Here is a 60,948-nt window from a genome sequence, read left to right on the forward strand (position 1 = left end):
ACAAGAACATACCACATTTGCAATACCCCTAGACAGAGCAAACTGCTTTAAATGGAGTTAAGGTTTCCAGACACCTAAATTCCAGTAAGTATACATTGCTAAACTCTTTTGAGGGACTATAAAGAGCTTATCAATTAAAAGCACTGTGTATAGCAACATACAATCAACAACAATAGTCTCCCTATTTAAGAAGGATAAAAAGGATTACAACAAAGTAAATGGAATATGCTTTTAGTATTCAGAGATGTGTGTATGTGGACAGCGTGTCAAACATTCAAATATAATGTAAATAAACATTACTGGGAAAGTATCTAGAGTTTACTATTATGTTTACTACGAAAACCAAACACAAATTGATGCATTACATAAAAACCTTGCTTAATATAATCAATGCCATCACGCACATTATTTTTTCTTTAAAAAACTGCCGAGTCCATGAGCTATAAATATTCAACTTGGACTAAAATGCAATGCAGAGTGAAACATGACATTTGCAAAGTACAAAGACTAAACCCAACAAACAAGCCCTTATTCGAAACCAATTCCATAAAACTGCTTTTAGCTGATGAACAGAACCCACCCCCACTCTCCCTCAAGACTCACTTAGAGCTAGGGCTTTAATAAGGGGTACATTTTGACCTCTAAAGCTTTGGAACTCATTACTGAAGGAAGGTTCAAACCTTCAATGGTACTCATTTGCATAACTTACTGGCGACGCCACCATAGCTACCAGTTTAATATTTGACTGAATATCCTACCTTACAGGTACGCTATACAAATGGAATAAAAAAAAATAAGCTTTATTTAACAGTTCCAATTAGTCAGTCACATTTTAATAATAGGAACTTGCTCTTGTCAAGTGACCACTGACATCAGTTGTGCCTCCATGACACATCAACAGTCACTTGCAGTTATCATTCAATTTTTTTTTTTTTGGTTGTCTGGGGCATTTAACAAAAAAAATCCCAAAAACAGCAGAGGGGTTGAGACACCTTCCTTTCAGTATGAAATAAATTATGAAATTAAAGATTTGCCTCTGGATATCACGAGCTGGAGGAGGGAGGGGCAGACAGTGCTCATTTTTTAAAATTAAAATGATTAGTGTTGGCGTATATTATGTATGTTTCAAACACATTCTACCATAACACTTCTGTTCCACTGTCTAGTACCTATTTTACTGAAGCATAACAACCGCTATAGGTACCCCCCTCAGTGCTTTGGATACTATCCCCTGCTTCATACATGGCAGCGGCGCCATATAGAGATGCTCAGTATAATGACTTGGTAGAGGATTTTAACACAGCAACTTTTAAGTAATATGCATTATACAAATCAAAACATCAAACTTTGCATGCGACTGACATTTAATGTGTGATTTACAGTTCAGTATTCACACATTATCAAACGGTTTCTGTTAACAGGAAAAAAAAAAAAAAAAACACCGTACAGTGCGTGAATGTCGCCTGACAAACCTATGAAGGGTTAAAACTAAATTCCTGGCTAGCGAACGAACCTTCGAACACAGTCCTACTTAGCTTTGCATCTGCATTACAGGCAGTTATATTCAATCCTACAAATGAATAGTCTGTCTGTGTGCTTTCTGGTAATTTACCACAGGCACAAAACTTGAGGCACCTATAGAATTCCTTTGAAAGATGCTCTGTTATTATTGTAATACATTTTATCACAAACTATACATCACTTACTTTAAATGTTTTGTACTTCATTTAACTCAATGTATTTTTTTAGCTATGTATATATTTTGTCATTTATGTACATTGTTTTATATAAAGTGCTCTTAGACACCTTTATTGATGTGAAGTGCGCTACAGTATAAAGATTGACTGACTGATTGATTTACTTGGCTTTTAAAAAAAAAACAGTAGTTTGACTGCATGTTTGGAGAAATGGAAATCTAACATTACCCAAGATGAGAAACATATGACGTTTAAATTGCGAGCTAGCACTTGCCTGATGGAGGGGTACATTGAACATTCAGCTTAAATTATTATTATTATTATTTTTTTTTTTTTTTTTTTTTTTTTTTTTTTGTTTTTTTTTAAATATAAAAAACACTAACCAAGTTTCTAATAGCGCAAGTAAACCATAAGAAAGCTCAACATCAGAATCTCACTTAAAGTTTGTTGGTGGTTTCAGTTGGTATGCATGAACACTGTTCAAATTCTTTAACACAGGACTGTGAAAGCCCTGGAAAAATCCTATTGCTCACTAGCACTGAGCTTAATAAAGCAAGTCAGACAGATTAAAGCAACACCAAATCTATAACATGACACCCTGACCTAAGGCTGCCTAAACAAAACAATGCTCCTGTACTAACTTCACAAAAAAATAAAAAATAAAAAGGATAGGCTTTCCCACACCCAGGATGAGGCATAAACCTTAAGCCAAGAGAGTATTTATTATTTGACAGGAAATAAACTATTGACATTTGTCTAAACTAGGGATGGGGCATTTAAAACAGATTCCTATTCGAATACACAGGGTCCAAACTGTGCACTTGATTGATTACCTTCACTCTAGTCCCTGTTCTTACGCTCCCAAGAACAAAAAGGCAAATGTGTGTGTGTACTGCAAGCAGACAGCATAACAGTGTAAAACGGTAAAGAAATTTTCACAAAAGGTTCACGCAATGTACAAACAATAATCAAGACGAGACTTCATTCAATACTCTTTTTCCTTTTGTTTACTGAATTAAAATACAGAACTCAATGAGCAGCATCATCACAGCACATAGCTCTTCCAATTAAAGCTACAGTAGCATAATGCTAATTCTAGCAAATAACATTCATAAAATAATGTGAATAGTGCAAATATTGTAACCTGGCCAAAACAGAGAATTCCAACATTACAATAGTTTATCATTACTACCAATTACAACTAGCCGTTACAGTACTGACCTCGGATGAATAACTTGCTTTGTTTATTCACTAACTTGTAAATAATTCAAACTAAGGAATATACATGGTTGAACTTTTCATGGTCCGTCTAAAATGTTGACGTTGTTATCAATTGACAAAGGCAGGCAACAATACATGTTTTACACTGAACTGCAATCCAGATTAAAAGAAAAACAAACCCTTTTCCAGCTCTTGCTTATTAGTCACTGTTGTTCTGCTTAGCATTTAGTAGGTCTTTACATACATCAGAACATTAAATCACCTTTCTAATTTCAATGTGACCCAGGTTTAGTACTTGCTATATTTATTTCAGTTCACACATTCAAAATCCACCGGTGCCATGCGCCCAGAAGCTGTTTCACTGCCTAGCAACAGCAGAAGCTGCTGTATATAGTCATTACAGAAGAACTCAAAACAGGGTTAACATTAGCTGAAAACAAGGCAACACAATTGGCAACAATTACAAACTGAACACATTTACTGTAGAATTTTGCTGTTAGAACACTGCAGAATTAACTCGGACCCTTATGTTTAATATATTAAATCTCACATATCACACAGAGCTCTGTCATTTTGTAAACTGTCGCGCAACTTCTGGTGAAGCAGTAAATAAGTGCAAGCTATTTTTGTAATTTCTAGCGAATACAAACATTTGATTTTTGTATCCGATTACATGTCAAAAAATATTTGTTTGAATATTTGGATATTTGTCCCTGCACAAATTATAATATACAATTACATTGGAATTGTTTGATAAAATTGGAATTACAATACTAAGTTGCTGAATTACAACTATGGTGCAGTAATTCTAATTACAAATATACTTAAACAACTGCCTACATTGACATGTTTAAACAACCAATAATCAGACACAAATACAGAAACATAATAGGTAACTTTTTTCAAACAAATGGGGTCACAAAGTTGAAAATACAATGATCATGACAAATAAATGCATAACTGAACTATAATTCATTGATTACATAATTACAATCAGAGGTATGCCAAGGTTCAACTACAATTACATTGTATTTGTAATTCAAGGTTTGCTAAGGGATTCATATTTAAAGTGACATTTGTTCCTATATGTTCCAATTTCTGTTTTATTTCTGACATCAACGTAAATACAGATACCTGTTGATCTGACCTGTATGCTTTTGTCTGCACTATATCAGCACAGCATTTCACCTCTGATCTCCCTTTGTTTACTGGCTTAATAACCTGGCCAAAAAAAAAGATCAAAGTCAATTCAAACTGCCACACTGTATTATCAACAGTAAATAGCCGTCAGTTTGATTTTAGAGAGGGGGGGAAACCCCCACCCCCCAAAAGAAAAAAGAAAAAAAACATTGCTGTGCTGGGGGCTTTTCTTTTGTGAAGTGTTATGGGGTGTTACTCTAACATTACACGGATCACAAGAATTGCAGACCTACTGTAAAATTAATTTATGCAAAACATCATATCATTTTAGCAAACCGAAATAACCTGCCTCTTTCATACCGCATTTCTTAATCACAGCCGAATCAAGCTAATTAGACAGGTTTGTACATTGCAGTCTGAGGAGATACACATCTGCCTGCTTCCACCGAAACGGATTTAGCCTTGACTATTCCCTGCACTTACTCATATACTCCAACACAAAACTAGACTGGAAGAAAAATAAAACATTATACAATGACTAGAGAGCTCTCCATTACAATACTAAAAGTCATCTGATTTACTGTGAAGCACCCCCAAAAAAAAATCTAGGCTATACCAATTAAGCCAGACGTCACTCCAGCAAGAGAGAGGTTTATAGCAGACTACAAGGAGAAACAGATTTGAGTCTAAAGGACTTTTGTTATGCAGGAAATAGCAACAGGAGACCAGTCAATTCATGTCCCTATAAAGATAACCACATATTTTGTAGGACGTCAACATGGCATTCACAGTTCATTATAACACCCAGATGCCGGGTTTAAGCAGATAAGGATTGCTAGCTCTGCTCCCCGACTGAAGGCTGTTAACCCCCTGAAACCATTTAAAAAGAAGACAAACACACATTAAATGCAAAAAAAATAAATAAGTCAGTTATACATACGCTCTACAAAGCTAAGAGACTTTCTGAAAATACTTTAATCTTTTTGTGAAAATAACCTGGTCAATTAAACCTTCTTTTAGGGCGACAACTGCCTTACAAATTACTTCCATTGTATTTATAATAAGTAACATTGATAAAAAAACTAATTTAAAAATGCCCTTTCATCCCATCTGTGATGTGCACCTACCTGTAGTACCGCGACTGCAAATATGTGGAGCAGACTACTTTGGAAACGTGGCTGGCAGATCCAAAGTCTATTACTTTCACCCTGTAAGGCTGCCGGACAGGGTCCACTAGCATGATATTTTCCGGTTTAAGGTCCGCGTGGATGAGTCCAAGGCTTTTCAGTTTTTTCAGTGCGGTGGCCACCTGTTGCAGGATAGGCCTGATTACCTTCAGCGGCAGAGGGCTGAACTTGTTCTGCTTTAAGAAGTCATACAGGTTTTGCTCCAGCATCTCAAACACCAGGCAGGTGTGATTACGGTGCTGGAAGCACTCAAAGGCCCTCACGAGGTTATTTTCGTCTGCATTCTCGCTGCTCAGACGGGCCAGGATACTCACTTCGATTTGCCCTTGTCGTGCATATGAGGGGTGATTCTTGAGGATTTTGATGGCCACAATGTCGTTCGTGCCCCTCTTCCAGCACTTCACCACCTGACCGAAGGTCCCTCGACCCAGGAAGTCCAGGACCTCGTAAGTATTCTTCATGGAGCACAGCACCTCGTGCTGCACCAGGTGGTAATCCCCATCCCCACCAGCGACACTCTGCTTTGAGGCGCCCACTACTGCGGCCGAGTTGCCAGCGTTCGTTTGCAACATTGCAGGCAACATGGACAGTTCCTCCACAATCTGCATGGCACTTCCTCTGTTCTCTAACTCCTCACTCTTACGTTTCAGCCCGCATTGCTGCACGCTGTCCACCAAGTTCAAATCTCCTCCTCCTGCTCCACCACTACCACCAGCGTCCTGCAGGGGTGCCCGGTCTGACGGGTGCTGCTTTACCTCTGCTGTTCCTGGGTCCTCCTTCACACCTCTTAAGGCAACTGCTTGCAATGCAAAGTTCTGCCCACGGGGCTTGCTGTACACAGAGTCTTTTATGTGGAAAGAAGAGTGAGCGACGTTTGTAGGGCGAGCAATGTCAAGGGTTCTACTGTTCAAATAGGTCCGTGGGTTGGCTCTCTCATGATACACGCAACTGCTAGGCTCTACTTTGAGTTTCTTCACACTACAGAAGGCACTTGTCTGGGTTTGATAAACATGTGGTGGGTAGACCAAGACTTGTGAGGCCATACCTGTAAGTGATGTAGAAACAAAAATATATTGAAATCAGGGGGGTAAATGCAAGTAAATCCACTTTCCAGAATTTTCAACTACCAGCATCAGCATGCATTGGGACACAACAGAAAAAAAAATTACACCACACTCAGAAATGTAAACAATGCAGAAAGCTGGTTAGTTTTCAAAGCAAATGGTAAAAAAAAAAAAAAAAATACATGTTTGGATTCATTCCTTTCACATATTTACTGTATATAGTGCTTACAAAATATGCATATATATGCAAAAACATAGTGCTGGCAAAATATGAAGATGCATAAGGGTGTGTGTATCTCTAATGTAGTCTCAGCCCCTGGGCTAAATACCATGGCCTGTGTGGACAGTTTCCCAAAACTTAAACGGCTTAGTAAGGAAACTGGGAAACATACAGTTGCAGTCTGATACTGGGGGAGCGACATGTACATTATGGAAGGACACTTACTGAATGACTTACTGATAGAACACAAAAATTATACCTCACGAATGTTTATATTGGTCAATCATTTTAACACAATGCACTTTACAGCATATGCATTATATCTGATCTTTCAACATATGGTTGTAAGTCGCTGCCTATTAGGATATGTTATTGGGCAAAGCTATTTTTCTTTCAAACAAGAAGAAAGCAAGCATACTTGCCAGTGTCCTCCTAGCTTTTCATGAAATAACTCAGCTCTGGTAATTTTGGGCAAGATCAGATCATTTTTTTTCTAATAATTATAAGTTAATTTATTGTAGTCCAATACCAGACAACACACACACTCAGATAGTAGACTGTTTGATGTGATAATGTTAGTACAGCAAGAGTGGTTAACAATGAACTGCTGCCATCCTAGAGTGAATGGAAAAAATGAACCACTTCAAAAAAACTGCATCCAAGCCCCAAAAACAGCATCACAAGGCTCACTTAACCTTTTAGACAAGGTTGCTTGGCAACTCCTTTGGGGTCTCTTAGCAACTAATGTTTCTATTAAATATTTTACGGGAAGAACAAAAAAATAAATAAAAAATAAATGTAGGTTGGAAAGGCTGGCTTATAATAAAAAATCTCAGCCAGTCAGTTAAGGTTAAAAACGTCATATTCCAGTTTTTGATTCTTAGACGTACAGCGGGTGTTTCCAGGATGTAAATGGCAAGCGCCTACAGAAGTAATTGTATCTGAAGCAGAACATTGAAAATACAATCAGTGTGGTCTTATTTGTTGATGGTTAAATATATAAAAGTTGTTGCTATTAAACATGTACTCTTTTTTGCAGATTTGAGAGCATATTAAACACACACACACATATATATATATATATATATATATATATATATATATATATATATATATATATATATACACACACACACACACCCACCCACCTCTTGGATTCTTACTGTTTACACTTACAAACAGTTATTACATAGGACACTCAATGTAACCTTCAGTTAACTACATTTAATGCATTTGTACCCAAGCCTGATCTAGTACTCTCAGCTGGCTTGGTGCCTAGTTTAAAAAGCCTAACCTACTTTTCTTGCAGGACACAATCCAGTGATCCAATTGGGTTAACATAGTAGACAGATAAATCAGCAAATGTCCATACTGCATTGCTGAATGCTACCGCACAAGATTAATGTTGCTGGACTACACACACACACACAACGGGGGTTAGTAAATAAATTAAAATCATCATTAAAAAAAATTCTTTAACAATTAAAAAAAAAAAAAAAAAAACGTGTACCTATTCTCGATAAGGAAAACATTTCAGATTTGTCTACAAACATACAGAACATTAATTAAGTACCTATAACTACTTTTAGATAACAACTGTGGTACTAACCACCAACATTCAGAAAGGTTCTCATATAGACAGTCAGTAAAAGCTGTTTATGCAAAGTTAATGTTACAGGCTGAAGTAAAGGCAAATGATAAAGAAAACCTACCTTCCTGTACTGCGAGTCCCTTCCATTTTAGTCTTGTTAAATAAGTCTTTTTGCTGTACTGCTGCAACCCCAAGACGCACACAGTAATACCTCGAAATCTCACTATCGCAAACTACAATCAGATCACTCCCCATATACACTTGGTATCATAAAGCTACAACTCTCCACACAGCATCAGAGCAGCAGGTAGTGCATTTGAAACTACAGTACAGGGAAATGCCAGAACACATGACACTGCACTATTCAACAAGTAAACACGTGACCCCTAACCACAATGAAATGAGATAGCCAACTTCCCCTTTACAGGGCTTACTTATTATGAAATATGTAGCAATTCATATTCAAAAACACACCTTTAAAATTAGTATCTATTTTAGTATATATCTGAATCCAGACCCAAGCTAAACAATGAAAGCAGTTTTGTTTTTTTAAACAAACACTTCTGCAACCATGATACAAATGTCCCACTGCTTAACTTGGGGAACAAGTAATCCTTTACATACTGCAAAACATTAACAATGTGCATTACCAAAATGTTACTATAATGCAGACATTCAAATGCAAATCTGGGTTAATGCAGAGCAAAAAATTATAACTGTCAGACGGAACGGTTTCTTAATAAAGCTAGAAATAATCGACTCTGGAGGTGGTAACAAATAAGGTATCCCTTCAGTTTTTTCTGTTGCACGTAAGATCACTGAGTTGGACTTTGCATTGGTGTGAATATCAACTATAGAAAAAGCCAAACTGTTAGCCAAAGGACAAACCACTTCCCTCCTTTATTTTATACATTTCGCAAATATACTAAAATGCCAACCTATATGGGCCACAAGGGTTAAGGCTTCCTGAATTTGAGAATTTTACTCGCACCAACATTTCACAACTGGTTGTCCTGGGTACAAAGCAAATGATATAACCATCGACTGCCTCATCGCTTACTGTAACTGCCAAGAAGAGCTGGCACTAGTAAAAAAAAAAGTATTTTAAATCCAGCTTTATGGGAATAGTGATTTATTTATATTTATTGTATAAGTCGAATTTCTGGTCATTTTTAGGGGGGAGCGACTAATACACTGGTGTGTTTAATGATAAACTGGTAATGTGTCAGTGAAATACAGTACTCCATTTGTCACTAGTGACATTGTTTTTAAAATTGTATACTTTGATTTGAAAAAACAGACAGAGTGCTAATGGGCATAAGTGCCGTGCTAATATTTATTATGATTATTACTTCCCTCAGTACTTGATTTGAATAATTCCAGATCATGTTTTTAAAAACACGACCCTATTCAGTTTAAATGGCATTCAGGACATAAGGTAGGCTACTTGTATTATTTTTTGTTTAACCTTTGCATACTTGACATTACAAACGCTGAAATTTACTTTAAATACAAGTAGGTGTTTTGCTTCAATGTTTTTATTGATGGTATGTCATAGTGCTATTTGTTTTTACTGCTATGCAAACTGCCCCTCTTTACCACGGTTTGCATTTAATACAGCGCATTCACAGGTGTAAAGAAATTTATTTATTTTAAAATTCAACGTAGCGTTAAATAATTTCAATTCTGACATTTTCCCTTTTCTGTTTGTATTGCATATCGAATATATATTGTGCTGCTTAAAGAAATGCAGTGCTAGAATCAAACGTTCCAATGGACATTTGAAGAGAAAAATGTGCGAATACAAAAAACGCTGGCATTAAAAACTCAGCAAATAAACGCTGCAGTGTGTTTAGCCCTTTATACAACTGTTTTTACAGTAACTCTTATTGTTCACTAATCAATGGTACAAGGGTCAGAGAAGAAAAACAAGCAGCCTTACTTAATAAAATCAAGACAGATTTCAGTGTGTTGTCTTATTAACGGCTTGCCTAATGGCCCATAGAGTACAAATTAACAACTAGCTAAAGGCTCCTCCTATTATGGTGCAGGGTGATTCAAACAGTCAAAGCTAAAGTAGTACAAATTAGCATAACCTATTTATACAGACATATATAATGGTTGTTTCAAATGACCTTGAGTAGAGGGTTTTTTCGGTTTTGTTTAGGTTTGTCACATCAATATTGCAGCTAGCTGGAAACAAAATAAAGCACGTCAACATTCATTAGCATGCACCTTGACTGGAGCCATCTTCTCACCAATGTAAGCGCTTTACAAAAAATACCTTAGTCCTAAGAGCCGAGATACTGAAAAAGGAATGTACCCTATACATCCATTTTACAGTGTCTTGGACAACATTCAAAACTAACAGTTTTTTTTTTTCTTGTTTTCACTCATACATTAACCTTCTCTTTAGTTTGATTTACAAAATGTTGACCTTTGATGTCATGTAAATAAGACAAACTTACTTCCATTGCTACCAATTCCAACCAGAAAAGCAAAAGTGGCGCTTCTAGGCATTATAAACTGTTCTGCCATCAGGGCTGTACAGAAAAGCTCTACTTTCAAGAGAGCTGCTGAGTGATTTGTAGTGAGTTTCTTTCTTTCCTTATTTATTTAAATCACGTGCATGGTTGTGAAATATGATTGGTTGTTACACCCTCCTGACTTTTTCCTGCGATACACAGGCAGTGAATTTAAATATGTCAGCTATATGTCCTGCTTCTTACAACACCTCAGCCAAGGTCTATTCCAGCATTTACGTGGCTTCGCTTCTGCTTTTAAAATAACTACAAATGAGACGACTACTGCAATTCTTCATCGGTCATTAGCAAAGCCGTTGTTTACTAAAGATAATGACAGATGACGAAAAGAACTGACACCACCACCAGGGTCAGCGTAATCGCCAGAAATTAGTTAATTCTATAGGGTGATGCAAAACTTTTGGCCATAGCTGTATACTGTATATAAAAGGCTAATAAGCTACAAAGAATATTAAACATTCACAAAATAAATACCTAATCTCATACCGTCGGAAGCTGCTGAAGTGGCAGGTTATAGTGGACATGACCATGCGCTCGTCACATTCACGTATGGCCTTGGTCATAAAATATTTACCCCTGTTCTATTTTAAGAGTGTTTTTTTGTTGTTTGTAAAATAAAAATCCAACTATGAACCTGTATGTAATGTGATGAAACGTAAGATGTACAGGTACATTAATAAGACCTTGTTCGTCTTGTTATTGTGCCATTGATAACGTGGTACGCCATGACTGTACACAACCGGTGCAAACTGTACAAGACGGAAAAAGTCCTGAGGGGAATGAGAGAGGCCTCCAAATGGTCAGTCATGTGGAAAGTTTTTACTTTGCAATGCACAGTTGGTGCACCCAGGCTGTGCAAATATTGGCATAGCCAATAGTCTTAATTGAAATTAAATAAAATGCACTTTAAAGAATTGCTTGAGTAAAGAAGTAAAATTCAGGGCCTCTAAACATGAAGTATTTTCAATCTGCTTCAGAATTAATACACAACATTTTCTAGCAATGCAGGACTGACTCTGGTAGCAAGAACCAGGGTCAGGTCCCGGGTAGCAGCGTCAGTGTGAAAGGGTCTTAAGAAAAGCACCAATCAGCACAAATCCCAGCAGCTGTTTCTTCACTAGTTTCAGCCTAACAACACCAATGACCCACACTTGATTGTCAGCACCTGATTTCTGAGAGGAATCAATCAAAAAACTGGTTAGTGCAGCACTAGTTAGCACAGATGGGGAGGATGTAACATTAATAGAACTGGTGTTTCTTTCCTATTCTATGTGTGTTGCAAGAATACAAGGCCGTAGCAGAGAAACAATTCTAAAAATACAGAACTTGGGCCGTAGAGAAGATAGATAGATAGATATATATATCACACACACACACACCAATTACATTTGTTAGGTGAAAAAAAAATACTGTGGATGCCGTGTTTCTTAACAAGCAATATAAAACATCTGCCATTAAAACAGTCCCAACTACAGGCACAGCACTTTTGAAATAATGTGCTTTAGAAATTAATTGGGGTCATACTTGAACAGCAGCATAAAACAAAAAACATTTGTTACTTTTGTTATATAGTCCAATTACATCAAACGAATAATACAAGGTGTCTCTCACCCTGGTCCAAATACAAGCATGATGGTTGTGTTACATTGCAGTAAAGAAAAGTACATAATTCTGCAGTTAATGAATATCATTTAATGTCTTGTTAAAAATGGAGCACATAACCACTGTACAGAACAATTACAATGTGCACAGGAAGCGGCTGGGCAGCGAAGCAGTTGCACTACCTGCCCCAAGAACCGAACGGCAGGAAACAGTTAACTCCAAAGCCAGACTGGTCACGATTGATTCCTTATAAAACACAGGATAATAAGGGATTAAAAAGAGACACTAAGCATGAACCGGAGCTAGTGTTGCTTTCTCCGTAGTCCTTAAAACCCTGCGTCAGGCATACTTGTTTGCTATGCGGTTTTGCAGAGGCATTGAACTGTTACGGCCTTATTCTTCACCATAGTTACTAATGAGATGGCAAACAGAAAAGGCTCTGTCTTCGTGCTTTCTGTACTTAGACGGCAAGCACATAACCGTGTGACTTCACTATGACTCCCATCATCCCTAAATAGGATAATTAGTACACAGCGCATTTTTTTTGGGGGGGGGGGGGGGGGGGGGTGATAGCCAAGGGTGGTTTGAAGGCTGGCCTGCAATCAAGATATAATGAATTTGTATCGGATCCACCGAGACCACAAATTTAAGTTTTGTTAGCTCCATCACAAGTCAGGCGGAACAATCTGGCTTCCACTAGCGCACGAAGCTTACTTTGAGTAGATGAGGCTTATTTTCAAAGTTGCACTACTCCCTTTTAAAAGTAAACACAATCATACAGAAGCATTTAAACAATGTATACTTAATCAAAACTAACATAATTAAGTATGTTTTATTCTGACAAGCACGGTGTTTATCACTGTGCAGACTTAAATATTAAAATGTTAACTCAGTGTTCCAAACAAACCAGCGTCAACACGAGTTGTGAAATTACTTCACAATAACTACTAAGAACAAACCTGTAAAACATTAATTATACACCCCTAAATTTATTGGATAGCATAAGTTTATTAATAACCAAACATTTATTTTGTTTATAAACGTTTAATAAAATAAAAAACACAAATGTATTTAAAAATCGTCAATGTATTTCAAAATCAAAGTATAGGAATACCTTTTTTTTTTTTTAAATTTACACAATTCTTCAAAAACACAATACTAGTGATTTAACAAGACAAAACTACATGTTCGATGTCGATATCTTCTTCAGTCGCTACCGACCTATGCTGTGGTACCAGTTCTTTCCAAACTACTCAACTTCGCTTAAAAAAAAAAAAAAGTAAAACAATTTTAGGAAACGTACACAAGACAGAAAAAATATCTGTTGTAGATATTAAGTCATGCCTACAACATAATATTGTTAAATATTAGTATAAAAACCAGCTTTTAAAAAAAAATAAAAGTTAGGGGTGTTTACCTTATTCAATGCAGCGGTGCAATCATTTTGTTTTTAAGAAACGCGACCCAAAACAAACCACTTACCTTCACAGATAGTAACAATTGACAGAATCCACAGCTTTTCTGAACATGTTACGGAGTTATAATGTGCCCACACCATGCCCAACTTGCTTATGCTGCTGCCATCTTGTCCTGTCCAACACGAGAAACCTCTGTCGACAAAACCACCACCTCCCTAATTTCCAACTTCAAAAAAACTCACGTATAAAAACACTCAGCGGGGCCAGGCCAAGTCCAGCGGGTAGCTAACGAGTTCTGCTTTCGAGAAATGTGTCTTTGCTCTTGGTTACGTGGGCCTGAAAGCCCATGTTTTGATTTTAAGGAGGGACTGACTGTCCCGTAAACACCCCTGTTCCTACCTTCTCTTTCCGTTTCTCAAAATCTATCTGCTGCGTGCGGAATGTTTGTGCAACTGTGGAGTGAGACCCGAGCAGTCGATCGCAGAGCACATCCAAGATGCAGCGCCACCAAAGAACAACATGCGGATTTACAGTCATGCGTGTTGCCTCGTCCTGCATGTATGCGTTTAAAATTGCTTTTGTTCTGCTCAGTTGAATTTTTTTTTTTTCAAGAATTTTAAAGACTACAGAAAGAGCGGTAATAAATTCCCATCGCGTGCTTTTTTTTCGTACTCTTAAATCCTCACATCAATCTGTAGACTTTCAAACAATGCCAAAAAATGTATTGACTGCATCTATTAACCCAAAATATTCCAGCAGAGACAAATACATATGATTTTATTTCAAATAACTATCTCATACGGGTAACTTCAAGAAAGCTGATTCACACGCATATTTTGCATCAATTACTTTTGAGTTTCATATTCCTGTTAAAAACATAAATACAATTAAAAAAAGGTAAACTAATACTTATTGAAATGACTTATAAATGAAACTAACTTCGTGTTTGCATGGTACTTTTTCTTTAAATACAGTGGGTTACATGTTTAGCAGTGTACCTTTTATCACACTAGTGAGGATGGCATTAGAAAGTTAACACAAGAGGCCAAACCACAAGTTTGTCTTTCCAGGAAATCTTTGGTGTGATAATCAAATAAACAAATTATTACTTTGGCAAAAAGCCTTGTTTATATAACTTCTTGTTTGTGATACCACAGTGGTAAACCTAACCTCCACTGGGTTTAACTGATAAAATGTAAGCCTTCTGTTATGATTGAAATGGGACAAATCATTAAATAGGTCCAGTTCTGTCCCTTTCGGGTGATTTTCCCATGAAGCAATTCATGACATTCCCAAACATTCTTTTAGGTCTCCTTAAAATAAACATTATTCAGTAAATCTTATTTTGCCATGACTTTTATTTCTATATTGCTTACCAAAAAAAAAAACTGGCATAGATTGAAGAAAGAGGCTGAAAAGAAATTGAATTTAACAAACATGTTATCAGAGGAGAAAGCTGGCATGAATTTCAGTAACCAGGTGCAGTGACTCACACAGAGCTACCAACTTTTGTAAATCACTGTGATTTAATTCAAACTGAATGCAGCCAGTAATGTGTGTTACAGCCAGGGCTACTTCCCATTTCAATGTCGTTCCTCTCTCTTGCCTTCTGCTTGAACCTGAATATCTATTAAGTACAAAGCTATGGCTCACAGTGACTAGCAATGATAATTATATTTCCAAAGATTTATCAGTTTATGATTTAAAGGGTTACATTACAACAGGCCTAACGAAGAGCTATTGGGTGACTCGTTTAATATAGCACCAAGACAAGCTTTTAATATATAATGTGTTCTCCTTACATCAAGATGATATGCAGTAACACCAGTATAAGCTCATCGAGAAGTATATTACAAAGGCTGATTTAACATATTTTCATAGAAACTCTAGAACAAAAGTAATTATTCCTTTTTAATGAACTAATAAATTAACCCAAATTGGATAATTGTTTATTGCTTCAGAAAAGGTATCCCTGTACACTATATATTAATATTGCTGTTGCCATGGGGACTGCATGATTGTTATCAAGAAATCGTCCAATGATATCAATGATGTAACCCATTAAAGAGCTCTTGAGCAATACATGTGCCAAAATCAAAAGGTACAAAAACCGTCATTACACTTTGTCAGCAAGCACAACAGTTGTAGTTTGAGTGTGCGTCTCAATGATGGGAAGCATGCAAAACACTTGCTATCTCAATCCACGTTTCTATCACTTGTGGTATTTATAGAAAACATACTGTGGTCTGAGATGTAAACAACTTATGCTCAACAATCAGCAATGTTATGCGCAGCTTGTTTTCCCTAATGCATTATTCAGTGGTATTGCTATGTATACCTAGATGACATTATTTGGTGAATGGCGCGGTGGTTAACAAGGAGCCCTTGTCATTAAAGTTGTTTGTTAGATCACCGACTACAAAGGAAAATGACAAATGGAACCAAAAATACTTTGCAATTACTGTAGGGCATGTTGATGTCATGTGCTTCTGTTTTCCCTGCAAACATTATCCAGAAATTCAGCCATCTATAGTGTTAAACCTCTACTTTTAAGCACCTCAAGCTCTCAGTACAATTTACAGCAGACAGCTGTCACCTGGCCCAGCCCATCAGCCACCAAAAACTGAATGACAAAACCATCTTGAATAAGCAGGTGTCTTCAGCAACAAAAAAAAGATGACTTGCTAGTTCAGGTTTCATTGCACTTTTTTCTTTCCCATTCACTTGAACCTAAGTTTTAAACATCATTGTGTGTGTGTGTGTATATATATATATATGCTTAATTGCACTATGTTAAGAGTCCTGTCTATGCATCTGTTTAATAATGCATATGTATTTTGTTTTCTAAGTTTCAATAGACAACTTCTCAAACTCCATAGAGTTTACAGAAAGTATTTTACATTTTCTAAAAATGTAAATAAAAAAATCATGACCAAAGTGCGCGCACACACACACACACACACACATATATATATATGTTTGCTTACAGACCTGGATGAAATACCATAGCTACATTTAAAAAACAATAATCATATGGATTATTTCCAAGCTTATGATTTGGATTTTTATTTGGAAGGCTTATTAAGCTTACACATCTGCAGTGACAACACAATTTGACACATTCATGTCATAACAACCCTAGTAATGTTTTCATTACAAAATCTAAAACATAACCAAAAATGAAAACACATCTTACTGCCATAGCAACTGGAAATTGTCCTTCGTACAACACACCATTGAAACAAACTACCATATGCCTGGCTGTCAATTGAAGGCAATAAGTAAAAACCCTTCATAGCTGGATGACATGCCTAATAATCCTTTCTCCCTGAAATCTTTTGGCCTATTAGAAACAGCTGGTGATGACGATGTATCTGTTTAAACATAGAAAGAGCATACACACATTACTGCAGGATAACGAGCCTCACAGGCAACCCTGCTTAAGATCTTACTAAGCAAAATCTGCATTGCTTTTGGGCTGAAACTCACAATCTCATTTCTCCATCAGAAATTATACAGCATAAACAACAAATAAATCATGCTATTAACATATAAAGGAATGTGTGTGTGTGTGTGTGTGTGTGTGTGTGTGTGTGTGTTCTCGAGCAACAATAAAGCAATAACCCTCCATGTTTCCTAGAAAAGCAATCTGCTTAATGAAGTTTAGTTCTTCGAAAACAATAAACTGAGTATTACAGCCCAAGGGTGGGGCTCAACCTTCAGGACTGCCGACCTGCAGCAACAAAGAACAGAGACTCCACAGTAAAAAAGCTGTCAAGGGGAACACCCACATCCCAATCATATTTGATGTGTAAGGCTTGTTAAGATTTAAACCACACCCGACATGACTGTTGTAAATCCTGGTTGGAAAATCCCAGTGGACTGGAATAGTCACACCTCTGGATCACACTTTTAAAAAAGTTCAAATTAAGTCTATGTTATTTAAAAACCCATTTATGTTTGAATGTCATGTGTTGTAAAGTTCTACGCCCACCTTAAAATAAATAAGTATTTTCAGCTTAGAAGGGAAAGAGGGGACTTAACTGATGTTTATGAAATCCTAAATGGGACAGATAAAGTTAACTCCAGTCACTACTTCAAATTAAAAAATTACTGGCAAATAAAAAAAAATTAAAAAATCCCAAAATATTCTTATGTTCTATGTTCTTATACATTGTTTGCTTTCACCAGAGCCTCCATATCAGGAAATAGTCAAAGAACTTGGTACAGTACCAAGGTCATTTCAAACGAAGCACTGATAAAAAGCAATGGAAGCGCAATACATGTGTACAGACATCAATAATGCTGAGAACAGTTTAGCAGAACTGCTGTAGAGTACAGCTGGAATTGAGATTGACTCTTCTGTTTCGTATAGAATATGTAGCCTTCATTACTAGTCAACAATGGACAATTGGTGCCTGGGTCACACTGCATTTCTGTCCGTTCATCCCCCAGATGGCCTTTCTCCCCTTCTCTACTGTGTTTGTTGAATTACATTATTTTCACAAGATATCTCCATTAGTTTAAGAGAGGTAATTATGGTTAATCATGGCAAGGGAGTGTCTCAGTCACTTCAGCCATCTCAGTTACGCCCCCCACTCCCCACCCCTCTGAAGATTTTGGAAGTTTACAATTTACTCCCTGCCTAAATACCCCATCTCCCCCCCAAACCAGGGAATGTTCGACCACCACCCTGGGACCACCAATCACTTCCATCTGCTATCTTGATGAATGGGAGTTACATATGTATTCATACAGATAACAGATCAACCACCTTTAAACCCTTACAATGCTGTCCTCCCTGGGATTATGCATATTCACAGCAATGCAATAAAGAGATTTGCACAGACTATCAGACAAAGTACCTCATTTTATTATCTAAACAGCAGCAGTACTTAGCTGCCTCTGTTTCGCTTCATTGTTATTTGATCTGTCTGGAACTTCAGCACTAAATACTGCCTAACTAAAATAGGATGCATAAGAGAAGAAGAATGCCAGCTAATAAGAGAGATAGAGAGCGAAGGAGATTGATCTAATTAATAAGAGAATGAAAGCCGGCCGGTCTGTTTGTTTGTTCATCCCATATGCACTCATTGAATAATCTAAGGTGCATCTTATTGAAATCTCCAATTCTTTATTACAAACCCTCAACAAAGTGGTTAATTGTGACAAAATGACTGGGCAAATCTTAGTCTTCCAAATCTGCTAAGCTTAATTGAAGAAAAGTAATTATCTGAGATCTGCTGTTAAATGCAGTATTAAACATGTTTTATTTTCCAAACATTGTACTTGTTATGTAAACAGAATACTCCATGAATGTTCCTGGAGTCCTGTGCTGATTTCACGCATCAGCATAGCCATAAACAATCCACTTGACCCCTTTATTCACCTATTCTCGTGGAATAACTACAGTACAGTACATCTAGTGCTCATGAAAGATATCACACAAGCTTCTTCTTTTCTAAACTGTAAACCTCCTGAATTGTTACAGATTCTACAAAATTTGATGTCATGTCACCAAAAGTGAAAATCATCAAAGGCTAGCTCTTCCCAACTTTTGTATCCTCATTCAGTCAACTAGTGAACATGTCAGAATGTTCATTTAGACCTAATTTGTTTAAAAAAATAACAAACTGCAAACCTATCAAAAAAAAAAAAAAGCAACATTAAGTTCTTCATAAGCTAATGCTTGCCCGGGGCCAACTGCAGGCCGAGTAATTTAATCCAAACGACAACTGTCAGTTCCAACGGGATATAAACAAGGGCTGACTTCAAGCCAGGGAGTGAACAGGTGCGACCCAATACTGACCCTCGTCTGGGAGCTTCTTGTCTGCGCAGCAGCTTTTTATTAGGCCAGCACATGAGCACCTTGTCTCTATATGACACTTTCTGTTTTCAGACCCAAATAACACGAGCAAAAGATTATAGTTCTCAATATTGCTTGTGCTTTATTGTAGATATTGTATTATTTTAGTTGAAATGCTTTTTTTTTTTTTTTTTCACCAACTCCAAGGAGACAGTTCAAAACACTAGAAATATTTGTGGAAACAACTTATTCAGTCTGAACGAGAACTAACCCTCCACACCAATGAATTTTGCACAAATGAGGAGAGCTATGCACCTTACCAGGGATTTTATATACCTGCTGGATGGCAAATAAGAGATCAATAAATATGTTCCAAGAATTGTAAGAGGTCAGTAACTATGTTTCAGAATTAGTTCTGTGGGATAGTCTTGTGTTTTTCATGTTTTCAACCAGTCTAAACTGATCCTGGATCGGGCGTCATGATTACAATCTACCTGGAGCATGACAAGCCAACTGATGAGCTCAGCAAATAACATGACCCGTCAAGACATGTGCCGTTGTGAGCTCTGGGCTCTGCTAGCTTAGACTGTTTGTCTAATACCAAGCACGCCTAAAGAGAGATCACCCTCTACCTGCCTGAAAGCAAACGACAATCCACTTAAATTAATTGACCTGAATCACGATTGTGTTATTATTATTATTATTATTTTTTTTTTTTTACTATACGGCACAAGCAGGTCACCCAGCCTACTTACGTATGAATTGCAGAGCTGAATGCAACGATATTTCAATTTCGCAAGATTAGTGTATTTCGTGAGGCAGACAGAGACACAGGAACAAAAGTTCCGGGTTTATGTTGTTAAGGGGCACGCCATTAACGCTGTGCAACTCCTAATAGTCTTTTGTTTTTATCTGGGAAGGTGGCCAGCGTGCATTTCCATTGGGATAGTATGTTTTATGCCGTGCAGGCACATACGCATCCTCACGATCCCTTAGTGCAAGGTTATGGATGAATGCATTCTGAAACTTCAATAGGAGTGTGAAATAAACTGGTAAAGATTGGTGCAAAATCAATAGTACTTCATAGAACACCGATTCTATCCACGTAACTGTTTAAATGTAGATGGGTGACAGGCGTGGACCTCGTGGGTATTTCAGTAAGCGGTGCAAAATATATTATAGAAAATGCTGTTTAATAAGAGTCAAAAGAAATGTTTTGTTTGTTCTGAAATGTATTTTAACAGAACGCAGAATAAACAAATTAATTAATTAATTAATTAATACCCCACTGCATTGCCACTCGCTGGTGCTGCAAACGCTTCGCGTCACGGATTTACTGTAAGACCAGGGTCACGAAATGTGCCTTGGAGTTTGGGCAATTATCGGCTACATCACGATATAACACAGTGTATTGAAATTGAAACCTACCATGAAGAATAACATAATATTTGAAACGAAGCAGACAAGACATTCACAATATCGATGCGAATGATGAGTTTCACCTTTATTTTAGAAACATTAATTACATTTTTTTGTACATGGTTTCAAATATGGTCATAACAATGACGTCAGTCGATTATTCTCACTCATCTGTTATATTTAACGTTGCAATCGTATTTAGCATTGTTTAAGAACGAAAGGGTAACATTGATCAAATCTGAATGCAGGTTGTTTTGGTTTTACATGTTGGAAACGACAATCAACAGGTTAGAAATGTGTATATAAAACTAAGAGTTTATCGGATCATAGCCAAATGCAGTACGAAAGCTTGTGGGAGGCTAGAAGTGACGGACAAGTTAGACAGACACGATCAGCGTATAGGCACCCAATTTTTTGAACGAAGAGGATTAAAAATACCCCGTTGGTTTCAACAAGGCGGCAGGTTTACAAGTACTGGTACTGGTGGCGGTATCATGATCAGAATTAAAGGTTGCTTGCCTGCTCAGTTTTGCTTGTAGAGTAAACACGCTAAATCTAAATGCATTGTTTTATTTTTTAATATTATGTTGATTCAGCAATTTACACTATTTAGAAAGTTGGAGCAATAATAATAATAATAATAATAATAATAATAATAATAATAATAAAAAGCCAGTTATTTTCAGGCGCAACATTTTCACTCGTGGCGAAGAAAAGGGTAGATCAACAATCTCAATTCAGAGGCAAAGAATATGCGACGATAAACAGAGAAACTCAGGCGTTCGCCATCCAATGAAAAAGCTATAAAATCAGTGATTGTGGCAGGGCTTTTGTAATTCTGTAATTGTATGTAGACTTTCACTATATAAAGCACTTTTATAACTATAACTTTGTACAGGCATATTTTTTTTTCTAAATGTAGTTTGTCGGTATTGGAATGTGCGTTGGGTTAGGGTTTACCTGCCAGCAATTTACCTGCCTGCAGTTCATATTAACTGCCCATTGGTGGCGCTCATATGCACCAGGCGCTGCTACAAGGAGGCTGTTCGTGACGCCATTTTAGCTGATGTGCATTGGGGTGCAGCCTGGGAGGGAGAGAGAGAGAAGAAAATTAGGCACGCAAAATTAGTTTTTTATTTTTTATTTTTTTATTTTAAAAATAACACATTACGGAACAACTTTCTTGCTGTTAAGCTGTTTAAAATTAAGTAACCATGTCAGCAGAAGCAACAGTAGACCAGGTAAGTCTTTTTTAAAATCTGTTCGCTACACACGGGCTGCAGTTTTTCAGCGAGGGTGAGGCCTATACACCCAGTTCATCGATGGCAAATATGTCTATATTCTTTAAACTGGTATTCATTAATCAAATTTGTTAAGAAGCAACAGGCAATTTTATACATTGTGTTGGTTGTTTTTAGTGGTTTATTCGGTTTTGTGTTTGAAAGAAAAGAATGGCCGGGTGTGCTGGAGCTAGGTTGTGTTATATTCAAACGTCGCGCATAGTACACACAAAGATTGGATTTCAGGTTGCAGGAAAATGTTTGCGATGTGGTTTGTTCCTTTCAACCTTCTCCCCTCCGCAGGATTTTAGTAGTTATGTTTTGTTTTATTTTTATTGCGGTAAAATATTGGCGTTGGTGGATTGTGAATGAAACGCTGCATCATGGTTTACCAACCATGTTCCACACACAAAGAACCAATTAATGGGGAACTTGTGAGGGCTAGTAGTGTTTGTTGAAGGTGACAAGATTATACACAACTATAACGACAACGTTAAGATGTCTTGCACACGCTCGCTTTATAAAGGAACTTGTAATCCCTTGTTTTGACTGCGCTGCCTGGGCACTGTGCTGTGTTGTGTTGTTTGCACGCATCACATGCGTAATTCATGCTCAGAATTGGAAATTAACTCCCTACTGTATCTCTGCAGTTACAGAACTGTGTTTTGTCACCAGTATATTTTGTTTGGGGTTGTGTTTTACTGATACCAAAGTCGCGTTTTACTTATGTAGTCCAAGTCACATTAACCTACAGGTTGTAAATTAGTAAAAACTCGAATGATGCAATAACTTATGTGCGATAATGCTACTAGTTGTAATGTGTGTTTGGTGGTCTTTTCTTTACACATGGATTTTCATGTGAATTGCCATTCTACAGACAGATGGTCTTTAGCACAGATTGACAATAATTTAAAGAACCGTATTTGTCAACTTTGGACAAGAATGAAATATATTTGCAGGGGTCAGTACTTGTCTGTTTAGTGAAAGCTTGTATATCACGATTCATACATTGTAGTTCAACACAATGTATGTGTGTTAAGTACTGCGGGCACATAACTAGCACACCACTTAACCCCATAGCCCCTGTATCCTAACTGTGGCCGGAGTCTAAAACTCCTTAAATCCTTCTAAATTGGGACTGATGAATTGTGAGTAAATTGCAACAAGAAAATGTTTTGCTATGAAAAGGGGAACATTATCAATGGGAATTTGTTGTGATACATATTGCATGCAAAAAAACTAACATGTAGAACAATATGCTAAATGCATTTATTTAACCAGTTTTCCTATAACCTGAGCACCCACTAGTGGAGAAGAAATTGATGGTAGCGCAGCTTTTGTACATAGTTAGGAAATTTGAGTAGAAAGAACTTGTATGCATAGATGAATGGGGTTACTGAAATTTTTTTTATAAATTCACATTAATTGTTTTATAACTTCCAGGCAGTGGAGTATGTTCCAGAGAAGGTGAAGAAAGCCGAAAAGAAGCTGGAAGAAAATCCATATGATCTTGACGCTTGGAGCATTCTGATACGAGAGGCACAGGTTTAGTGACACAGGATTCCATTTCCTTATAATGGGGGGTGGGGTTCTATCCGGTTTTGGTGGTTCTACACCAATATGTACAAATTGCATGTTACTATTTGACATTTTTGTTAATGTAAATGTTTAAATGGTTTCTACTTTTTTAGAACCAACCTATAGACAAAGCAAGGAAGACCTATGAGCGACTTGTTGCCCAGTTCCCAAGTTCTGGCAGATTCTGGAAACTATTCATTGAAGCAGAGGTTAATATGTTTATATTCTTTCACATATATATGTGTGCGTGTGTATCTGTGAATTTCACACCGTGAAGGTACTCTTAAAATAACCACCTTTTAGGTTTCCCTTTTTCATACAGTATAATCAGGGAATATTAACTGCCTTTCTTTTTTGCAGCATCACACTGTAAATGTGGTCCAAAGGATATATTTTTACTATTGGTTCAATTGCACATTGTTGCATGTTGGATCTGCAACAGTATTAAAACTATTTTAATGGTATTGGAGTGCTTTAGCCTTATTTACTTGTTGTGTCAATTTATTGCCTCCTGTGTGATTTCTTTGAGCTCTTAATTTATATTATGTTCATATGAATGGTACTAAATTTGATTAGTTTCTCCTGTAGAGGGAAATTAAATTCATTAATACTGTTTTAAGTATGTGTACTTAATGTAGAAACAAAGTATTTCCGATTCTGCCTAAAGAAAGTTTAAACAAGCGGTTAGAAAAAAAATGTAGTGTGTGTGTTTTGGAGAATTCAGTTTGTTACATTGAGTCCTAAAAGGGGGGAGGGGATCAAGGTGCATTTTATAAGTTAGATTTGTCTATTTTATTATGTTGCTCTTTAAAGATTATACAGTCATCTCCTGTAATAAACAGCACAAGCATGAGTATAATGGTCACCACAACTTGCTTACCCATTTTAAATATGCATTCAGCCTAATGCAAATGAAAATAAATCACATTGGTTACACTTGCAGTGAATGTGTAGTTAACGCACAAGCATGTCAGTGACTACATTACTCCCTTTATTTCACTATAGTGACTTGCATATAAACAATGTGAAATATTGTTGCTAATTGTTTCCTTGCACAGTGAAGTATAGAGCAAATGTCTAACTGTCATTGTGGCCTAACTGTGAATGATCAAATCATGAAACTAAAAGGGAACACTGTCCATGAAAACTTTGATATAACTGGTAGTAAGTAAATAATTCCCTGACGGGTAGGAAAACTTCTGAGTTCAGTTTGTGGCTCTTCCAGTTGATCTGCACTTTACTATGCAAGGAAACAATTCATTCAAGTCCGTTCATGGAATGTAATCTGCATTTGCAGATAATTGACAGACCTAGTGGCGTCTAAGTCCCTTGATGGACTATTCCATAATTATATATAAATGTGTGTGTGTTTTTTAAAACAAATAAAATATTTTGCCAGCTAGTTGTCCAAAGCAAAATGCTGCCATTTATTGAACTTTAAGAAGAGTATGGTCCGTCCCAGAACATTTAAGAGGAAAACCAAGAATGATTGAACAGATAAGGGCCCCCCTGCCCCTTTTTACATTTTTTTTTTTTTTTTTTTTTTTTTTCTGTTGTCAAAACTGTGACCCTGTATAGCTGGGTCTGATTTGTTCCTCATGCATCACTTATAGTCAATGTGTGTTTTTGCACACGAAATTGTACCGATACTAATAGTCGGCTTAAAGTGAGAAGTACAAATGGTAAATCTTAAACGTACTGAAGTAGTTATGGGTGGCTTTTCATCCAAATTACCAGTTGCAAGTGATATATATAGGGCTTCTGATTTTCAGTGTTTTACCCAGACCTTTCAATGCTAATTTTTTAAAATTAAATTTATCTCTCTTAAGCCATTCGTGAATCTCAATCACAACTGCGAAAAGTTGTAATAGTAAAATGAATAGTAACTAACATGTTGCGATCTTTTATGTGTGTTCTGCTTGTAAATAAAAAATGAAGATGTGGCCCATTTACAAACCCACTTTTAAACCCCTTTCACACTGGCAATCCTATCTGGTTACCTGGGTCATAATTCTCCATAGTATGAAACTACTTATGTGGGTCGTGCCCAAGTCCCAGTGACCCATCTCGGAATGTGGGTCGACGTGATTTGACCTGGGCTGAGGGAGACAAAGTGCACGATGGCCGTTTGTGAGCCGACGCAGTAACAAACAGCCACGTCAGCATGACGGTTTCACTTCCGCAATGAATGTTTCTGTTTATTGATCGAGTCACAGCACAAGCTAGAATGCAGAGGGGAGGTAGAAACATTTGCTCTAATCAACGTTTGGGCCGACTGTTCAGTCCAGACACTTGGATGGAAGCGTCAGTAACAAGCTGCTTCCAGGGCATTGATCCGCACATTGTGCGTGTCCATCTGTCACCCAGGTCAACCTTACTTTATCAAAAGCAGTATGAAATTGTGTACCTGACCCGCATGGCACCAGTTTCTGACCCAGGAAGAGCGTGCCAGTGAGAAAGGGGTTTAAGTTGTTTCACACTTTTTTTCTTCTCCCTTGTCAATGTTACTATTAACACGTAGGTCAGTTGTGATTTGAGATACATATCTGCTACATATGTACACATTTTCTTGTGATATTGTAAGCGTCTAGAATAATTACAAAGTATGTTAAACACAACAGATTTCTGAAGGTTGATAAATTTGCATGCTTAAAAAAAATAATTACAAGCTATAAGAACCAAATGTATGCATATACTATATGTTGTTTCTTGCTCGATCTAAAGGCTTTTTTAAATTTATTTTTTTGACAATAAAGCAAGGGAACTATTTAAAAAAAAAAAAAAAAAAAAAAAAAAAAAAAAATCTTCCAAGCTTGACCAGAGTATAAGCAATGCTTTCCAGCACTAAACTGATTGTGACTGCATGCTAATGCCAGAAGAAAATATGATCGTACATAAAACATACACTTTGGGCTAATGTAGAAATATGTTTGTAGCAGACCACAACTGAAAAATGGAACACAAGTTTTCAAGTTCCCACTTAATGGTAAGTACAGTATAGACCACTGCTGTATATTTGTGTGCACATTACTTGTGAGCTTAACAGCAGAGTTATATGTAGTAGTAACTTGTATTTAACGTTCACTGTAATTGTCCCCGCCAAATAAACCATATTTAATTTGGTTATGTGTAGAAGAGAATTGGTTGACTGTTTTGTCCTGTTCAAAAGTAAAAAGCATCATAACCTTGATACATTCAAGTGTCACTATCCATTTACAGCAGATCTACAAATCAGTAAATTGTGTATCTGCTGTAAATGGCTATAAAACTTGTAAGAAGCAAAGTTGAGTTTGCACTGAGGGCGCTTGCTGAAATATGTGTCAACTTGACTTAATTTCTAACTTTTTTTTATTGAATGTTTTCAAAGTTATGAATGAGATCTTGTAAAAAGAGGTAAATTTAAAACTTCAATTAGACTGCAGTATATGATAGTAAAGTTGAATGTTGTTTTTTTTGTAGCCCTAGTCATTTTCACATGTGTTCTGATAAAGATGAATAACATTTGTCTTGATTTGGTGTGAATTCTGATGCATTTGGATGTTTCAAGGATATTTTAAATGAAACGTTGAAATAAATCGTATGTCAGGGAATAGAATATTCCACTCTACTGTGTTGGCATAAAATTGCAGACTTATTAAAACATTCTTATAGACTTTGGCATTTTACACCCAAATTAAAATGCACATCTTTTCTACAAATGTGTTTTTTGTATTAAGTTAGCAAACTGCATTAATTAGTATTGCAAGATAATAGATGTAAGTATTCATATTACATTAGTTATTTTACAAATACTGATGGCTAATGTAAATGACAAAATCTCTTGATCACTGCTATATCCCATGTGATGCAAGCTTTCTTTGGTATTTTTAAACAAGAAAATCAATTTTGTAATTGGTACACGGCAATGCAGTGATTAGTCGGTTGAATGTGTGCTGTGATGTGTGTGTCGCATGTAAAATGTTGTACATTATACATGTCCCCAGTGATGGGTGTATAGTGAATGTCCTGCACACAAATGTAGAGCACTTCGCAATTTAACATATCAGAACGACTTGCCCAGTTGTCATCAAACTTGGTAATAATTGACAATTTGTTATTAAGTATTGGCCTTTCCATCTGCTTGTCACAAGTATATTGTGGATGTCACAATTTAGACATTTGCATAAACCTAGAGAACCACTTAATACAATTTTGATCATTCATGTCGTATATTGACTTACCTAAGGTAACCTCTAAATAGTGAGATGGAGAAAGTAATTACAGTCCAATTTATAGTATATAAATCATATGTGTTAAGTTTCTGGTTAGCTCTTCCTGTTTGTTATTTCCGCCCCTGCAATGGTACAGTAATGGTTGTATTTTAACTCTAATGGTGTGTGTTTATTCTCCTTGCTCCTCCTGCCTCCGAACATGTTTCTCTTTAATGGCACAGGCCTGTAAGACAAATATCAAATCATAGTACAGCATCTTGGACTGTGATTGCAGTGTTTGATTACTGGTGCTTTAGGAAAATTGATTTCCGTTGTTTCATATACACAGTTGTTCCAGTGTTGTAATCGATTTGACTTGATTTTTGTTTTACTGCACAAGTACCAATATCTAAATGTAGCTTATCAGTTCCATTGCTGGTATAAACGGTGTGTATGTGTTTTGAAATTAAAGTAGATTTGGGTTTGTAAAATAAAGTGCTTGGCAGAACTCTACTGTGTGTTTTTTATATATTTGTCTGTTTGTTGCACCCCAGCATTTCCATTATGATGAAATCTTGTAGCCGTAGTCACTACAGTTTTCTAACCAATAACACATTTGAAATCTTCCAAAAATGTGAAAAAGGCCCTTGAGTGACTTATTTTACTGCTACATCTGTGCTGCTTTTGGAATAGCTTACATTGATACTGGCATGTCAGCACTGTAATGTAGGATAATATGATTGACTGAGTGGAACGAGAAGCCCTTTTTTAGATTGGTTTTGTAGCTTGTAGAAAATGCTGACACCTGCTTAGTTAGATTTTACACATTTACCGGTATACATATTGACTTACCCTGTGATTTGTTTGAAATGGTATGGAATTCTAAAATATATGCCTGAACTGGAATACGATGAGTGTTCCAGAGTGTGTTTATAGTGAACATTAGATGCTGGTGACCTTCCAACTGTTGGAATTTCAGCTGACATTTTTGCCAGATCTGACAAGTCCCAGTGAAAGTTGAATAGTCTATTTAATTGTTTTCAAATATGTCAGGTATCCTATCATAGAGATCAGAATTCTTCCTTTTATTGTACAACTTTAGCTACATTTTTATACCCAGTTTGAAATGCCTTATTCAAGTGTTGCCTCACTGCTGCCACCTACTTGCTAATCATGAGGACTGACCGCAGCTGGAACAGAGGTCCCCTACTGATCTATAATCGCTTGGTTTTTTACCTGCCAATCCTAAGCAAGGCCCAGCATGTCCCATCCTGGCGAGTGCCTGTCTGGCCTCTTTGGGTATCTGACGAGTATGGGTCACTGAAGTGTTATAAGATTAACTACCCCCATCCAATTTTCCTCCCTAACCCTGCAGGAGCTTGATGGGCAATACCGCACACCCTGTAGGCCCTCGTCCAAGTATGGCAACTTGCTGCGAATGGGATTCAAGCCAGCGGTCTCCTGTATGCATGACCTACCCTGTACTACATGCACTAGTGCTTTTAATAAGCCAAGCCGCTTGGAGACCCTCATATCTTCACACTGACCAGCTAAGTAGGGGATGGAAGTCATTGTGGCACAAGGAGACAAATGTGTAAAGTAGGGGACTATGAAGGAAGACCTCCCAAGCTGGATCAAATTTTATACAATTATACAGTTGGGTACAAGCTTGATTCCTATTGGTTTTCAAGGTTATGGCTGCCATCTTTTCCAAGGCCTTGTTCTAAGCTGTTATTTCACTCAAGACGACTATGTATGTATATATAAATATGCATCATAGGATGGCTCCACTAATGGGCAGGCCGCCTTAAAAAAACAAACAAAAAAAAAAGCAGAGAAGAGTATATTTAGTAGAAGTAATATTGCAGGTAGGTACTATAGGTGTTTGTTTTTTTTACCTGGTATGGAGGATAATTGGGTGTAGAGGTGTATCGATGAATGCTGTAGTAAAGGTTTGTATCGCCATACCAGACCAATAGCACAACATAGCTTGTACTGTAGTTCACCAAATGGTTTTTAAATGAAGGTGTGTGTTACATTTGGTATGAATACATTCTGTTGTTTTCCATTTTCTCTTAACAAAATGATTCATCCTTAAATGATTTATGCTTCATAGAAGTAGTTAATGCGGACCATTGCATGAACTGGGATTCAAATCATGACCTGCATATTGTGATACGCATTGCATCGTTTCATTTCTAATTGGATATTCAGGTCTATACCATGAATGTGCTTTCACCTCCTCCATCATCTTTACTGCATTTAAGTGCCTTCACACTGGACGCCTTTGCTTATCAGCACAGTGGATGCATGTAATACATCGGCACTTGTTATCCTTTGTCAGAGTTATGTGCTATATTCGAGGCAGTCCAACCGAATTCATCCTAATATACTCAGAATCTTGCCTTTTAAAGCTATAACTTGTAATAGTTTCACATTCTGATTGTTTAATTAACTCTAGCCCCATTTTTATGTATTAGTTTTTCTTGGGATAAGGGAAAACGTAAAACAAACTAATTAAAGAAGACAAACGTGGTTAGTGACACTATAAAGACGTTCTGTATCAATATACGCTTTTAGTACAGATATTTAATCACCACTGAGCTTTTTTTTTTTCTTGTAAACCCACTGCTGCCAATATTTCAACTGCTACGATCTCATAAACCGTATGGCCTGGGACTTAATATTTTCAATGTTGTGGAAACTCTGGGCAATCTATTGGTATCCTTTTACCTGTGACATAATTGCTGTTGTACTGTGAAGATGTCAACATCTGGCCTCATCAGTGGTTCAGATCACACATATCCATTAAACATTTGAAATGGGTTTACATTATGTTATGCCCCAGTGGATTCTTTATTTTGATTTAAAAAAAAAAAAAAAATCTGGTTCTGTTAACATTTCATAAGTTTTTAGACTCATTATTATATTGTGTTTCTTGAACCCCTTGAATTCTCTAGATTTTATACCATATTGCATTATATGCACCTTGTTTTTGAGCATTTGTTTTTTTAACACAGGTATTCTACATACGTAATACAGTAGTTATACTATCTTTCGATTACACTGGTATTTGTATACATTCTTATCTTTCATCAAATGGGATATAGAAGTACATTTCTTTTATGTAATAAAATGTACAGAGTTCCCTGGTAATAAGGCAGCCCTTTATACTGTTAGAAGGCAGTCTGCTGTATTATAAAGAGAACACTGAAAGTTTAACCCTGAGATATAATTGTAATACTTCATTGCGCAGTGCTATGTAAACATTTAGACCACCAAAGGAGAAACTCATGTGTGTAATGTATCATACACTACACTGTAAATTAGTTTACATTTTTGTAATTGTAGCTGGCCTCAGTAAAGAATGTGGCCATTGCATTCCCTTTGGCAGGAACCCCATTCAATGCAGTACGCAAATCCAAGATCTTTCTAGAAATAGTCCAATTTGACTGAAAAAGAAGAATAGAAAAATGCACAGAGAGAGAGATGCTGATTTACAGAAAGGCGATTTAAACAGCCTACCAGTAGGAAATGTCACACTGGGGCATCTAAATCACTGGGATGGTGCAGTACACTAATCTATTTTATGAATTCATTGTGCTGGAATGAGTAAAACCATTGGAGCAAACTAAACACGAGGCTCTGATAACCATGCAATAACAGAATTCTCAATTATACACCCCCACCCCCACCACCCCCCCTACATTTGGTGGTGTTATGTGTCACAAAATTTGTTTGCATAATTTATGAGAACGTGAAACAGGCATAACAAAAAATAAATTTAAAAATGTGCTAAGCACTTCCATAAGTAGCACACTGCTCTGTTTAAAGTGAAATCGTTTTTAAAGTCTTGCGTAGCCAAGTTTGGAATAGACGTTGATGATTGATTCCAAGATTATCTTGAAAGCCCATTCAAGCAGATTTTAAAGTGTCTGTTTAATGCAAGGTAGTTGGCAATACCTAATACATATATGTGTGTGTGTTTTCCACAACTGAGTTCAAATTAGTAGTGGAAGTTTAAGATGAACTAAAGTACCTGTTTTGGTGTGAAATTCACATGATTAATCTGTGTTTTATCATTTTTTCATTTTATATATATAAAATGGAAGGGTAGATTTGAAATTAACATTGTATATGTTTGTATTTTTTTCAGATTAAGGCAAAAAACTATGACAAGGTTGAAAAGGTGAGTGATAAATCTAAGTGACTCCAGAGGGCCTGCTTTGGAGTTGCAAACGAATGAACTCCGACCCTTTTACATGCTTGATGGGACCTGTTCTGAGCAGGTGTTAAAGGCATCAGTACGCTGCAAAGGATCTGCTGGAGCAGACCTGCAGATAATCTAACAAATCGTACACCTCTAGAAGTAAATCGGACTGAAACCAAAGCTTGCTGTGTGTCGAGTAGAGAGTTGCTTCTTAGTACCTGTGTAGTCAGATCACATAGGTAGGATTAATTCAGGATTACAGTTTTAATATTGCCACACTGGTGTCTTTTATGATGAATGATGGGCCTTTGCTAGAATTCTAGACTCCATACATTCAGAAATGTAAGTCAGATGTTCTTAACAGTTATGTTTATTTCCGTTTTCTTCTAGCTGTTTCAGAGATGTCTCATGAAAGTGTTGCATATTGATCTGTGGAAATGCTACCTGTCATATGTTCGAGAAACCAAAGGCAAACTTCCTACTTACAAGTAAGTATTTCCAAAAACACACATTTCAGATTTGAATAAGAAGCAGAACAGGGTGCTTTAAGTTAGGTAGTACAGTGCTCCCCTTCTTTAAAAGGTGGCCCAGGATACTGCGGAACAGGTTATAAGGCAGGCTCCCATTTCCCCCACAATGCTATTACACTGACACTATTATTTTTGTTATAAGGTGGAACACAAATAACGTGATCTCTTAACTATGGCTCCCAATTACAGCGTTATAAAGGGGGGGGCACTGTATTTTGTTTTCGTCTTTCTATGTAATGGATTTTTAAAAAATCTGCAACTGTTTGTTTCAGAGAAAAAATGGCACAGGCATATGATTTTGCCTTGGATAAAATTGGCATGGAGATCATGTCCTATCAGGTAATTAAAGCAAAGTATTTTTGTCTTCATTTTAACAGTATTATAAGTATATATTTGCATTAAATGCCTCTCTCTGTTTTTCAGATATGGGTTGATTACATTAATTTTTTAAAAGGAGTGTAAGTATTGAAACACTTTAAATGATCATTTTGTATTTCTCTTCATTGTTGGTTTATCAGACTGAATCGTATATATATTATAGTAATAATATAGTATTTTTTTTTTTTAGGGAAGCTGTAGGATCCTACGCAGAGAATCAGAGAATTACAGCAGTTCGTAGAGTGTACCAGAGAGGCTGTGTAAATCCCATGATTAACATTGAACAGCTGTGGAGAGATTACAACAAATATGAAGAGGTAAAGAACTATTTATACATGACAGCAAATGTTTGCTAATCATTCTGCCTCTGTTTTTGCAGTCATTACACAAATGACCAGTAATTGGTCTGTCTTATTGGAAATACATGGGGAAAAGACAACTTGTGTGTTTGTGTACTGCAGTGCAACTTTGTTTGTTTGTTTCATAGGGCATTAATGTTCACTTGGCTAAGAAAATGATTGAAGACCGCAGTCGTGACTACATGAATGCCAGAAGAGTAGCAAAGGTAAGGACCATTTTATCAAACCTGTGAATGCAATTTGAAACCTACAAATGTGTGTGAATGTTCCTGGCCACAATTTTTTCTTCTCTTTAAATATGCATGCAGTAATGGTATTAGATTTGGATCAATTAATTCTTTATGGATTCAACAATTCTAAATCCAGTTTTTTTCCAGTGAGTGTGTCTTCAAAATAGTCACTTAAAACTATTTATGGATCAAAATACATTGCTATCATCCACATCTTGTTAAGTATTTCAGAAAAAGGGAGTTTTTCTTCCCAGATTGACAGACATGTTGTTTAGGAAGATGCAGGTGATGCAAGATGGTATTGGATTTTAATTTCTTGCAGGAATATGAAACAGTTATGAAGGGCCTGGATCGAAACGCACCATCTGTGCCTCCTCAGAATTCCCCACAAGAGGCTCAGCAGGTTGAGATGTGGAAGAAGTACATTCAGTGGGAGAAGAGCAATCCTCTTCGGACTGAGGACCAAACACTCATCACAAAAAGAGGTGCGAACAAACACAGGACTGGTCAAGCTGTAAGACTGGGGAATTTTAAACAGTTTACAGCAGGGCTTCTCAAACCCTGTCCTAGGGAACTGATAATTTGCTTAATTTGACCTTTTTAATTATTTCCAGCTCTCAAACAGTTGCAGAGTTCAAGTTACTTTTATAAAATGTTTAGCTAACTTAAAAACTGTTTTAAGAGCTGAGAACAAGTAAAAAGGTCTAATTTAAGCAAACTATCAGTTTAATTAAGGGTATAGATTAGTAACTGATAGCTCAGTTGGAATGAAAACCAGCAGACACAAGGGGACCCCAGGACTGAGTTTGAGAACCTCTGGTTTACAGTAGTGTACTCTCTGAAATGAACAGGCAGTCTCTGAATGAAATTAGGGATCCTTGTAGAAATATGACATGTTCATTATGCTGTTTTATTGTCTTGCAGTAATGTTTGCCTATGAACAGTGCCTGCTGGTGTTGGGGCATCATCCTGATATTTGGTACGAAGCAGCTCAGTACCTGGAGCAGTCCAGCAAGCTGCTAGCAGAAAAGGGAGTATGTGGATTGAATTGAACTTTTTCATGGTCTAATAGTTGGAATTGCAAAACCTTGTCTGAAGCCACTTCTAGTGCACACGTGAAAAATAAAATGAAACTGTTCAATGATTTGTTTATGTTTGTTTATTTTGTATGTTCATATTTGTATCTCTTCACAGGATATGAACAATGCTAAGCTGTTCAGCGACGAAGCTGCAAACATTTATGAGCGAGCTATCAGCACTTTGTTAAAGAAAAACATGTTGCTCTACTTTTCCTTTGCAGACTATGAAGAGGTAAGTATCACTGTACACTGGAGATAACTGTGGAACCCACTTGCCCCCTCTGTGGTAATCTTTATTCATGGTTCTTTACAAGATGCATAATGTTGTCAGCTCTGGAGGTTGATTCTTCTTATCCTTTTCATTCAGAGTCGCATGAAATATGAAAAGGTGCACAGCATATACAACCGCCTTGTGGCAGTAGAAGACATCGATCCAACGTTGGTAAGATTTGATTTTGCACGTACCGCTGGAATTTGGTACAAACTCTAATCTCATTATGTGCCACTGATTCAGAATCTTGTAGTGATCAGAAGTGCAGCATTTAGACAAGTTTGAAAGGCGCTCTGGTAAATTTGATTTAATGCATAGTGCAGAGACTTATCTTGATCATTAACTTAGTGTCTAATTTGAGGACAATTGCTATACCACACTTATTTATTTTTTTAAATGAAATGGCACAAAACATTGCTCAGTGTGATGAGCTTCATATAATCCCTCCCCTCCTGCTTTTTTTTTATTTTATAAGGTCTACATCCAGTATATGAAGTTTGCAAGGCGAGCAGAAGGTATCAAGTCTGGTAGAATAATATTCAAGAAAGCAAGAGAGGATCTTCGAACACGTCATCATGTCTATGTGTCTGCTGCATTGATGGAGTACTACTGTAGTAAGGTAAATTCACGTGAAGATTTTACACTTATAAAAAATAAGGCAGATGATTTATGCTGCCTGTAAACTTGTTTTAAAAAGTGTGAGCGGATTTCAAATTGAAAGGGAGCTGAGAATGTTAGCTAGCTCTTGTTTTAGGTTGCGTGGTTTTATTTATTTATTTTTTATTCGCTAGGACAAATCGGTGGCTTTCAAGATCTTTGAGTTAGGTTTGAAGAAGTATGGAGACATTCCAGAGTATATATTGGCATATATTGAGTATCTGTCTCACCTCAATGGTAAGTGTACAACCGTTTTATGAGACTGTATCATTTTAACAGTTGTGATTTGTATCATTTTCAGCATTGCCACACAAGGGTACATTCCAATAACAAAAATGTTACTGGAGCAAACTGTAATTGAGAAAAGTGATGCATAGCTTTCATTACAGGCTGTAAATGTACAGTAGAAAATCTGACATGGACAAGATCCGCCTACATGAAGGTGGTCAGCTGGCTGTATTTATAAAAATAAATAAAAACTATGTAGTTAACATACTAATTTGATTTCTTTTTTGGCTTGCTTTGTTTTTTTTAGAGGACAATAATACCAGAGTTTTGTTTGAGCGTGTTTTAACATCTGGAAACTTGTCACCTGAGAAATCTGGGTAAGTGTTTTGAATTGCATTTATTGATTGTTATATATTGAAAGAAGGCAGAGGTGATGTTTCGCAGCTCCACATGCTTGACATTGAACCTTTTTGTTTGATCTGCAGGGAAATCTGGGCTCGCTTTTTGGCGTTTGAGAGCAACATTGGAGATCTAGCCAGTATCTTGAAGGTGGAAAGGAGGAGGTTTACAGCTTTTAAGGAGGAATATGAAGGAAAAGAAACGGCATTGCTGGTCGACAGATACAAGTTCATGGACCTCTACCCCTGCTCTTCCAGTGAACTGAAAGCACTTGGTTACAAGGTGTGTTCTCTGCGTATTTGATTCAGCTTCTAGCTCTTATTCTCATTGTCAAACAAGGAAATGTATGTTTTCACTACTACTGGTATTTCTTTTTGTTAAAGGATTCAAGTCAAATCTTTTTCTATACTGATCTAGCATTTAGCTTACTGTATGGCATGGTTTGTATAAGCACGTTGGAATTCTCATTGACGTTTTTGGTGGATTTTGATTCATTTTGGGTTCTTGCAACTGGTGTTAGAAACCCAGATACCAGGCTAAATGCTGCAAACGAATATCTCCAAATGAAGACTTCTGATTCATTACAGGATGCCTCTCGTGCCAAACTAGCCAGTATGATTCAAGAAACTGTAGTGGCTCCTTCTGTCACGCCAGCACTCAAGGATGAAGCGGATAGAAAGCCTGAATATCCAAAGCCAGACACAAATCAGATGATACCATTCCAGCCAAGGCATTTGGCACGTAAGTTTCATTTCAAAATGTCTTGTAATTTTACTGGTGCTTGTCGGTTCTCGTATATGTGGCCCGCCTTTATCATTTTTTTTTTTTTTTATATTTTTTAGATCGTGAGTATCTGATGGTGTATTTGAAAGCAAAAATGATCATGCTTGCAATTTTTCCTGTAATGTCAACATTCATAAATGACTTAAATCAAAAAGATACATCATACAAGGGAAGCCATTGCAAAAACAATGGCTGATGTAAATTACACACAAGCTGCTGTACAGAAGAGTATCTGTCACCCTTTAATGCCATTTGAGAAGTGCACAATGTGTTTTTTTTTTTCTTTCCCTAGCTCCAGGGCTTCATCCTGTGCCAGGCGGTGTGTTCCCGGTGCCTCCTGCCACTGTGTTTCTCATGAAGCTACTGCCACCTCCACCATGCTTCATGGTCAGTTCTATATCCAGTGAGCTTGAAAAACACTTGCTAATATTTGGACCAAATCAAGAAGGCTCATGGGGGACTGGCATGTTATAGGAGGCATCGTGGTACAACAGGTTCTGGACCAGCCTCTGTATGATCCTGTGCCATCAATTGAGTCTTTAACTTTATCCACTTGTAAGACCCTGTGTACATTTTGGGCTATCATGAAAACAAAGGATTACTATTGAAGTATAACACTGACTTAAGAAGAAAAGCTATAAAATATTGTAGAAAATTAACGAAGCCGTGCTTTTGTTTTTGCCTTCAGGGCCCTTTCGTGCAGGTTGAAGAGCTCATGGAGAGCTTTAGAAGATGGAAACTACCAGAAAGTAAGCCATTCAACTGTCAAAGCAAATTTAAATGTGGGATATTAACACAGTCTTGTTTTTTAAATATTTGTCTTAAGTAGTTTCTGATGAATGAACAGATTTTCAGTCTGACTTGAAGATACTTTGTGCAGTTCTGTTAAAAATTAAACCTGCCACCCAGGCTAGTTGAATATTTATTTAAACATTTGATTTAGTCAAGTTATTTATTTATTTTACTGTTTATTCTGCTTGAACCATCTCAACAGAAATGCTCAACTGTTCTAAACAATTTGTCTAAACGTTTCCCTTTGCTTTAGCTGTGGATGCAGCAGTGGAAATCATCACTGGCAGGCAGCCTGAATTGGCTACAGAGGGAAACGGACCTGTAGAGAACAATGCCATGGTTAACAAAGCTATGAAGAGGCCAAACACTGACTCTGATGATGAAGAGGAAAAGGGGGCTATAGCTCCTCCCATACACGACATCTACAGAGCCCGGCAACAGAAGAGAATCCGATGAACCCCGCAGCTGGGAACCTTTACTGTGAAAGACTCCTGTCTGCTGAGGCATCATCCTCTCGCATGGTGTGCTGAAAGACTGGTTCATCCTGGGGTTTCAAAAAAACATGATTGTGGTTCCACCGAGGAAGAGATGCACAAGATGCATTTTGTGTAAAAATATACATTTCCAATTTTTTTTTTTTTTTTTTTTTTAAAAAGCAACAGGTAAGAACACAAATTCAGCTTCATTCTTGTATGCGGTTTGATGAAGTCTTGTGTTTTTTGTTTCATCGGTTTTATTTTAAAAACTGGGTGGCTTATATTGTACAAAGTTTTTAATTACATACCGTAATTCAACACAATGTTCTGAGTTTGCCATGTCTAGTTTCAATATGTATGGCAAAATTGATTTAATTCTGTTTTGTAGTCCAAAGGAGTAAACAAATCCTTCAAATAAAAAAAAAAAAAACAAAAAAAAAAACAAATATGTTTGGTAGTATTTTATTTGTTTTAAAGCTGCGTTCCCCCCCCCCCCCACACAATTACACAAAGCCACATTAGGAGTTATTTATGCAAGAAGTTAAAATCATACACTCCACCTACATTGTAGATGAGCAATCTATCAAAAACTTTCTCAGCACCTTGGGTCAACCATGGTATGTGCAAATGAAGACAAAATGGCACACAGTGCCCCTGTTAAGACATAGTTTCTCTTTTCAAAATAAATTTGAAAAGCGATGCTACACCTTTTGAAAATACTATAATTTAAAACATATTTAATTCTTAAGACATATTAAATAAATTTTCTGAACAAAACACAATTGCAATTTTAACTAATTTGTGATAAAAGAAAATTAGAATAAGTAACACTTCAAATAAACTAATTTATTTTTAATATTGGTTCATATGAATCCAAACTTGAATAATGCAGCAACAGTGAGTTATCACTGACTCTGGAACGCGTTAACAAATGAACACAATTTAATACGAATGAAAATCGGCCAGAAAAACAAAATGCAGTAGCAAAAAAATACTGTTTTCATATTACCACGAGGCACTGTTTCTTGATGAGGGAGAGTCTGAGCTTTAAATGCATGAAGGAATACATTAAAAAAAAAAAGTGACACTAGAGAAATGTCACTGTAGGTGGAAACAAGCTGAAGGCTCACAGTTGCAATCTACATAGTCTAAATCTTATTGCAAGCCATATGTGATAATCCAATTAAAGGTTGCTCTAGCTTTTTCCTAGGTGGTTGGATTAACCTTTGAGTGCATCGCCTTAAATCTGTTCTTTTCAAAACAAACAGCACTGCACTAATGTGTGGAGGCACAGCAAAGAAACCCATACGATAACTAAGCTGGCATACCAAAATAACAAATGGGTGGCTTACTCACACAACATTCTTATATGATTAAATCATAACCCTCGTTGGTGCTGTGTAAAATTGTGTGGATACCCACAGAATTGATATTTAACCTGGTTCAATCAAAGACATTCTGATTTGTGCTAAATTAAGTTACTAAAGCAAAGTCATTAAGCACACAGTGACAGGTTGGCATTGCTTTTCATGCCAACCTGATTGCCTTATATTTGTAGGCAATGCATGTAAAAAAAAAAAAAAAAGCATTATACCTAGGGGTTTTGATTTATGGTTTTAACTGACAGAAACCATTAAAACACCAGATATAAAATTAAAGCTGTGTAGCGCCAATAAACACCAGAAAACACTGCAATTGGTTACTCAATTCCCTTGACTTCACTCCTTTCCTGTTTAAAATAACAAAAACAAACTACCTTTCCCAGTGCAGTTGGGCAGTATTCTTCCTGTCTGACTTGTATCGATCATTGATTCCATCTGAATACTTTAAACCCGCCCCCAACTACTGAGTGACAGCACATTCTTGCATTTCTACTGGAGACTCTGCTCGCGAGAGTAAAACGAGATTAAAATTAGAAGGCTTGTTTGTGATTTATAGCTATATTAGTTAGGTAGAATAAAACAGAATTGCTAATTGTGGTAAAATGTAAAAAAAAAAAAAAAAAAGTCTAAACACACAAAAACCCCAGAAGAACATAACATGACCATTTCGTTGAGGAAGAGAGCAAAGGAAATAAGGTACTGTCAAGTTACTATACATATTGTGACAGAAAAAAAACGGCCAAGCATTTTGGAAAGTAACTGAAAACAATTTCATGCAGTATGTAATAAGCGAAAGCCCTGAAAAAAATAGATTTACATAAAACTCAAATAGCTAAAAATAACCACTGAAAACCAAAAAACAGAAATCCGAATTATACCCTTTCAGCTATTCTACAGTATAATGCACAGTACTTTTAATTCTGCAAAGAAAACCAAACCACATCATAATGTTTAATACCCAGAGAGATGTTAAGCACTTTTTACAGTTCAGTCTAAGTTTATGGTTGTTTAGGATAACTAGTTCAAATGATCTCTGGCACAGACAATAACTTAAAGTACAATCTAACTATTGTTGGTAAAATGTTTCATTCTCAGGGTTTTCAAACTGAAAATGCACAAGAGTACAGAAACAAAAATGAACCAAAAACATTGTTTCAACAGGAAGGTTTTGTTGTAACAAGAAGTAATTTGACAAAGACTTCTTGTTGAAACATTTGCCTAATTTGCTTTTTAGTCCTGCTGTGAAATTGAAAATTCCCCAAACTGTTAGATTGGCAGGCCGAGTGACCCAGTTTTACTATTCATCCTTGTCCTGCAGATTTTCCCGTTGAATGAGACTCGTCCTTACTGAGGATCTCTTTAAGAATTTTCTCATATTGAGGTGCGAAGACCATCTTATTGTAGTTCACAAGGCGGCTGAATTTGACAGCTATTTCCTCCAGTTCTTTCTGAATTGGCACAAGACCACCTGGGATAACTGGACTTGACTTGTGATGGCTTGAGTCAAGGTAAGACAAGAGGAAGGTCTGTATGCGAGAATCTGACAAAAGAAAAATCCATTCATTATCAACAACTAACTGACAGGTATGATACAGTACACACACCATACCAACTATTCCTATACAAACTTTTGAAAGTTGATTTTTCTATTGAATAGGAGTGGGTAACCTTAGCAATGATTCATACATGCTGCAATTCAAAAACCATAACACATAAATGGGGTTTTGCATCATCTTAGCTGTATGAAGATTGGCAGCAGACTAATCATTCTCATTAGTAATCAAACCACATGTCAATCTACAGGAATAAAGTACAGTGATGCAGCAGTAACTTGTAAAATACTGTTTGGCATTTTGCGGCTAACACTTTCAAACCTGACTTGGGGAATTCAAACAAACGCTTGAGAAAAGTTTCAGTTACATCTTAATGACTTTAGATAGAGAGTTTACCTATGAGTTTGCGTATTGAGTTATCTGGTTTTGTCACAGCTTGGGTCTGCCCTTTCAGAACAGAAGCTTTGTCAGCAGAAAGTTGAGTGAATCCATGCTGGGACAGGCAGCTGTTAACCTCAACACAGAGTTTTTCACCAATAGTAGCCAAGGTTTCATTCATATTGAAGGAGCTTTAAGAAAAAAAAAAAAAAAAAAAAACAACAACACAGAATTTAAATATATATGAATTGATCAAATAGTGAAAATGTGTGTCACCTGAGTGTGAAAGGAAAATGTGCAATTCTTTTTGTATCCACTAAGGAGCACTGTAGCATCTGTACACTGAGCTAGCTGTTGCAAAATAGGAAGATGTTTACAAATACAGCCTGATGCCAAGCAAAGAGACATTAATTCTCAAAAGCTTATTCAGTCTAACCTACACGTGCAATTAAAAAAATCAAAGCTGCTCGACCACTTACGGAAGGTGCATGCCTGCCAGCAGCACGTTCACAATCCCCTTCAGTTTGTCTGCAAACCCTGGAAGACCTGATAATGCAGCCCCGGTGACGTTGTACGCGATCAGCAGCACTGCTGCAACTATGGTCAGCTGTTCCAGTGCCATCTGCATTTCTTCAAAGCGGCTCTGATCCATTAACATAGTCTGAAAGAGAGCCAAGTGTCCTCTGGTAGTTTGTTTTATTTTACTAAACAGAGCACTTTTCTAAAAATCGGAGTATCTCACCTACCTGCCTCTATTGTTTTAAGTACCTGTAATGCCAAATAATGACTCTGTTGTTTTTAAGCCATCATGCCAATATTAAGTTACTTCTGCTATTGTGACAGAACACTTTATTATGTAGAACTGGTTCAGCATGAACTTCCTTCTACAAAAAAGCATTGTCATTCCAACCAGTGTGCAGTTTCTGACAAGCTTTTAAATAAACTATAACATTGCCTGTTCAACAGCAGTGATCGACACCCCTAATATCTCAACTTGCTGTCCAGTTTTTGTTTTAGGTTCACAAGGATTTAAATCTGCATTGCATAAAAGTACAGCTAGCAGACACACTTAATATTTTCATTTCACATTAATTGCAGACTTTGGAAGAGAATGACGGCAATGCGAGGTACCTACTTCAGGGAAAGGTGTGTGTTTGTGGTTCCATCTAAGCAGACTCATGTAGGCATGGTTGTGTACCGTGAGAGGACATAATGCAGGACCAGCAGAGGCCGCTGCACCAGGGGGGGCAAGCGTGGCTTCTGTTCCTGAGTTTACAAGACTGTTTGCTGCTGCTTCTAACCATCTTTGGGTAAAATCCAAGGCATCTGCAGAGAAATGAATTTATTAGCTTAGACCTTCTAGTAACTATCACTGCAATGCCTCTCTACAGTGTGCAGTGTGAGAGCCTGCAGCTCTGCAGGCCAGCACTGCAGAAGTCTTTCATTGTCGGACACCTAAACTAATTCATACAGAACAAGTTGTATTGCTCAAATTACACAGGCTTCCCTTAAAACAAATGTGATGTTTATTAATATTGCTATTCGTATTTGAGGACACTTGTATACATCTGCATGAAAGGCTTTTCAGCTGTTTAGTTGTTATCTGCAGCACTACCAAGGGGGGAAGATCTATTAAACCGTCACGTGGGAAGTGCTGTTAGCAGGATATAAGAAAATGAAATGTGTGCATGAAAGCAAATATCCCTGTGGTGTGGAGCAGACTTGGTAATAATATTATGCTAAACCCGTCTGTCTTGTACATTTGTAACCCCCCTCACCCCTCTGATGGGCACATCAAAATATATTACTTACTATGTTGTTTTTCAATGAATTCCTGGAATTTTGTTCTCTCATATTCAACAGACTGCTGCATCAGATGTGGTCTAATGCTGCTTACAGCAAAATTAGCCATATCAATCTTCATTAAATCCAGCACTGAAAATATGGCCCTGGAAGATACAGAATAAAACATGACAGCGTTGTTAAATCACGAGGTTGACAGCTTTCCACAATCAAGTTCAACTTTACATTAAAATTTGAATTGTGGAGTTGGATAGGCACTGTGGTCAAAGTAGGCATTACCCTGCAAACGCAGCACGAAGAGGATATAATTGGCATATACAATTCTTAAGAACTCATTTAAAAGCTTTTTAAATTGAGCGTACTTGAACAGTGGAACGATTGCTGTGATGTCCCGGAGCTTCCTAATTTCTTCGTCCCGCGCCGGGGCGCACAGCGTTCCCATCATGCCAATAATAAATTCCACTACTTTGTTAATATCCAGCGCTCCGTTCTCTGCCTCCTGTTTTATCAGATCCAGATCCACAACCTCATTAATCTGATTTCTCAGTCTGCTGTGGCCAGGCAGCAGGAACGACAGAAGAGTCTAGGAAGAAGAGGGAATCTTTGACATGAACCCGATCTGACAGCTGTCTGTCTGGACCTAAATACCAGCTCTGGTTAAATCATTCATAAAGGGCCCGAGGTTACAAAAAACAAACTCAGGAGGGCTCATAATTTAATGATTAGAATGACTGCAGTAATTAAATCTGCTTCTGTTCAACTTAATTGAAAATACTCCATTAACAGCAGTGAATGTCCAGTGACTTTAACATACATTTCTCATATCCTGTTTTCATAATGTACTGCCTTTGGAGCTATCTGTTCATCAATCAGGGTTTCAAGGCTTGAAATATTGTACAAAATAAATAAGAACGTACCTCTTTAATTTCTCCCAGCAGTTTAATCGCATGGTCATATGCCGGAGGATCTTCCCCCAGCTGGACTTCTAAGCAATCCCAGAATGCCTTGTGCACAATGTCTTGTACTCTTTTTTCTAAACTATGAATCAAAATGTTGAAAGAGCTAAATACAGGAATGTTAAAATATTACAATGAAATATTAAAGTATCATCACATCATATCAAAAAGAAGCACGTAAAGACAGGCAAACACTAAACTGAATGTTCTTTGTGCTGCCATCAGTGCGGTGTGATTTGCAAGGTCGAGACACCATTCAGGAGTGGAAGGTTTCACACATGCACGTCGCTTGTAGTTGGAAGAGCTTCTAGATTAGACTGATGAAAGGCTCAGATAACTGCCTGATAATTCGCTATCAATAATTCATCTTCCACTCCGTCTCTTAAAAGGGGGTATAATCAAGAAGGTACAGTATTTGGGTCAAGTGCTGTTCTCTTGTGGATGTCAGGCTCATTGTGTGCTGTGTGTTTCTACTGAAGGGTGTCAGGCTGACTATTCTTTCGTAATGACTCACCTGCCTTCAGCTGGGTCTGAAGGTTTCAGCCGGAATCCGTCGCTCACCACAATCTCATGCGCCAGTGCCATGTTAGAGACTCCTTTAGCCGTCTCCATCAGCTCTTCTACTGACGCAAACCTAGGACTAGCTGGGGGAAGAGGCACTGTGGTAACGTGGATGTGGTCTAATACCTTTACTCCAATGCAATCATCACTGTCCTTTTGAAATGCAGAAGCTTGCAGAAGCATTTCCAGCATTTAAAGGCTTCAGTCCTTATTCTCGAGGCTGCAGTGTTTAAATAGGTCTCTTCTTGCATTAATAGGTTTTGATTTACCTGATATTGCCAATGCCTCAGGACATTAGAGAGTGGGCTATGACAAGAATGAGGGATAATGGCTTTGGATCATGGGAAGGGCATTTCAACCAGAATAGGGACAACAGTGGATCCTATATATTCATCAAGATTATTTGGAATTGGTTTATACATTAAATCATTAAACAATGTAATACAAAGCCCGCTATCAGATATGAACAGGTACTAAAACTATCTTGTTCTTTATATGTGATTTCATATTAAAATTTGATCAACCTGAAACATTGAACTTCCACATTCTGCCTTCAGCAGGTACAATAAAAATAACACATTTGTATATGACATTTTCCCAGAATGATGTACAGATTTATCTGACATTAAATAACACTGTAACGACTTTGTTAAAATGCAAATAGTGTATCTGCTACGGTCGCCAGCTGATCACAGGCCCGCGAATGACTAATGTGCTGTATGCAGCAGGGATTCCAGACTTACACTGTGGAGTGTTCCCTCGGTGAGGGCTGGGGGTGCGCTGTCTAATCCCTAATGCCTGCTCTGAGGTATCAGCTCTGTTCCTGCTCTCGCTGGAATCACTCAACTTGTCCTCCTCACTGCAGCCTGGTTTATCCGAACCCAGTGGCATGTTTCTCTGTATGACAAGCTTCAAACACCTAGCTTAAAATACTGCTGGAAATACAAAGGCACTGTTATTAAAAGCACACATCATACACACACACATATTTATTTTCTCATGATAAATCATGATAAATCTAAGCGTCAGAAACAAAGCACAGCAAAGCAGTTTCATTTATCTTCAAAAGGGTAAACCAACTTTCTTGGGAATAACATACTGGCTCAGTTTGAGGTGAGATGGACTTGCTTATTATTATAGATTCTTCCAATCTTTGTTAGGTTGTGTGCTTCTCAACAATTCTCCTGGATAAGCCAATGAACCATCCCCTAGTCTAGACAGAATGACAATTGCAGGAAAACGTAGGGATACACTTTTTCAGATGGAATTATTCAGTAAGAAATGTGCAAATCAAGCGTGTGTCTTAAATCCCAGGCATGGATTTAACGCACAGAGAAGGCATGTCTGAGTAGCCCTACTAGATATATAGCGTTTGCATTCTGTGTACGCTACTTCGTTATTGTTTAGTTTTAAGAAATATTATAATCAAAGGCCATCATGTTTTGATTTCTAATGTTGTTTCCGGGTGTTAATATTATTATTATTTGTTACACCAAAATGTTCAGTAAATTGTGCTAATTATGCCCTAAGCTTGTTTTCTCACAATGAAACTGTTCTCGTTTACTTTAAACTTTATTCACCTATACATTTCTGGTGAGGGGTAACAGTAAATAGTTTATCCTCTTTCGGGGAAAAAAAATGTTTCAAGGTAATTATACTATAGAACGCTACTGTCCTTTGTTCACTTTGAATTATAATGTTTGTTTGTTTGTTTGTTTGTTGTTTGTTGAGAAAGAACTTATTTGGATTTCCCTTAGAATGCAGTCACAGAGTTGGCATATTCTGCTACCAACCGTCTAATTCTCAAGCAACGCAGCTCAATTGAGGCCGGGAGTGGCCGGGTTTTCAGTCGTTAACACCCGCCCTCATTAAACGTAATGAAGTCTCCAACACAGTATAACAGGCCCGTCATTTTATTGAAACATCCAACTGTTCGAAATATATCATAGGTCCAAATTATTGACAATAAACAATTATGCTTTCTTCTATTTGTCGTGCAGGCTAATTGCAACACTCTTGTAAAAAGATATTTGGAATGTATTATTTTCTAGTGGAATGATGTCTACTTATTATTTCATATTGTACTTTTTTTTTTTTAAACATGCATTCGAGTGCATGAGAACCAGCACTATTCCCGGCTCAAGCCGCAGACTGTATTCTCCAGCGGTACCGTTTACCGACAGTATGACATCATGCATTAGCAGCCCCCACTAGAACAGTTAAAAAGAACGCATGTAAAACACCACAAATTGCTCAAAGTTAACTCACCTGCGTATGTCCCTTTTTGCTTCCTCTCAATTTAATTTTAACATAAAATACGCAACGACCAAAATAGTCAGTCCAAGAATACAGACGTCTGGGTTACATGGAACAAAACGTTCGCTATTGAGAAAGCGCTGAAAGGAAAACAAAACAAGTACATTGAGGGTTTTTCTAGAATAAGCTGTCGGACTGAATGAGATTGGAGCACCTCCCTTCTAACACATTCAGGATGAAGCCATTTCTATTTACGGAAATGAGGTTCACAAAGAAAAGAGCGTGTCTTGGGATTTGTAGTTCTATTACAGCCTTCCGATAAAACAGCTAGTTAGGGGATAAAATGTCTTTTCACTGCTGTTAATGGAGTATTTTAATTACTGCATTCATTCTAATCATTTAATTATGAGCCTTCCTGAGTTGGAATTTTGCACCAGTGAGTCTGCTTGTATTGATAAATCATTTTAAGAAGTCTAACCCCCCCCATACGAAATGCAGGCACTGAGCTAAGGCACTCTGTTCAGACAGCTGTACCAGAATTGAACTATAAAGCATGTATTCATATGAGCAGGAAACACAGGCCTTCTGACCTTTGAAGGGAAACTCAGAACTGGCAGAGACTGCCACACTCATCCCTTGTCAGAAAGATGAAGGACTGTGTTTTTTTTATTACACTAAATTCACTCATGGTGTCCCATTTCTTAATCAGTTACCAAGAATGCTGTACAACAGAATGCGGCAGGGCAGCAGTCCGATTACTCATTCATGCAATGGAAACCCAGAAGGGTGTCTCGGATTTATATTAGTTGTGTCGACACATGAAACAGTTTCAAGAGACTGAATCGTCAATGGACTGCCATTACTTATGCCTTCCAAAATATAGAAACATTTTAAATAAATAGAAGCCTGGACAGTTTTATTTTTTAAAACAAAAGTATAAAACATTCTCACATATATACTATAAACAAAGTATATTTTTATAATATGATCTTCTGCAATGATATTTACATAATTAAACAATTGCACTCATGTACACACAGTGGATGCACAGTCTCCAAAATACTGGATAAACACTTCTGGGTGACTCTTATAAAATTGACCAAGCAATCGCTTCTTCTCTTTATTTGAAAGCTTTGGGTTCTCATGGATTGTTCGAAGCAAAGTCCAAAGCTCATCCTTTGTAGTTTTCTGTACAGTGCTGGAATATTCCTGGCTTGAGAGTCTCTGGCAAAACGTATAGCCTGAAATGGATATAAAACATCAAGTATCATCCATTCATCAAATATGGAAAAACTGGCAACACCATTACATTAGTCCATCAATTACTTAGAGTATGTATTGCAAATCAACTGTATAGGATACAAAGACAGTTCATTTAACTAAGATATTAAACCCACAATACCTGTATCTAAATCCGGATCTCTCCCACGTAGAATATACACCAGCTTGTCGCTAACCAACTTATGCAAGACTCCTGGAATCTGCATAGGGAAGAATAAAACAATTCATCTTCTTAGGACCAGCTATGATTCATAAACTATGGAAATCGCATCAATTGAAGAAAAGCTAATGTATGCATCATACTAGCTCCTTCCTTGAATACATTTAGAAGAACCAATTTCACACCAAGGACAGATTATACATTAGTACTTAATGTTACATTCTTGCTTTTACATGACAGTTATGTAAACCAGAGTCAAGTTCATATAAGAATCTGGCTATAGTAACCCCTGACGTCCATGCTTTACAGCAGTCCTTTATTAACACCAATTCTTACCATTTAAAAAAAAAAAAAAAACCCCACAAAGTACAAGTACATTATACATTTATTTCAATTCAGCAAATGATAGATTTAGGATTCTGAGCATGCCCACATTGTTCTGCAAAAAGCACTGAAGGTTGCACAACACATGGAATCATGAAATATTACTTGGGGGCGGGGGGATTCCTGGAAGGGTGAATTGCTTATTTAACAGAAATAAACGTTCACCTTGAACACATCCTTTTGATTGTCCAGTAGGAACAGCACTAGAAGATCCACCTTCCCCTTGGCTAGGCTCTTGTGGCGAACGATGGCTTTTGTAAATGCCCTTTTAACAGCCATCCTGTTCTCAATCTGAAAATAAACCACAAGTCTTACTTTATTGAGAGCTACTGGAATAAATAAGGTGACAAAAAGCAGCTCTTCCATTTGTTTTTAATCTTAAACGTCCATGGTTCTGTTCATAGACACTGTCTAGATTCCCCGCAAGCCCTTAAAGGATGCATCTGAAGACAGGGAGGAGACTTTGCTTTGCTCTACCCCTCCTTTCATCCAAGCTCAGCCTATCATACCATGTTAAGCATTTACAAAGTAATTGTTAAAATCAGTGGATGATTTGCTAGTGCACTGTACTGCGGGTCGCTGGTACAGCTGAAGCACTTACGTCTTTTTGAAGCCTGAATTCAGTGGGCACTGCAGCCACAGCCATGAAGCACAGCAACCTCCTCAACTCTTCTCTGCTCCGGGAATCCAGCAGCTTTAAGGAAAGCTGTACGGCTTCAAGAGCTTGCTCCAATTTACCATTCACTAGAAAAAACAAGAGGAGATACAAAGAGAGCCTCAAGACCAGCCAACACAGGACCAAACACACCTACAAACAAATACAAGCAAGCAAGCAATAGCATACTGATCACTTAGACAGTGTACACAAGTGGCCATAGTGAAGGAAAGAGGAGGACTTTTGCAATAAGAAAGGGTTATAAAAACTTAGGTAGGGTCATTAGTTTTGTGATCCCATGAACAATTTTGTAATATGGATCTCTGCAGAGTGATGCAGACTCGCCTTTTTAAATAAAGTTGCGAATTTAAATGTTTCTCCAAGCATAACTAAACATTTAAGCATACACCACTTTAAAATGTACTATTTGTTAAGTCAATACACTGACAGAGGCCAAGTTACTAAAAAGCAAGCACACAGACTGGCCTGAGTATTTGTTTAAAACAGGCTATACAATTTACAGTTACTACAGAAGCGGTTGCGGGTTGGGGGGGGTGTGTGTGTGCAGGACCTTGTACTTACCAAGAAACTCAGCTATGCCACTATGTATGTCAAAGAAATGGTTCTTAAGGAGAGGCTCTCTGTTTTGGTTGTAGTATTTTACAATCGTGTCATACAGAAGTTGTTTGCATTTCTCTGTCTCTTCAGGGCACGTTGGCAGGTTTCTGCTCACATCAACTACCATCTCGTCCGGAAGGAACTCAAGACAGTCCACGGCCGCAGAGAGCCAGTCATCAGCCCTGGGGTGAAAAAAAAAAGAGAGAGGTCAGACATGTCAACTTTATGGCCATATGCAGAAGAGATCAATGCATTTGTCAGGGAACCACAACTCGTGAACCAATTCATTTCCATTACCACGGCTTTATTAAACTTTACTAGTTCTCCAGTCTTGAGGGACATTAAAAATCGGGATGTGCGAATATTTAAAACAACATAGGAGAAACGGTTCTAGCCAGTAACTTTGCAAACTGCAGTCTAAACAGACACAGCAATCACATACAGATTACCGCTTCTACATAAAAAAAAAAGACAAAGGCTTAATGCATAGGTGACAGCAGACAAGAAAACCAGGCATCCAAACCCTCAAGTCGCTACTCACTGGGAATCGCTGAACGCCTTGAGGACCTCCCTGTCCAGGTAGTTGCAGTTGAAGAGCAGGTCAGGATCACTGTCAACACTCCTCAGCTGAGAGCCACTCCCTCTTCCATCCAGCAGCACATCAAGCAGTGGAAGCTCCACAAGCTGCAGCAGGCGGAGGACTGTTTGCTCGTGCCACACTTCATTAACAACTGCACAAGAGAGTTACAGCCATCAGATGAGGAGCAGTGGCAAGCAGCAAGGACAGAGCCAGCGTTTTCACATCAGTGTTAATGCACCGTCTGTTGAATGGCTTTACAGACTCTTACAGCCCATAACAGGATACTAAAAAGATAAGCCAACAGGAATTTGGAAATCAAGAATTCAACCACTGCCCTACTCTTTGTAACCTCGTTAAACAGTATATAAATGTCTGTACATAAATGTCTGTGCAAATCCAGCAGGTTTCCACCGGAAAACTTACCTTTCTGAGGCAGGCCAGAACCTATTTTCATTGTAGGTGTGTTTACAGGACTCAGACTCAAGTTGTCAAGTAGATCTTCTAAAGATCTGTCCGTTTTGACAGGGGTGGAGGCACAATTTACCGTTTCTTCTTGTCTGTTAAAATAAAAATCAATTAAAGTATGGTCAATTTATAACATTGGAACAATTCAGCGTTGATGGCAAATTCCATTAAGTCACTCAATTACATAAAAGTGAACTGTAGCAGATTGAATACAAAGGTTATTATGCCTCACATTTCCAGAGATTTAACAGTCACAGTAGAACATTTCAAAATTGAGACAAGACACACTAGGCTTGTTGCATGCTTCATTAATCAGTAGTAAATCAGGGGTCAAGGACATTTAGGATGTCAACTATAGAGTTTAGTATAGTGGATCTAAGCAACTAAAAAAAAAAGGTTAACCTCAGACAATCAAAACACCACCTTTATGTTTACATACACAGATCATCTCGTGTAGGTCTGTTTTTTGCACACTGACTGGTCAATCTATTGCAGCCAGATCCCACTTCAGCAAGACACGGTGCCTTTAGATGACCAGAGTTCTTAATCAAAATGAAACCTACAAACCTTCTACAAGACCGACTGAAAACGCTTCTCTGACAATCCTGAGAGCCACTTCCACATTCTTCACTGCTCCCAGTCTGGCTCGGCGAATTCAGAAATCGATATAAGCTGCAACTGCTGTCCTCAAATGCCGACCGTTTTTTGTCTTTAACAAAGACCTTGGTGTCAACAGCCTCAAACACCTTGTAATCCATGAGGGCCTGACACAAGCGCTCCACTTTCACACGAGGGATCTCCGCATCCCCAAAGAACTTGTTCTGTACGAGGTGAGCCAGAACTACATCCACAGCGTCCGAGCCAATGAAACAGTCGTGGTGATATTTCAAGTTGTGGCGTCTTTTTTTGACCGCCACCTGAGTCTGAAGGGTATTGATAATACTGCTCCATATAAACGTCGCTCTGAATGGCTTCTGTTCCATGCTGGCATCCACTGTAAAAGAAAGTGAACGGTCGGTCATATTTAAATTGTGCCACAGGAAAAACATCTTGAAGAAAAATAAAAGTTAATCTGGTTTCAAAACGTCATTATGGTTTAAAAGCCATACACAAACAGTATATAAATCAGACTCAATTTGACAGGCTTTTTGTACATCAAGGATTTCCAATTTTAAAAAGCCTCTCTCTTTGACATAATACAATATAATGATTAAAACCTTATTTTCTCCTCTGCATCTGGTTATTTAAGAGGGTGAGCTGTACACAGAGACACTTTTGGCACATGCTGGTTTAATTACCCAGACCCACCCTTCATTTGGGAAAGTTTTATATTAAATAGATCAATGGGTGGCTTGCATTCAAGTTTAATAAGGGTAGGCCGATTCATAGAATAGTTTTTTTTTTTTTTTTGGTTTGATTGTTTGGTTGTCCACAAGACAGATCAGTTGGGCTACACAAAGGGAAACTACTGCACATGAACAATGCTTGCAAAGAAAGTTATACTTAGCCAGTGGTCACATCTTGATACAGCACCACTGACCAACACAAAAGACTACATTCTGCTGCACTTAACCAAATTCTGCTGAGAACGTTTTGTTCTAGATTTGCACACTCTGCAATAACTGTAAGAGACCTAGACTAGAGGTTCCAACCCAACTGACAGTTCATATTAGTGCATCATTTGTGGAGCTGGAGTTTAACTAGGAGACTGGAGCAGTCCTGCAACCTTGTACAGTTCACCAATTCTAATCAAGGGCAATGCACGAAGGACAAACCGATATGAACCAGTTCAATGCACCTTGCTGTTTACACATCATTACTGACTCAAATACTGGCAATGAAAACAGGCATGCGGGAGCAGGCTTATCAGCGTCTCTGCTTTAGAAAGGTGGTTTTCATATCAGAAATGTTAATAGCTTTCCAAAGAGTGAAGGGGAGAGAATAAAATAGTTTGTGTAGTTCTAGCCAAGATGACAAGAAAATGTGGACAGACTCAAAACAGCAACCGAATTACTGTAGCCTTTGTCAGAATAAACAGGGTTTGCTCTATTGCCACAAAAGACTCCAACAAGACCTTTTAAGAACCCGGTTGAATAAACTTAAAGACGTAGCCCATTATCACAACTAGGGCACGTGTAGGATTTCACTTTCCACAAACAAAATACAGATACTTACTAAAGCTAATAATGACAGAATACACAAATCCCTGAAGTCAGATCTGAAGAATATTTCGGTTCCCTGCATTAAAAATCCCCCAAAGCCCAGGGGGCGGGGAGGAAGTCAAAACTGATTGGGTCCCTTGATTCTACCATCAACAAGAGATTGATGAACCTGTAAAACTGGGATGCGCAAGTCGAGGTGCGCTACTATGTATCCACACCCTGGAAACAAACAAGCTCCTGTGGATTCCTGTTCCCGCAGCCCATGCCCGCAAGCACAAATTTCAATCATGCACAATCCAGCTAGCTTTGCTGTTTAGCCTGAAGACACACAGCTCTGGTTTGCTTCATTACACAGATTAATACCCTGCAGGTCAATGGCGACCAGTTAATACCCATCAGTGGTATTACTGCTTTTCTGCAGAAAATCCAATCTGGTCACAAAGTTATATTTTTAAACTACTGATCTACACTCACAAATATGGCGCATTTCAAGACTACACGTTAAGAATGTCAGTTACAATCAGATTACAGCAAGTGCTGACATTACTGTGAAGTACAATAATTTAAACCATATTAAGAACCAGACATGCTTTAAATTAATAGTTAGGTTCTAGTACGACACACACTTTGGGCAACCATTCAGTTATATCCCTATACATTTATCAGTACGACTTTTACTTTATTATAATAAACATTTTTTAAACGAATTTTTGCTAGTTTCCCTTATGGAAAGAAAGTTTAAAAAATACTAATGCGAGGTAACAGTCCGACAAGCTTTCGACTCAACTAACTACTCATGTTTTCCACTTTTTTTAAAATTCGTTTGGATTATTTAATTAACTTTATACAGACTAATCCTCATACCCATAAATGTAAATTAAAAAAATAAATAACTAAGAATATTTCTTCACCTCTAGATAATATAATATAATATATCTATATATATCTATATATATAATATATTTATTATTATTAAAACCATTATGACATCGGACCGCTAAAACGGTTAATTTTTTGGTTTGCCAATTCTTTTGTGTTGGGTTGTTTGCCAATTAAAAAACCAAGGGTTAAGAAAACAAAACTGTTCTTCTGCACAACTTAATGCCAAATACCTTAGCGCTATTTGTCCATTTCTTTCATTTTGAGAAACAATTGCACCCTTTAAATGCCATGCAACAACCGAATTCATACTTACAGTACACGGCGCCTTAGTCCGTTGTCATGCGTAGCAAACAGCAGACAGGTGGGTATGCCGACAGATATCAACAGTGTATACTTAAAAAGGCCTATGGGAAAAAGACTTCATGGCCTCTTGCCAACTGTGCAGAGTTCTCTTTGCCTGCGATTCATAGTCCACGCCTTATTTATATTTTTACAAAACGGAATGCAATTCCAAACGGCTGCGAAGTTGAACACGTCTGGCGCTTAAATCAAATTCCAACAATATGCAACAGTGGAAAAAAAAAAAAAAACATTAAAACGTCAGTGGGAGGGGAGTTTGCGCTAATGTGACAGCAACATGCATACATTTAACGACATAAAAGAAAATAATTACCCAATGTTCCGGGTAGTTTGTGCATTGGGCTGTACATAGTTCCAGTGAGATTCAAAGACGCCGCTTTCTCTCGCACTGTAGCCATACTCTGCATCAGTTCACTCACTGGTGCTGTGTGAGCTGGGCTCTCGAGTTACTTGCTGGATTCTGCTAAAGCAGTGACGTATTTAAGCACAACTGGAGAGAACTTCAAAATCGCCTGCCTTTCTTTCCACCAAATGTGCCCATGTGTTTAAAAAAAAAAAAAAAAAAAACACATTTGGTAGGTCATTTAGGATCAGTTTCAATAATTGATTGGTTAATTGTCAAATAATCTCTATAACCCTCGAGGCAATTGGTTTCATAATCTCTGCACCCAATAAAAAATAAACAAATTAATAATAATAATTTATTATTATTATTATTATTATTATTATTATTATAGACGGGCGTTGCGCACATGGCAAGGGTACCCTCCACACTATGTCTAATTATATCAGTTCGAAAACAACTTAGCAACCACCCACTAGGACGATCATTCGATGATTACAATTTAAATTCCCTTCTGCTATGGGCTTTTGCTTTTTAATTGTGTTTATGTTTACAAAAGAAGTACGTTATACGCGTGAAAGTGTTTTTGGTAATATTCCTGGTAATATAAGATTACTCTATAAAGCAAAGACGTGGTTTTGTGAAATACAAAGAACTGAGTTCAAGCCTAGTCGTGTTACACGTGTGCTTGTTCTAGACTAATCCACGCAACGTGCAGGAACATTTGCAATGTAAGTTTAACATTTTCATTTCTGAAAAGGAAATGCATGCAACTGTTACTATTAAAGCATTATCTTTGGTGCTATGAAGTCCTTTGTTGAATCTTTCCAGTTTGATAATATCAAGAAAACAGTGGTCCAGATTTTGTACCTATTTAATAAGAAATTACCTGTACAGGTATGCAAGAACATCTGCCACATAAAAATACATTTAAAAATGTCATGTATCGTCACTGTCATAAGAGTTGTAATTGCTTTTTCACAGCTCTGACTAAAAGTAGACTTGACTTGAACATGTAAACAATATGTTGACAGTTCATTCTTCAGTGTTTCCTGCAGAATTGGCATTGCAGGAGGGGCCTTTTCAGAGGCCTGTGAGAACGTTGCTGCTTTTATTGTTGAGTTATGCTTCTGAAGTGTTCTGATTAAAAGTGAAATATGAGTTGTAGATAAAGGCCATGAGCTGTACAGCTGGTTAACACTGGTGGAATCTGACGAGACGTTGGTTAATTTACATTTTAATGACCTGGGAAGAAATTTAGAGTACACCCAGCAGTATCACTGCATTGCCATACTGAAGGTGAACAGCAGAATCCATCATCTGGCCTTTCCTGACTGCCATATTTAAATACAAAAATTAAACAAGCAATAAAAGAAAACAATAGGCCATAGGACCAGGGTAACTGATAAACAAAAAGGTTGCTGAAATATTTCACACACATATAAAGAAAAGGCAGTGGTGCATACAGAGGCTCTGGAACTAGGGGTGTTGGGGGTGCGGTAGCTTTGCATGGCTTCCATTATATATAGGGGTATATACAAGTTGTTCAATTGTTCCAGCGCCACTGGGTGCAATGATCAAAATACCCAACTACACCTGTGCAGTATAACAGAAAACGGTTTTGTACATGTGATTTTTTTTTTTTTTGTGATTACTGAAAACAAAAAGGTAAAGAGCAATTATGGTCATTTACAAACCACTCCTGTAAAACAGTGCTAATTTTAATGTTACTATTTGAAAACAATAATACTATATTCAGTTTCTTTCGGGCTAAAGTGCGGTGCAATTATGCATTGGCCTCTTTAAGCACTATTCACAGGTAGGAGCAGCTAGTTGCCTGAGAAAACACCTTTCATTCATAACTAAACTGCATTGCTGAAAGGCTAGACCAAGCGTGCTGCTGTATAGTTATGTGAAAAACTATTTCTAAAATTAGGCACCATGTATGCCAAAGCAATATCCTTGTTCAATAGATTTTTTCAGCCTGTTTGATAATCAGATGATTCTGATGTTCAACTTGTTATTGAACAAAAAGTGTGTGTTCAGCAAGCTAATTCCACTGTAAGTTGAAGTAGCATCAAGTGTATGGTGGTCAACAAAAAAATATATACAATAATCTTTACCAAACAGGTTAGACCGGATGTCTGAAAGCTTCCCAACAGATCCTTAATTGAAGAGTCACATTGTATGTACATTCCTAACTAAGTACACTCATCTGAAAAACACCAGTGAACATACTTTTTCATAGAAACTTGTGACACGACCTCAGTGGGCCATTCTCAACAAACCCAAACAAAATTACAATTGACGCACAGCTGTAATCTGCAGATATGCCAGCACATTCATTCTGCTCAATTCCAAGGATAGGCCTGGGAATATAGTCAACAATAAAACAAATGAAATAAACATGAGCTAGCAAAAACACAGACATAAATCTATGTATTCATAATTCCATGGATTCATAAAATGTAATACATCCGATTTGAAAGCTGCTGTTGTTTTGGGGGGGGGGGGGGGGGGGGGGTTACATTTGTATTACCATTTAAGAGACGACAGATTTGAAATCATCATGCAAATGCTTCTCTAGACTGTTGCTTGCGAGTGTGGTTTACTATGGTGTCTCACAGTCATGTGATACAGATTGTTCTACAACTATCAGGGGATGCATGATTGAATTGCATTATGTTTTTATAAACAATCTGTCTTTGACATTGAACACTGCAAACCCGTATGAAAACAAGATGATATGTGATGTGACACACTGCTGAGTGTCTACAATATGCTCTAGACAGAATAATTCACTTGCATTGGCTGTGAGTCATAAACATTTCACCTGTTTGATGTACAACTGGCTTGTATTGTATCTTTACTTAGAACAGGTTATTAATCTAGCTATCTCTGTTCATTTTGACCAGAATGCATCAGCAGAGACATTCACAACCATCTCAGAATCCTGCTGTACATCACAGTATCAGAACAGGTAATGATAACTATAGCTTGTGTGCTAATTGCAGGTTATTGTTATTGGCCCCAATTCACAAAGCAAATCATTCACTTGCATGTGCTATTTAAAGAATGTGTTGTTTTTTTTAGCATTCTACAGCAACCCAGGTTAGCTCAGCATAACCACAGATACATGATGCATATAGATAAATAGATAGATAGATAGATAGAATTATTAGAAAAACAATGAGGAATTCAGTGAATACATGTGCTCTCTGGACAAGAGAAGTGTATACAATGTTTCATCTTCGTTACATTCTTAATATAAAATATGTATGCTCTGTTTCAGTAGGGGAAGCAAAGTTTCTCTCTTTATATCATTTTAGGGTTACTGTAAGAAGCTAATTTGAAACCCAACTTGCATTTTTCCTCAATGATGTTCTCATGATAAACAGGTACCCAATTTAAAGGCTTTGTAGTCTTTATTTATTTATTATTATTATTTTGAACAAACAATGCAACACAAATAAAATAAAGTCTTTTGAGGACACACAATAATCATACCTCACCTTACAAAGCAGCACATAATCAGCACATAAGCCCCAGCCTCGTAACACCTCAACCATATACTCCTCTGAAAACAAGCAGCATAGCAATGTTAGAATAGAGGCTGTTTCTCTGGCGTTTAACCGAAAAAAAAAAAATAGTTTTAACAATGTTTCAGACAATACAATATTGAATAAGGAACATCTTACTATATAAAGAAAATGCTGTCAGAAAAAAAAAAAAAACAGTATAGTACAGCTAAAGATACCTTTAGTGTTATTGAAAAATATTATATTAAACCCCACTACCACTGTTGAGGTATTTGGTAGAACGACAAATGAACATAATGCAGCTCTTCACAATCAATCCACAATGCGTCAGTCTGTCTGTGCCCACTTACTTAGCTATGTGAACTATATACATATTCAAGGGGTTTTTAAAACTGAAAACTGGACATTTATATTTAACAAATATCTAACATTTTTATGCCCGTAATCCCAGAATTCTTAACTCCAATTTGAATGGAAATTATCATATACTACAAACAGTGAATTCTTTTATTCCCAAATCAGACAACAGATGTGTTTTTGTATTGAGGAACCAGTGCTTTTGCAACTCTGTGTTGAACAGCATATGTTTTATTCAACAATTCCTTTCATGCATTTCCTACCAAACATACAATTAACTCAAAATAAATACAATTTAAAAAGTGTTTTCTCCCAACAAATGTACGAAGTTTGCCTTTTCATGACCTGTATCAAAACAACAGAAGCACACGTTTGATTTATTTTTTAAAACAACATTGTCATTTGTTTTTAAAATCAAAGAAGCATATTATATTCTGCTAGAATATGCAATTCTATCATGATATGCATGAACATTTTCTCATAACCTGCATGTCCAAGTAATTGTCTTACAATGAAGGTGTAATCTGAACTCAGTGACACCACTAGTGTTAAGAAAAAAATATGTTGTTTTGCAATATTTCTTTTTTTTTTTTGTATGTTGCTCTGCTTTGTCTGCATTTTCTTTCCCTTGTGTTCGAATTGTGTACATTCTCAATGTAAAGCCAAGCTTGAGGAAGTTACTGAACACTATACAATACAGGACACTCTATTTGGGTATGATACATGGAGGATGTGGGAATACCACAGCTTTAATGGGAGAAATTCCAAAATAAATTATATGTTTATTAGAAGGACCAAAAGGGTACCAAGTTATATTGGAAAACAGTTACAAAAGAAGGAATTTTAAAGAACAATGTAACTAAATCTTGAGTATAAAACAGCTTGTGTACAGTTTCTGTTGGACCAGAGGAATAAGGACTGCAGAAAGTGTCTGATTAATCTACTGAACCACCAAGGTCCATAAGTATTATGCTTTAGACTTCTAACAAAGACTTGACAGGACAGGGCTAACTATAAACTATAGATTTCAGATCTAAATAAGAGTAAACAGCACCTCCTGCTAGCAGGAAGATACTTACCTGAAACATCTACAGTAAAATGTGCCTGTTAGTTATTTTTATTATATCTTTAATTTAAAATAGAACATTAATGTATCTATTTTATCGCTCACAATCTGGTCTGCAGTAAGAGGTATTTCTAATCTGTTCAGTAGTATTGTATAAATTTAAAGATGGATTAGCACATTTTAATAAGACAGTGTTTTGCATTACAACATCCAAAATACATTATTTAAAAATATAGAGTATAGCATTATTTGGATCTGTTCAGTGCAAACTCTGTTTTATTCCAGTGACTGAACTGTGATGAGTGTACTAGTTTAAATTACATTGACGATTCCAGAGGCAATACAGCTGAATGTCATTCTTGAATTCTTCAAAGTTGTGTTTTTCTTAACAGCTAAACGGCATGGTACAGATCTGATCTGCGCAACAATTACGAGCACAAGTGCTAATTAGGTGCAACTGTAAAATAGTAATACATCTTGTAAATGGATTCAAAATAAAAATGAGATTGTTAAATTAAAATTACAGGTCATTAAACCGCTTATCTGACGTAGCATTGCTCATTATCATGAATTCAATAGTACGATTTAAAAAAAAAAAAAAATCTAATAATCTAAAATTATTTTTAAAAAATCATAAAACAATACCTGGGTTATTGAGATGGTTTAATTTACATATCCTGCACTATCCTTGATTCTTCATAAGCCGGCATATTATTTGTTCCTTGTAAGAATGTAGTTGCAGGAAACTGTTCTGGTTTCGCAAGTTGATTTATCACCTCAACAGCATTAGAGGGGTGGTGAATAGCTTGTACAGGGTCTGATCTTCTAACAGAATACAAAAGCAATTGATCTAGACTGC

General features: G+C 37.2%; 4 protein-coding genes across 7 annotated transcripts in view; 1 reads left to right on the forward strand and 3 right to left on the reverse strand.

Annotated features, from left to right (window-relative positions):
• Nucleotides 1-14,123, reverse strand: part of LOC121330190 (homeodomain-interacting protein kinase 3-like) — a 41,184-nt gene extending 27,061 nt beyond the window's left edge. Inside the window, 2 exon segments of the mRNA XM_041276530.1 lie at nt 5,186-6,290; nt 13,748-14,123. Coding sequence (XP_041132464.1) covers nt 5,186-6,290; nt 13,748-13,823 — 1,181 coding nt within the window. The 5' untranslated portion in view covers nt 13,824-14,123.
• A 7,800-nt stretch (nt 14,124-21,923) lies between these two features.
• Nucleotides 21,924-40,501, forward strand: LOC121329900 (cleavage stimulation factor subunit 3-like). Its single transcript, XM_041275904.1, has 21 exons — nt 21,924-22,149; nt 23,632-23,733; nt 23,880-23,975; nt 32,113-32,145; nt 32,557-32,654; nt 32,969-33,035; nt 33,120-33,154; nt 33,265-33,391; nt 33,562-33,639; nt 33,986-34,148; nt 34,588-34,697; nt 34,858-34,974; nt 35,110-35,184; nt 35,489-35,632; nt 35,805-35,907; nt 36,206-36,275; nt 36,384-36,579; nt 36,885-37,038; nt 37,373-37,467; nt 37,769-37,829; nt 38,126-40,501. Exons 1-21 carry the CDS (start codon nt 22,123-22,125, stop codon nt 38,326-38,328), a joined length of 2,154 nt encoding a protein of 717 aa, XP_041131838.1. The 5' UTR covers nt 21,924-22,122; the 3' UTR covers nt 38,329-40,501.
• A 19-nt stretch (nt 40,502-40,520) lies between these two features.
• LOC121329901 (T-complex protein 11-like protein 1) lies at nt 40,521-47,474 on the reverse strand. Of its 4 annotated transcripts, none has more exons than XM_041275906.1 (10): nt 47,250-47,474; nt 45,725-45,913; nt 44,935-45,064; nt 44,382-44,502; nt 43,827-44,047; nt 43,474-43,610; nt 42,797-42,987; nt 42,141-42,322; nt 41,680-41,852; nt 40,521-41,270 (listed from the first exon to the last, which is right to left on the reverse strand). In XM_041275906.1, exons 2-10 carry the CDS (start codon nt 45,870-45,872, stop codon nt 41,032-41,034), a joined length of 1,542 nt encoding a protein of 513 aa, XP_041131840.1. In that variant the 5' UTR covers nt 45,873-45,913; nt 47,250-47,474; the 3' UTR covers nt 40,521-41,031. The 4 variants fall into 4 exon arrangements, with proteins under 4 accessions (XP_041131840.1, XP_041131839.1, XP_041131841.1 ...); XM_041275905.1 differs by having other exon boundaries at nt 45,725-45,916; XM_041275907.1 differs by lacking the exon at nt 45,725-45,913.
• A 673-nt stretch (nt 47,475-48,147) lies between these two features.
• Nucleotides 48,148-54,950, reverse strand: LOC121330235 (DEP domain-containing protein 7-like). The gene is made up of 9 exons (XM_041276587.1): nt 54,738-54,950; nt 51,948-52,374; nt 51,339-51,472; nt 50,877-51,066; nt 50,300-50,517; nt 49,664-49,806; nt 49,228-49,353; nt 48,640-48,718; nt 48,148-48,478 (listed from the first exon to the last, which is right to left on the reverse strand). Exons 2-9 carry the CDS (start codon nt 52,361-52,363, stop codon nt 48,264-48,266), a joined length of 1,521 nt encoding a protein of 506 aa, XP_041132521.1. The 5' UTR covers nt 52,364-52,374; nt 54,738-54,950; the 3' UTR covers nt 48,148-48,263.
• Nucleotides 54,951-60,948: the final 5,998 nt, after the last annotated feature.

The sequence above is a fragment of the Polyodon spathula genome, chromosome 17, assembly GCF_017654505.1.
Source record: "Polyodon spathula isolate WHYD16114869_AA chromosome 17, ASM1765450v1, whole genome shotgun sequence".
Taxonomy (NCBI): domain Eukaryota; kingdom Metazoa; phylum Chordata; class Actinopteri; order Acipenseriformes; family Polyodontidae; genus Polyodon; species Polyodon spathula.

Bases quoted from the DNA above. Each gene is read 5' to 3' on its own strand.
- LOC121329900 (XM_041275904.1), top strand. From the start codon at position 22,123: ATGTCAGCAGAAGCAACAGTAGACCAG. The intron at 33,640-33,985 runs GTAAGGACCATT...AATTTCTTGCAG, and splicing joins ATGCCAGAAGAGTAGCAAAG to GAATATGAAACAGTTATGAA. The intron at 34,698-34,857 runs GTATGTGGATTG...ATCTCTTCACAG, and splicing joins AGCTGCTAGCAGAAAAGGGA to GATATGAACAATGCTAAGCT.
- LOC121330235 (XM_041276587.1), bottom strand. From the start codon at position 52,363: ATGGAACAGAAGCCATTCAGAGCGACGTTTATATGGAGCAGTATTATC. The intron at 50,518-50,876 runs GTGAGTAGCGAC...TTTTCACCCCAG, and splicing joins AAGGCGTTCAGCGATTCCCA to GGCTGATGACTGGCTCTCTG. The intron at 49,354-49,663 runs GTAAGTGCTTCA...GTTTATTTTCAG, and splicing joins AATTCAGGCTTCAAAAAGAC to ATTGAGAACAGGATGGCTGT.
- LOC121329901 (XM_041275906.1), bottom strand. From the start codon at position 45,872: ATGCCACTGGGTTCGGATAAACCAGGCTGCAGTGAGGAGGACAAGTTG. The intron at 45,065-45,724 runs GTAAGTCTGGAA...CTCTTCCCCCAG, and splicing joins CCGAGGGAACACTCCACAGT to CTAGTCCTAGGTTTGCGTCA. The intron at 44,048-44,381 runs GTACGTTCTTAT...TCTTCTTCCTAG, and splicing joins TGCTGGGAGAAATTAAAGAG to ACTCTTCTGTCGTTCCTGCT.